Genomic DNA, 72,089 nt, shown 5'->3' on the forward strand with positions numbered 1-72,089 from the left:
ATCAGCGGAAATTTATCTTTTTCACCAGAGGTGGATCAAAACTTTTTAAACCCAACTATTTGATCAATTGTGCATTAAATATGGTCTAGTATTTTAGAAAATGATTTGGTCCAATTTTGCAAGAATTATTTGGTAGGTCCTTCACAAAAAAACCTCATTTGGGGCACTCGAAAAATAGAAAATGGTTTTTCGTCCAAAGAAAATGAAAACTTCCTTAGGCAACATAGTTTGCCATTCCAACATGCACCCTTGTGCACAATATGAGATCATTTGAACAAACTATGCCATGAATGTGGCCATAAGATTGATTATTTGGCTTGAAAGCCATTGATCTCCACACGTGATAGCTGGTTTGTGAGAACACTTTTTTAAAATAATTGCCATATTACAAGTTTGTTATTTTTCCTGGGAACTTGGCCACATATAATGACACAATGCAAAGGTTTCCCAATTTTTTGATTTTTTTTAATTTTTTATGCCCGTTTTAAAATGCGGTCAAAACGGCGGGAATAATCGTTCCTAACTAGTGGTTGAATCTTGGAAAACTTTTGGTGTTTCTTTGATTAAATAGATACTTTTGTACCTAGAAATTATTTTTGGAAAAAATAAAGAGCAAACTATGAGGCATCTGCAGTTCAAATTTGACCCGTTTCCATCTGAACCGGCGAAAATTTGTTTTTTTCACAAGATGTGGATCAAAACTTTTTGACACCCAACCATTTGGTCAATTGTATATTAAATATGATGTAGTATTTTAGAAATTTGATGGAGTCCAATTTTGCAACAAATATTTGGTAGGTTCTTCACAAAAAACCCATTTTTGCCACTCGGAAAATGATTAAAAATAGTTAGAAAGATCAGAAATGCATACAAATTGGTCCTTATCCATAAAATGTGGTCTAACTCTAGTGAAAATTTGTGTGGTGCCCTTTTGAAAAATATTTTTGATAGCTACTTCACAAAATCCCTTTATTTTTAATACTTTAAAACTATTTTAAACCATTAATTTTCCAAACCAATCAGAACACTTCCCACGGATTGATGACATGGCGTCCATCCATCCATCCATCTCTGCATCCCACATCCATCCATCCATCTTTCTACAGAAAAAAGAAAAAAAGAAAACAAAAAGAGATTCCCCACCCGCAGCCCAAACCCTAGCTCAGATCGATCCTCCCGTCGCACCCTTCCTCCCATCTCCGCGCCGCCGCCCCCCTCCCGATCAGTCCTCTCCCGCGCGGAAACCCTTCCTCCTCACCCACCGCCCCGACCTCACCGCCCCCACATCGCCGGATCCGCACCTCCTCACCCACCCCGCCGCCGCCTCTCTCTCCCTCTCTGCCCGATCCAGATCGATGATGACGCCCCCCCCGTCGCCGCCCCCTCCTTCCCCACAACCACCACCACCCCAACCCAAACCATCTCCCTCCCACCTCAATCCGCTGTCATACGACCGTCGACGACCCAAGGGAATGGAAGGGTGAGATTGCCGGCGACGCGGTGCCGGGTCGCCGCAGCCCCCACCTTCTCCTTCATCTCCCAAGGGAAGGGAAGTGAGTGAACAAAACGAAGGGAGGGAAGGCCGACAAGGAGTTCGGTAGAGCCCCAGATCCACACCACCGCCGTCGACCTGATCCGCGTCCCCGACCTCGATTGGCCGTAGTGCTCCGGGGCTGCTCCTCTCAACCTCGACTGGCCGCAGTGCTCCGGGGAAGCTCCCATCACGTTCTCGCCTACCCTGCCCTCCGTGCCGCCGTGATCTACTGCACCACTGCGCTCCCCGACGTGCCCCTAGCCGTCACCGCCGTCCGCGGGCCTCCGGGCGAGGTCCATGGCCACCTTCATCCGCACGTGAGTGCCCCCTTCCCTACCCTTTCTGCCCAGATCCACTACAGGGATTGGTAGTTTGGTAGTATTATTTATGCACTTACATGGATTGGTAGTTTGGTACTGGCTACTGAATGATATGTGTGTTTTCTTCAGTTTGAAAAATGTCCCTAAGTCTGTGCATACGTCTGCCCACTAAGCCACTAAAATGTTTTTGGCCTTAATATTGCCAATAATGTATATTTATTTACTGCTATAACATGGATATATATTCAGCTTTAATGTTAGTTGTAGCGCTAACACATCCATATGTGAAAAAAAGGTTCAGACAAAACTATGCTTGCTAGTACTATCTCTCTAAAACATGTGCAATTTGAATCCCAACAATCCAACCTGGTAGTGGCAGATTTTGCCTTCTTAGAGTTGTATTGCGATTTAATTTAGTGCTACATGGTTTTAGATTTCTTTGTTAACTTGAGCAAGAAAACTAAGTAAGATGTGTATTTGACACATGGTATCGGCAAGGACAGGATGGCTTCTGATGTGTTGTGTTTATGTATTATGATTGTAGCTGCCGACCTCTTCCTGGGCTTCGCAACCAGCTTCCAGCAGGTCGACGCGCTGGTGCAGTGCGACGTTTACTACAGCAACTGCGTCACCCAGGCCGTGCAGCGCGCCGCGGTCGAGTGCGGTGGCGCCCCCTCCGGCCGGGTCTACCTCGACAAGTGCTACATTACCTACAGCTACTACCCCCACTATTTCATGAATGGTTCATTACAATAGTTCTTTCTGCAGTAATTTCAGTGTTTCATAGATTAAGATTACAGATGTATGTTCATGAATGATGAGTAGTTTCAGTTATTTCCCAACTTGAAAGAAACCGGAATAGGCAGTAGTAGGACAATGAGTCATCCTGCATATTTAGAGATCTTTAACCATAGCGGAGTTTCACATGTTCTTTCTGCAGTAATTAAAAAATAGGCAGTAGTTTTAGAGATCTCATGCATATTTAGATATCTCCATAAACGGAATAGGCAATATATTTTGTAATATAGGACAATGAGTCGATTCTCTGCGCTGCGCTGCTCCTCCGGTGCTGTTCGGGGGCCGCAACCCCGCGGTGCGTGGCGCCCAGGGGTTGCTGACGCTCGCATTTGGAGGGATTTGCGAGTCGGATGTAGAGGTTCCTCTGTGCCGTGTTGATTTTAATTTCATGGTAGGTTGAGGCTGAGTTGGTTGGGATTGTGCCTCCGTTTAAGTTGCTTCCTAGTTCGTGTTTAGATTAATTTGGTTGGTCTTCCTATGAGAGTAGAGGAGGTGTACTTTTGCCTGCTCGTTTGAATTGATCTGTATCGGGTGCCTCCATTCAATTTGTGCCCTCCAGTACTGTTGTTGTGAAACTGTTGCTGCTGCTGTGAAAGTATTTCTGCTGCTGCTACTGTCAAACTACTTTTGTTGTTGTTTTTGTTGTCATATGACTCTAATCTCTGCTGTTGTTGGTGTCAAACTGATGCTATGAACCCATCAGCTCATATGACTCTATTGTTGTTCTTGACCTGCTGTTGCTGCTGTTGTAGGAGGAGCACGCCTAGGAGAAGAAGGAGCACTCCCAGGAGAAGCTCTGCCTTTACAGCCTCTACAAGCAGGCCACCGTTGGCCCCGTCAACACCGGTATATATACACATCTGTCCATCTTCTTATTACTAGCATCAGTAACAGGTTTGATTTACTGTTGAAGTGCTTTCAAGTTTGGTTTGTGGTGCTGTATAAGCATAGGGCTGACTACATAATTGGTTTGGCATGCTGCTGCTTGCCCTGTCCTGCTTAACTCTGAGGAGTGACTCTGTTTAATTGATTGTGTGTACATATATCCTTGGAAAGGACAATCTGATGGGAAAGGAAAATACACAATCCCCATCCTATTGCTCTAACCTGATAGCAGTACAACCAACACCATGTGGTCACTCCTTGTTTCAAACAAAAAATTGCTCTGTATGAATCAACAAGAACTAGGTAGATTGATGATCGTACGTGCTTTGTTGAGTTGGCTGTGAAAATGTCCATCTTAATCCATTTGTAACTAGAAACAAATTACCTTGGTCTTACAATATGCTTGTGTGCATTGTCCTTGGTGCCTCTCATTTATTTAGAAGTCAACATGTGTATGTGCACCTTAATGATGGGAATGCAGTGGTAAGTCAATTCAGCTGTGAATCTGTGATAAGATTAGAATATGTTTGGATGGTAGATATTATATAAAGTGAATGTAGAATGATAGCAAATTACTAATATACCATGTTTGTGACTGATGAACCAGAAGGATTGTTTTCTGGTAAATGTGCACAGAACGATTCATTATTTTGATGTTGCTGCTAATAAGAATGGACTCAACCACTCAACCACAACTTTCTACTTATATTTCTTCTTTTGTTTTTTGAAACAATGGTAAGCCCTGTCTCATTATTTTGAAGGTCTACAAAAGTTCAGGCTGCATGCAGCTAATGCCAGCAGTTCCAGAATGGAAAATATTTGGCACTTGGCAGGCGAAAAGATAGTTTCTCCTGGAGCTAAGAGAGGGCTCATTCCACTTGTTTGGAAGAGAAGACAATGAAGCATGGTGGTTATCTATCAATCTGCCTTGTGTTTTGGTTGTACTTTGTACCTAGTTATATTGTATTCTGTAGTAGTCAGCACATTCTGGAGCAGAATCCAGTGAAGTTGTAAAACTGTAATAGTTCTGTTTCATTTGAAATATTTGTCATTTGTGTACTGTGAGAAATGTGAGAAATGGAAAGCTGATGAGTTGGACTAACTTATTGATAGAGGCCAAGGCCCAAAACGTAAATAGACTGCAAAAGGCCGAGGCCTAAAATGAAGTTGACTGTAAAAAGGCTGAGGCCCAAAAAAGAAACGAATTGTAAAAGTCTACGTCTCAAAAAATAAAAAAAGGTCTAATTGTTGGGCTTGACCCATGTAGCTAACAGAAATTAACAGAAATAAATATATTAAATGGGCTGAATTAATAGGCTCGGCCCATGTAAAACACCGAACTGGACCGGGCTGATTCTTGTGCCACATCAGATTGCCACGTCGGATGCCTACATGGCCTGGGGAGGCTGCTAGTGACCGAAGCAAACAGTAGGCATATTTTGGTCGTAAATGTCTATGACCTTCTCACAGAGAAGGTCGTTAATTTCAGTTTACGACCTTCAGCTTTTGACCATCTGTTTTTGGTCACAAAAATGTCACAAATGTAAATAATGGCCATTCAGTGACCAATAGTCAAGGTCGCAAGTTGACATATTTCTTGTAGTGACAAGGGAGGGCATCGCTCTCATTCGCATCGTGTCCGCGCCAATGCAAACCCAGCCCAAATTTGGGCTGAAGATGGGCCGCGGCAGACAAAACAACGGACACTCATCCATTTGTGTCAGCGTGGACCCAAATGGACGCGGCCGGACAAAATGGGTCGTCACGTTGGAGTTGGCCCAACCGTCAAAATACGTGCATGAAATCAACAAGAAATAATTCAACTTATACTGGATCGATGGCATATTTGATTCATCTTTAAAAAAAGTCCTTTTTGTTGGAAATATGCCCTAGAGGCAATAATAAAGTGATTATTATTATATTTCCTTAATCATGATAAAGGTTTATTATTCATGTTATAATTGTATTGATCAGAAACTTAAATACATGTGTAATATAAGCAAATACCAAGTCCCTAGTAAGCCTCTACTAGACTAGCTCGTTGATCAAAAGATGGTTAAGGTTTCCTGACCATAGACATGAGTTGTCGTTTGATAACAGGATCACGTCATTAGGAGAATGATGTGATGGACAAGACTCATTCGTTAGCATAGCATATGATCATTTAGTTTATTGCTACTGCTTTCTTAATGTCAAATACATGTTCCTTCGACCATGAGATCATGCAACTCCTGGACTCCGGAGGAATGCCTTTGTGTGTGTATCAAACATCACTTCGTAACTAGGTGATCATAGAGGTGCTCTACTGGTATCTCCGAAGGTGTGTGTTGAGTTGGCATGGATCGAGATTGGGATTTGTATTCTGTATGATGGAAAGGCATCTCTGGGCCCTCTCGGTATACAGCATCACAAAAAGCTTGCCAAAAAGTGATTAAGGAGTTAGTTACAAGATGATGTATTATGGAAGGAGTCAAGAGGCTTGCTGGTAACGAGATTGAACTAGGTGACTAAGGAGTTAGTTACAAGATGATGTATTACAGAATGAGTAAAGAAACTTGTCGGTAACGAGATTGAACTAGGTATGGAGATACAACGATCGAATCTCAGGCAAGTAACATACCAACAGACAAAAGGGAACTACGTATGTTGTCAGAAAGGTTCGACCGATAAAGATCTTTTGTAGAATATGTAGGAACCAATATAGGCATCCAGGTCCCGCTATTGGTTATTGACCGGGAAGCGTCTCCGTCATGTCTACATCATTCTCGAACCCGTAGGGTCCACACGCTTAACGTTCGTTGATGATATAATACTATATGAGTTATGTATGTTGGTGACCAAATGTTGTTCGGAGTCTCGGATGAGATCACGAACATTACGAGGAGCTCCAGAATGGTTCGAAGGTAAAGATTGATATATAGGAAGATAGTATTTGTTAAGGAAATATGCCCTAGAGGCAATAATAAAGTTATTATTTATTTCCTTATTTCATGCTAAATGTTTATTATTCATGCTAGAATTGTATTAACCGGAAACTTGATACATGTGTGAATACATAGACAAACATAGTGTCACTAGTATGCCTCTACTTGACTAGCTCGTTAATCAAAGATGGTTAAGTTTCCTAACCATAGACATGAGTTGTCATTTGATTAACAGGATCACATCATTAGGATAATGATGTGATTGAATTGACCCATCCGTTAGCTTAGCACGATGATCGTTTAGTTTGTTGCTATTGCTTTCTTCATGACTTATACATGTTCCTATGACTATGAGATTATGCAACTCCCGTTTACCGGAGGAACACTTTGTGTGCTACCAAACGTCACAACGTAACTGGGTGATTATAAAGGTGCTCTATAGGTGTCTCCGATGGTACTTGTTGATTTGGCATAGATCGAGATTAGGATTTGTCACTCCGATCATCGGAGAGGTATCTCTGGGCCCACTCGGTAATACACATCACTATAAGCCTTGCGAGCATTGTAACTAATGAGTTAGTTGCGGGATGATGTATTACGGAACGAGTAAAGAGACTTGCCGGTAACGAGATTGAACTAGGTATTGAGATACCGAGGATCGAATCTCGGGCAAGTAACATACCGATGACAAAGGGAGCAACGTATATTGTTATGCGGTTCGACCGATAAAGATCTTCGTAGAATATGTAGGAGCCAATATGGGCATCCAAGTTCCGCTATTGGTTATTGACCAGAGAAGTGTCTCAGTCATGTCTACATAGTTCTCGAACCCGTAGGGTCCTCACGCTTAACGTTTGTTGACGATATAGTATTTATGAGTTATGTATGTTGGTAACCGAATGTTGTTCGGAGTTCCGGATAAGATCATGGACATGACGAGGAACTCTGGAATGGTCCGGAGATAAAGTTTGATATATGGGATAATAGTGTTTGGTCTCTGGAAGGGTTCCAGAATTCACCGAAAGGGTTTCCGGATGTTTCCCGAAATGTTTGGGTACGAGAACACTTTATTTGGGCCAAAGGGGAAAGCCCACAAGGTTTTTGGAAAGCGTAAAAGCAAGTTTTGCAGAGTCCAGGGGCCAGACGTCAGGGTCCCTGGCGTCTGGGTCCAGACGCCGGGAACCCTGGCGTCTGGCCCTGGAGTCCGAGAGGGACTCTTGCCTTTCGGGTGAAACCGACTTTATGGAGGCTTTTACTCCAAGTTTCGATCCCAAGGCTCAACATATAAATAGAGGGGTAGGGCTAGCACCCGAGAGACATCAAGAAACACCAAGTCGTGTGCCGATAACCCTGTCCCCTCTAGTTTATCATCCGTTATAGTTTTTGTAGTGCTTAGGCGAAGCCCTGCGAAGATTGTTCTACACCAACACCGTCACCACGCCGTCGTGTTGCCGGTACTCATCTACTACTTCACCCCTCTTGCTGGATCAAGAAGGCGAGGACGTCATCGAGCTGAACGTGTGCTGAACGCGGAGGTGCCGTACGTTCGGTACTTGATCGGGACGGATCGTGAAGGTGTACGACTACATCAACTGCGTTGATAAAATGCTTTCGCTTTCGATCTACGAGGGTACGTAGACATACTCTCCCCTCTCTTTGCTATGCATCACCATGATCTTGCGTGTGCGTAGGAAATTTTGAAATTACTATGTTCCCCAACAATTTGGTCTCCGGAAAGGTTTCATAACGCACCCGATATTTGTCGGATCATCGGAAGGGGTTCCGGAAGGCCACGGAAAGTTATTGGGACTAACGGGCCAAGAGGAGGGGAGCACACCAGCCCACAGGGGGCTGGCGCGCCCCATCCTGGCCGCCGGCGCTGTAAAGGAAAGAGGAGGGGCTGCCCCCTCCTTTCTTTCTACACGCAAGGGAGAAAGGGAAGGGGAGGTGCCCTAGGGCAGCCGCCCCCTTTCCTTCCCCTACATGGCTAAGAAGGAAGGAGGGGGCGCAGCTAGGGCGGGCGCCTAGGGCAGCCGCCGGCCCCCTTGGTGCGTGCCCTAGGAAGCCACCCCTCCCCCTCCACCTATATATATGAGAGGAAGGGAGGGGCCAACACACACTATGATTCCGAAACCGTGTGCGCCCCCCTCTCCTTCTAGTTCGACCTTCGCTCTAAACCGTTCTACTTGGCGAAGCCCTGTGGAATAGTTTCACCAGCACCGTCATCATGTCGTCTGCTACGTCTTGAGCTTGCGTTGGTTTTCCCCAAAGAGGAAGGGATGATGCAGCAGAGTAGCGTAAGTATTTCCCTCAGTTTTTGAGAACCAAGGTATCAATCCAGTAGGAGGCCACGCTCAAGTACCTCGTACCTGCACAAAATGATAGCTACTCGCAACCAACGCGATTAGGGGTTGTCAATCCCTTCACGCTCACTTACGAGAGTGAGATCTGATAGATATAATATTTTTGGTATTTTTGGTATAGAGATGCAAAGTAAAAAGTAAAAGGCAAAGTAAAAAAGCAAAGCAATAATAAAGTGATGGAGATTGATATGATGAGAAAGAGACCCGGGGGCCATAGGTTTCACTAGTGGCTTCTCTCAAGAGCATAAGTATTCTACGGTGGGTGAACAAATTACTGTTGAGCAATTGATAGAATTGAGCATAGTTATGAGAATATCTAGGCATGATCATGTATATAGGCATCACGTCGGTGACAAGTAGATCGAAACGATTCTGCATCTACTACTATTACTCCACTCATCGACCGCTATCCAGCATGCATCTAGAGTATTAAGTTAAAAACAGGGTAACGCCTTAAGCAAGATGACATGATGTAGAGAGATAAATTCATGCAATATGAAATAAACCCCATCTTGTTATCCTCGATGGCAACGATGCAATACGTGCCTTGCTGCCCCTTCTGTCACTGGGAAAGGACACTGCAAGATCGAACCCAAAGCTAAGCACTTCTCCCATGGCAAGAACTACCAATCTAGTTGGCCAAACCAAACGGATAATTCGAAGAGACTTGCAAAGATAACCAATCATACATAAAAGAATTCAGAGAAGATTCAAATATTATTCATAGATAGACTTGATCATAAACCCACAATTCATCGGTCTCAACAAACACACCGCAAAAAGAATATTACATCAAATAGATCTCCACAAGAGAGGGGGAGAACTTTGTATTGAGATTCAAAGAGAGAGAAGAAGCCATCTAGCTACTAACTATGGACCCGAAGGTCTGAGGTAAACTACTCACACTTCATCGGAGAGGCTATGATGATGTAGAAGCCCTCCGTGATGATGGCCCTCTCCCGGCGGAGCTCCGGAACAGGCCCCAAGATGGGATCTCATGGATACAGAAAGTTGCGGCGGTGGAATTAGGTTTTTGGCTCCTCTTCTGATCCTTTGGGGGTACGTGTGTATATATAGGAGGAAGGAGTACGCCGGAGGAGCACTGAGGGGCCACGAGGCAGGGGGGCGCGCCCTAGGGGGGGGCGCCCCCCACCCTCGTGACCACCTCTTTTGTTCCTTGGAGCAGGGTCCAAGTCTCCTGGATCACGTTCGGTGAGAAAATCACGTTCCCGAAGGTTTTATTCCGTTTGGACTCCGTTTGATATTCCGTTTCTTCGAAACACTGAAATAGGCAAAAAATAGCAATTCTAGGCTGGGCCTCCGGTTAATAGGTTAGTCCCAAAAATAATATAAAAGTGGAAAATAAAGCCCAATATAGTCCAAAACAGTAGATAATATAGCATGGAGCAATCAAAAATTATAGATACGTTGGAGACGTATCAGGCATCCCCAAGCTAAATTCCTGCTCGTCCTCGAGTAGGTAAATGATAAAAGGAGAATTTTTGATTCAGAGTGCTTCTTGGCATAATTTCAATGCAAATCTTCTAAATTGTGGTATGAATATTCAGATTCGAAAGATTCAAGACAAAAGTTTATATTGACATAAAAATAATAATACTTCAAGCATACTAACAAAGCAATTATGTCTTCTCAAAATAACATGGCCAAAGAAAGTTATCCCTACAAAATCATATAGTCTGGCTATGCTCTATCTTCACCACACAAAATATTTAAATCATGCACAACCCCGATGACAAGTCAAGCAATTGTGTCATACTCTAACTTTTTCAAAACTTTTTCAATCTTCACGCAATACATGAGCGTGAGCCATGGATATAGCACTATAGGTGGAATAGAATGGTGGTTGTGGAGAAGACAAAAAGGAGAAGATAGTCTCACATCAACTAGGTGTATCAACGGGCTATGGAGATGCCCATCAATAGATATCAATGTGAGTGAGTAGGGATTTCCATGCAACGGATGCACTAGAGCTATAAGTATATGAAAGCTCAAAAAGAAACTAAGTGGGTGTGCATCCAACTTGCTTGCTCATGAAGACCTAGGGCAATTTGAGGAAGCCCATCATTGGAATATACAAGCCAAGTTCTATAATGAAAAATTCTCACTAGTATATGAAAGTGATAACATGAGAGACTCTCTACTATGAAGATCGTGGTGCTACTTTGAAGCACAAGTGTGGTAAAAGGATAGTAACATTGTCCCTTCTCTTTTTTTCTCTCATTTTTTTTATTTGGGCCTTTTCACTTTTTTATGGCCTCTTTTTATTTGGGCTTCTTTGGCCTCTTTTTTTCGTCCGGAGTCTCATCCCGACTTACGGGGGAATCATAGTCTCCATCATTCTTTCCTCACTGGGACAATGCTCTAATAATGATGATCATCACACTTTTATTTTTCTTACAACTCAATACTTAGAACAAAATATGACTCTATGTGAATGCATCCGACGGTGTACCGGGATATGCAATATGACAATGATGAATGTGTCATGATGAACTAGATGGTGGAAAGTTGCATGGCAATATATCTCGGAATGGCTATGGAAATGCCATAATAGGTAGGTATGGTGGCTGTTTTGAGGAAGGTATATGGTAGGTATATGATACCGGCGAAAGGTGCGCGGTATTAGAGAGGCTAGCAAAGGTGGAAGGGTGAGAGTGCGTATAATCCATGGACTCAACATTAGTCATAAATAACTCATATACTTATTGCAAAAATCTAGAAGTTATCAAAGCAAAGTACTACGCGCATGCTCCTAGGGGGATAGATTGGTAGGAAAAGACCATCGCTCGTCCCCGACCGCCACTCATAAGGAAGACAATTAATAAATAAATCATGCCCCGACTTCATCACATAACGGTTCACCATACATGCATGCTACGGGAATCACAAACTTTAACACAAGTATTCTTTAAATTCACAACTACTCAACTAGCATGACTTTTAATATTATCACCTCCATATCTCAAAACAATTATCATGCTTCAATCTTTTCTTAGTATTCAACACACTCAAAAGAAAGTTTCACAAATCTTGAATACCAAGCATATTATTATTAAGCAAATTACCATGCTATTAAGAGACTCTCAAAATAATTTAAGTGAAGCATGAGAGATCAATAGTTTCTTTAAAACAAATCCACCACCGTGCTCTAAAAGATCTAAGTGAAGCACATAGAGCAAAATTATAACGCTCAAAAGATATAAGTGAAGCACATAGAGCAAAACTACATAGCTGAAAAGATATAAGTGAAGCACATAGAGCAAAACTACTTAGCTCAAAAGATATAAGTGAAGCACATAGAGTATTCTATCAAATTTTAATTCATGTATGGATCTCTCAAAAGGTGTGTACAGAAAGGATGATTGGGGCATACTAAAACACAAAGACACAAATAATACAAGACGCTCCAAGCAAAACACATATCATGTTGGTGAATAAAAATATACCTCCAAGTAAATTACCGATGGAAGTGGACGAAAGAGGGGATGCCTTCCGGGGCATCCCCAAGCTTTGACTTTTTGGTGTCCTTGGATTATCTTGGGGGTGCCATGGGCATACCCAAGCTTAGGCTCTTGCCACTCCTTGTTCCATGATCCATCAAAAGAATTCACCCAAAACTTGAAAACTTCACAACACAAAACTCAAAATAGAAAACTCATGAGCTCCGTTAGCGAAAGAAAACAAAAGACCACTTCAAGGTACTGTAATGAACTCATTATTTATTTATATTGGTGTTAAACCTACTGTATTCCAACTTCTCTATGGATTATAAACTATTTTACTAACCATAGATTCATCAAAATAAGCAAACAACACACAAAAAACAGAATCTGTCAAAAACAGAACAGTCTGTAGTAATCTGTAGCTAGCGCAAGATCTGGAACCCCGAAAATTCTAAAATAAATTTCTGGACGTGAGGAATTTATCTATTAATCATCTGCAAAAAGAATTAACTAAATATCACTCTTCAAATAAAAATGACAGCAGTTCTCGTGAGCGCTAAAGTTTCTGTTTTTTACAGCAAGTTCAACAAGACTTTCCCCAAGTCTTCCCAACGGTTCTACTTGGCACAAACACTAATTAAACACAAAAAACACAACCAAAACAGAGGCCAGATAATTTATTTATTACTAAGCAGGAGCAAAAAGAAAGGAATAAAAATAAAATTGGGTTGCCTCCCAACAAGCGCTATCGTTTAACGCCCCTAGCTAGGCACAAAAGCGAGGATAGATCTAGGTATTGCCATCTTTGGTTTTAGAGAAAAAGAGAGCAAGCTTGTTATCTATGGAATTAATATTTCTATTTTGACAGAGTACATGTCCATTAATGGTAGAAGAAGGATTAAGAATGTTGCGGAAATTGGCATCTAGGCTAGCTTTTATCTCTTTAATAGATTCATTTTGGTAAGAAAGCAAGAGAGATGTGATTTCAGTTTTCTCATTAATGGGGTGCCCAAATATATTTTTCATCCTCTCATAGGTATTTATGGGGTCCCCTTCAAGAAAACCCCCCTCGAAAATAGAATCTAAGACTTGTTTGAATGAAGCGGGTAGCCCAACATAAAAGCTTTTTAAGTAAACCTCAATTTGATATTGGGGTACATAGCTAGCCCAGATCCTTAATAGACTATCCCAAGCATCTTTCAAAGATTCATCAAGTAAATAACGAAAAATTCCAGAAAGTTAAAATTACTAAGGTTCTCATTGAGAACTCCGGCAAGTTGTTCTATAGCATTCCGATTTATGAGTTTAGATAAGATAGCAGGATTGTCTAATGCACTAGAACTTGGGAGAGAACCCCCAACTCTTTTTGGTTCTGACATGGCGAGGGAAAAGAGGCAAATAGAGAGGGAGGATAGAGAGAGAGGGTGAATAAAACGGCAAGGGTGAATTGGGGGGAGAGGAAAACGAGAGGCAAATGGCAAATAATGTAATGCGAGAGATAGGGATTGTGATGGGTACTTGGTATGTTGACTTTTTGCGTAGACTCCCCGGCAACGGCGCCAGAAATGGCTCGTTATCAGGAGTCAAATCTTGACTTGCATGAACTTCCCCGGCAACGGCGCCAGAAATCCTTCTTGCTACGTCTTGAGCTTGCGTTGGTTTTCCCTGAAGAGGAAGGGATGATGTAGCAGAGTAGCGTAAGTATTTCCCTGAGTTTTTGGGAACCAAGGTATCAATCTAGTAGGAGGCCACGCTCAAGTCCCTCGTACCTGCACAAAACGATAGCTACTCGCAACCAACGCGATTAGGGTTTGTCAATCCCTTCACGGTCACTTACGAGAGTGAGATCTGATAGATATAATATTTTTGGTATTTTTGGTATAAAGATGCAAAGTAAAAAGTAAAGGCAAAGTAAAAAAGCAAAGAAAGATTAAAGTAATGGAGATTGATATGATGAGAATAGACCCGGGTGCCATAGGTTTCACTAGAGAGCATAAGTATTCTACGGTGGGTGAACAAATTACTGTTGAGCAATTGACAGAATTGAGCATAGTTATGAGAATATCTAGGCATGATCATGTATATAGGCATCACGTCCGTGACAAGTAGATCGAAACGATTCTGCATCTACTACTATTACTCCACTCATCGACCGCTATCCAGCATGCATCTAGAGTATTAAGTTAAAAACAGAGTAACGCCTTAAGCAAGATGACATGATGTAGAGAGATAAATTCATGCAATATGAAATAAACCCCATCTTGTTATCCTCGATGGCAACGATGCAATACGTGCCTTGCTGCCCCTTCTGTCACTAGGAAAGGACACTGCAAGATCGAACCCAAAGCTAAGCACTTCTCCCATGGCAAGAACTACCAATCTAGTTGGCCAAACCAAACGGATAATTCGAAGAGACTTGCAAAGATAACCAATCATACATAAAAGAATTCAGAGAAGATTCAAATATCATTCATAGATAGACTTGATAATAAACCCACAATTCATCGGTCTCAACAAACACACCGCAAAAAGAAGATTATATCAAATAGATCTCCACAAGAGAGGGGGAGAACTTTGTATTGAGATTCAAAGAGAGAGAAGAAGCCATCTAGCTACTAACTATGGACCCGAAGGTCTGAGGTAAACTCACACTTCATCGGAGAGGCTATGATGATGTAGAAGCCCTCCGTGATGATGGCCCTCTCCCGGCGGAGCTCCGGAACAGGCCCCAAGATGGGATCTCATGGATACAGAAAGTTGCGGCGGTGGAATTAGGTTTTTGGCTCCTCTTCTGATCCTTTGGGGGTACGTGTGTATATATAGGAGGAAGGAGTACGCCGGAGGAGCACTGAGGGGCCACGAGGCAGGGGGGCGCGCCCTAGGGGGGGGCGCCCCCCACCCTCGTGACCACCTCTTTTGTTCCTTGGAGCAGGGTCCAAGTCTCCTGGATCACGTTCGGTGAGAAAATCACGTTCCCGAAGGTTTTATTCCGTTTGGACTCCGTTTGATATTCCGTTTCTTTGAAAGACTGAAATAGGCAAAAAAAACAACAATTCTGGGCTGGGCCTCCGGTTAATAGGTTAGTCCCAAAAATAATATAAAAGTGGAAAATAAAGCCCAATATAGTCCAAAACAGTAGATGATATAGCATGGAGCAATCAAAAATTATAGATACGTTGGAGACGTATCATCGTCGTGCTACCGAAACTCATCTACTACTTCGCCTCTCTTGCTGGATCGAGAAGGCGAGGACGTCATCGGGCTGAACGTGTGCTGAACGCGGAGGTGCCGTACGTTCGGTACTTGATCGGGACGGATCGTGAAGGTGTACGACTACATCAACCACGTTGATAAATGCTTCCGCTTAGCGATCTACAAGGGTATGTAGATACTCTCTCCCTCTCATAGCTATGCATCTCCATTGATATATCTTGTGTGTGCGCATAATATTTTTTTGTTTTCCATGTAACGTTCCCCAACACTTTTGTGGTTCTAACTTTGTAACAAAATGTTATACGCGAATCATATGACACATTTCATTTCAAAATATGTAGACACACAGATCAATGCACACCCCCAAGCACATGCACCCACAAAAAGCTTTACTCAATTATACAAGAATGATGACCGGAGTCATGAAGCATCGGGATTGGCGATGTCACCTCCATTGGTGATTCACCGACAACAGGACGACTACTCAGGAGTGCACCACCTACCTCTCATGTTTGCGAGACCGATGGACACATCAGTACCTTGCGTTAGTCATGGACTTTGAAAACATCCACTATGTCTCGTTTTTTTAAGCATGGAGGAGAGAGTTGCATACGAAATTATTAAAAATGAAGATGATATACCGCCAAAAAAGGGGCATGATCAATATAAGTGACGTGACCCAACTAGAAAAAACTTAGATGGCCTAAGGATCACTAACTGAAGAGCTAGCATCTGCGGTTGGAGGCAACCAAACCCAACATAGACTAAAACAAAGTACCACACGAGGCATAAAAACAATGAACCATTTGTTGCAAGAGCCAGAACAAAGCCATCTACAACACGACCCAGAACTCAAGTACCATGATAATGTAAGCACAACACCACAAAGTCAAAACAACTAACATAATTGAGAAATCACCTGTTGCACTAGCCTAGAGGAAACCCAACCGACCAACGAGGACACTAACTTAGGGACAACCCATACATTTCGACCTACATTTTGAAACGAAGATGGCGAACTCAAATATTTGATGTACTCACATATTAACAACACATGTGTTCTTTAAGTTTCGTCAATTCTGCCTTCTCTTTCGAGCCTACATTGGTGAGCAAATAAGTTGGGAGGTGCAACTGTATCCAAATTCCCAAAACCATTGAAAAAAATTTAAAACCCAAACATTTCCAACTACATTTTGAAATGGAGATGGTCAAACTCAAACATTTTATGTAAACTCACATATTAACAACACTTTCGTACCTCAAGTTTTGTTAATTCTGCCTCCTCTTTCGAGCCAACATTGGTCAGATAATAAGTTGGGAGATGCAACCGTATCCAAATTTCTAAAATCATTCAAAACATTAAAACCCAAAGTTTTCCAACTGCATTTTGAAATGGAGATGGTCGAACTCAAACATTTAATGTGAATCACATATTAACAACACATTTGTTCCTCAAGTTTCGTTAATTCCGCCTCCTCTTTTGAGCCAATATTGGTTAGATAATACGTGGGCAGATGCAACCGTATCCAAATTCCCGAAACAATTGACAAAATTAATACCCAACATTCCACCATTTTAAACGAAGAGGTTCAAACTCAAACATTTGATGTGAACTTACATATTAACAACACATTCCTTCCTCAGATGTTGTTAATTTCCGCCTTCTCTTTCGAGCCTACATAGGTCAGATAATAAGTTGGGAGGTGCAATCGATATCGTAGCCAAATTCCCAAAACCATTGAAACAAAAATTAAAACCCAAACGTTTCTAACTACATTTTGAAACAGAGGTAGTCAATCTCAAACACCTGATGTGTACTCACATATTAACAACACATTCGTTCCTTAAGTTTTGTTAATTCCGCCTGTGCTTTTGAGCCTACACTAGTGAGACAATAAGTAGAAATGTGAACTGGCGGACTTCCCTGGGAGGGATTTCTCAGCGAACTACCTTTTGGCCATTGGATGGAAAACACGGATCTTAAAGCACTTGCAATAGTCATGTTACCTTTCTTTTTTGGTTTGTTGTGTGGCTTCATCGGCGCGAACATGTGTGACGCATCGAGATCACCTTATCCTCACACTCGCTTTCTCCCCACCACCACCTTTCTCCATTTCGCAATGACGATGGCGAGCTGAGAGAGAGAGAGAGTCCACACCCTGCTCCCATCACTTTTCCATATCCTTTTCAAAACAGAATGGAAAATTTGTAAGATCTTTTGTAACATTCACATGGAAAAAGGTTTAACACTCACATGGCATTTTCTACCGAGCATGGCACGTTTGTGAGAACAATTGGATTTTTATCATCACATGGCAGTTGGTAGAAGGAGGTTGTTCATTGAAAGTTTTTATTTCGACAATTGTACATGTTTCTATAACTTTGCCATGGCAATTCAAAAATATCATGTCATTTTTCATTGTATGTCACTTTTCTTTGTTGAGCTTATTATGGACATTTATATCCATGGCAAATTACTTGTATGAACAATAACATACCATGGCATTTTTAATATGTCTTTTGCCATGGCATTTTTTGTGTCAGTGGTTAAAAATGTTTGTGTACACGACATCTTTATTGTACAAACCATGACATTTTTATTTCAAATATCATGGCATTATTAATATGCATCACATGCATGGCAATTTGTAGAGGGGGTTTGTTCACTGAAACTTGTCAACTTTTTGACAATTATACCATTGTTTCTATAACTTTGTCATGCAATTAATGCATGTCATGGCAGTTAATACATATCATGGCACTTTTCATTGTATGACACTTTTATTTGTTGAGCTTACCACGACCTTTATTACATTCATTGCAAATTATTTGTATGAACCATGGTAGTTTTTTATAACATACCATGGCAGTTTTAATATATTTTTTGCCACGGTAATTTTGTGTTAGTGGTGGAAAAATGTTTGTGTACACGGCATTTTTTATTGTACATACCATGACATTTTTATTTCAAATATCATGGAGTTTTTAACATGCATCTGCCATGGCATTTTTAATATACATCACATGCATGGCAGTTTGTAGAGGGGGTTTGTTCATTGAAACTTGTCAATTTTTTGACAATTGTACCACTGTTCCTATAACTTTGTCATGGCAATTAATACATATCATGGCATTTTTCATTGTATGACACTCCTCTTTGTTGAGCTTACTATGACCTTTATTACATTCATGGCAAATTATTTGTATGAACCATGGTAGTTTTTTTATAACATACCATGGTAGTTTTTTTTATAACATACCATGGCAGTTTTAATATATATTTTGCCATGGTAATTTTGTGTTAGTGGTGAAAAAATGTTTGTGTACATGGCATTTTTTATTGTACAAACCATGCCATTTTTATTTCAAATATCATGGAGTTTTAAATATGCATCTGCCATGGCATTTTTTGTTCGGTTTTGTTTTTTATTATTCTTTTGACTTTGCCACGACAAGTTTAATATGCATTTGTCATGGCATTTTTTGTTTTTTCATTATTCGTTTGATTTTGCCACGATAAGTTTAATAGGCATCTGCCATGGCATTTTTTGTTTGGTTTTGTTTTTTATTATTCTTTTGGCTTTGCCACGACAAGTTTAATGATGCATTTATTTTATGTTTTTGCCATGACATGTTTATTATTGAGGGCATGTCATTTTTATCCTTAAGGCGTGTCCTTTTTATTGTTTGAGAGCATGGAAATTTTTAATCTATAGCATGGTATTTTTCTTATTGGCTTGACACCTTTTATTTTTGAAAATACAAAGCATGAAAGTTTTTAATATTTTTTGCATCATGGAATTTTTATTTTTAATGTCATGGCATTTTTATTATATCAATCATGCCAATTTTTAATTTTTTTTATTATAACATCACATTCTTTTCTTAAATTTTGTTAATTCCGCCAGAAACAGATTCCTCTTTCAAGCCCACAATCGTCAAATAATAAGCCGGGGGGTGCAAACGTACCCAAATTTCCAAAACCATTGAACACATTAAAACCTTCCGTTTCCACCAACCTTTTTGAAAGCCGAATTTGAACCTTTTTGCTGTGAACTCACATACTAGCAGCACATTCTTCCCTTAAATCTCGTTAATTCTGCCACTAAACCCAGCATCAAAATCCATTACCAAAACCATTGAACGAAACCCCATGTTTGCCGCGCTCGCCCCCTCTGGCCCGTAGCTGTACCGATCCGGCCGGTGCCGTTTTTTACAAACGAAAAACCCGCAACCCGACGCGCCTGTATATTGCCTCTGCGCGCACCCGTAAGGACCACCCCGCAATCTCCTCTGCTTTCCACGAACCGGACCCCGGCCAGCCAGCCCGCCCGGCTCGCCCGCCAGCGCACCCAAACGGCACATTTTCACCGTAGCCCCGCCCCGCTTATATATACGCGACGGGCCTTTACCAGAACCCTTTACCCCGGCTCGCTCCCACCCCCACCTCCGTCCACGAGATTCGCCGCAGTCTGTCGTCTGGCTAGTGTGAGAGTGCGATCTGCTCATTAGCGTGCGCGTGTGATCCCGCCCGTGGATGCGCCTGCCTTGCCGCCGGCAATGACCTCCGCCGTCGCGAGTAGCCTGGTCCCTGCCGCAGCAGCAGCCGCGCCCGCTGTGTCCACCTATGGGTGTCGCGCCTCGTTCGGCCGTGATGCGCCTGAGGAGACGCCGGCTGTAGTGTCTTCTGCTTCGCCCGTGCACCCCGCCGTGGCCGCGCCCGCGATCTCCAAGGACTTCATCGACTTCGAGTTCAGCCTCGGCGGCGGCGGCTGCACCACCAGCATGCTCCCCGCGGACGAGCTCTTCGCCGACGGGAAGCTGCTCCCGCTCCGCCGGGCCGATGCCGCTGCCGCTGCGGCGCCTGAGCCGGAGGCTGCCGCGGCGGCGGCACCACCGCCGCGGCTGGAGGCAATGCCGGCGTCTCCGGAGCCGATGAGGCCGATCCGCGGCGGCGCGGCGGCTGGCGCTGCGGACCAGTACGTGTTCTCCCCCAAGGCGCCCAGCTGCTCAAGCCGGTGGCGCGAGCTGCTCGGGCTCAAGAGGGCGGCCGCCGCGCAGAGCCCGAGGACGCCCTCCTCGCACTCGCAGCCTCAGTCGCCAGCGGCCGCATTGGCGAAGACTCCCGGGAGAACGACGACGACGACGGCGGGCTCGTCGGCGGCGAGGTCGCTCAAGTTCCTCCTCCAGCGGAGCAACGGCGGGCGGGCGTCCACGGGCACGGCGTCGGACCTCGCGTCGGCGCCGCTCCTCCGCGACAGCTCCGACTCGGAGGCCTCGCTCTCGCTCGCCTCCTCCCGCTTCTCGCACTCCTCCTCGTCCTCCTCCTCCGGCCACGATCACGACGACGTCAACCCGCGCTTCTCCCTCGACTCCGCCGCCGACCCCAACCCTCCGCGCCTCCGCCTCGTCCGCTCCTCGCACCGCCACTCCACCTCCAGCCGCGCGGCCCACAGCCCCGCGCGCCGCCGGCCGTCGCCGCCCAGGCAGGACGCGTCGAGGTGCCTCTCCGTGGACTCCCCGCGCATGAACTCCTCGGGCAAGATCGTGTTCCAGCAGGGGCTGGAGCGCAGCTGCAGCTCCCCGTGCAGCCTCCACGCCGCCGCCAGGTCCCGGTCCATGGCCCGCGCCGTGGACCGGTCCTACTCGTCCGGCGTCCGCGTGGCGCCCGTGGTGCTCAACGTGCCGGTCTGCTCGCGGCCGGTGTTCGGCTTCTTCAAGGACAAGAAGGAGTCGGCGGCCAGCAAGGACTCATCCTCAGCGAGGTCGTCGTCCCGGTCGTCGACCCTGGGCCGGAAGCAGACGCCGACGCCGACGCCGCAGCGGTGGAGCGGCGAGCTGCCGAGGCCCTGCGGGTGATCCGGCCGAGCCGAGAAGACGGCGGGCGATCGAGCGCGTGCGTCGTGCATGGAAAGCGACGGGCTAGGCTAGGGACGCAATGATGGATGCATAGCGCTTTGTTCGGTTCTTAACTGATTTGGTTTGTTCTTTGGGGTGCTGATGAGAAGGTCTAATCAATTGACTGTTTTCTTTTCTCTTGACTGTAAATTTGGAGTTTTGCTCTTCTTCTCAATCCTCAAGGCCGTTGTAGCTAGCGCATCTGATTCTGATTTGGTTGCTTGCAAGAAAAAAGATCACAAGATGTTTTTCCAAACGAATGCTGTTTTTGAAGAGATCCACACTCTTGTCAGCTGTCAACTTGATTCAAATGAGCAAATGACACACACTCTTGATTCAAATGCATTGCTCTGCCGATCGATCGAGCTGGCATGGCACAGTTACAAATGCAAGCAAGCAGTAGGAGTGGCATTTCTAGGGCAGAGCAACGGGAAGTGGCGAGCCCCTCATTTTCCGTGCTTATCTGCATCGAAGTCAGCAGCCGTGGCAGGAGGCCAGCCACTAGCACTAGCTAGCCAGTAGGCGCCCGGTTCAGCAAGAGCTGAACCGGCCGGTCCGGAGCACTCAACAAGAGCTGAACCGCTCCGGCTTGATCTGGATCCATGGGCATCCGGTAGGGCACTGTGCCGCATGTGCCCGCCCCGTGAATATTCGCGCAGAAGAGAAAGAAAATTACTCCGACGCCAGCGCCCCAGAACTAAAATAGACGCGCTGACACCAAAGCCTCCGCCCCCGCGCCCTGGCATGCCCGTTACGGCATCATGGCCTCGCCCCGCCGCTGACAGCCAACGTGGCCGCCCCGGCCGCGGCGGGTCCCGTGCACGCTCCAGCGCCCATGTGGGCTGACGCCGGGGAGGGGAGGAGGCCCGTTCCCTGCTCCCCCGAGCTTTTTAAATTCCGGCCGCCTGCATCTCTTTCCCCCGCCCGGCCGTGTCCTTTTCCGGGGCGCCTTTGGCGCTCTTCGCCCTGCGGCCACCCTTTGCCCCGCTCCAGGCTCCCGATCCGCTCTCGTGCAACCGCCTGCCTCTGCCTGCCACGAGGACGATGACACCACGCATGAGCCCCGCGGCACCGCTGGCCGCTTGCACTGCCCGGCCATGGAGCAGAGCTGCCTCGACGCATGCATGCACGGGCGCGGCCGTTCTCGTCTCTCCTGGCTGGCTGGCTGCCGCTGCGTCGGTGGGCGATGCAGTGCTGCGGCAGAGGCCGATTGCACGCGTAGGCCAGCGGAGGCACGGGGTAACGAGCGTGCGTGGCCATTGGTACAATGGTAGTACAATCGTACGCGCTCCGGCAGCCGGAGCGCCATTGGCGCGCAAGCAGCGGCCCGCCGACCCGTGCGTGTCGCCCGGCCGATGACCCGGGCCCGGACCAGATCGCGTCCGCAGGCTACTGATGCTCCTGCACCGCGCCCGCAGCTAGCCATGTGTGTAGCGTGGCCGCCATTACTGTATGGCTGTACGCTGCGTGTACCTTGCTATGGCGTAGGCGCTACGACTACGACGCTGGGCTAGTAGACTATAGTAGTACTAGTGAATGGAACAGTCGGTTGGAAGGAACATGCATCCCTAGCTATCCACCCTCTCGCGGTCGCAGTCAATGGCGTATCTCATCTCTCGCTCGCTCGAACAAACCGCATTGTTTGAGCGAGCAATGAGTAGGCCATGTGGCGCGCATTTGCGGCGAGCTAACTGACCAGCGGCAGAGATCGCCCCGAGCCGGCCCATGATGGCGAGCGAGAGCCCTGTCGACACGAGCCTGGCTGAAAAGGTGAGGAATGGATAAAGAAAAGGTAGGAGATGCAGGCAGGCGCACTCGATGGTGAGCGCCTGAGCCCTGAAATGCACATCTTGGCATCTAGCACCAGTGATGACCGAGCGGCGGCAACGACAACGGGAAATCATCATCATGGCCTGGGCTGGGGGGCAGTCTGGAGAAGGCTGGAACTCGGAGGGGGAGAGGGATCAGAGGGTGCAGAGCCCCGTGCCGCGCAGGCGCAGCGCTGCCGGGCGGGGTGCCCCATCATTTTTGGTGCGCGCCGGTCCGGCACTGTGCATCCGTGATGAGGCCGAGCCGAGCCCCCAGGGCTTGCACCTGCAGTACGTGGCCGGTGGCGCGTCGCGTCGTCGCCTCAGACGGCGTAGGCGATGAGGCGTCGACGCGACGCGGCCCGTCTGATCTGGGATCTGACGGCCGGCGAGGGGCGTGACTTCCTGCCCCGGCGCCGGGAGGCAGGGCCCTGCTGACCACGCGCCGGTCGACACACCCCCACAGGATTGCAACTAGTTTATTAATCTAGTTTTCTCCGTTCCGTTGGTCGCTGTGGGTTGGAGGGCGATTACGATTAGCCTTAGCCATGTGATGTCGCGGAGGGGGGCAGCGGGAGGGGGCTACTTGGGCTTTGTTTACGGAACCCTACCCTGGTTTCGGCTTGGACTCTAGCGCGTGCGTGGCGGGGCGGGGGGAGGACGACAGCCTGTACTTCCCGTACGAGCTGGCCCTGTTGACTAACGGACGGACCGAGCTAATCCATCCATCCATCCCATGTTGCTCCAGTCCAGTGTGTGTTAATTTTCGGCTTGTTCGTTTCGCGTGATGATGATTGACGAGAGATCCGTGGTTATTCGGGTGGGACTAGTTTAGTCCGTTGGCAGGAGCCGAGCCGAGCCGAATGGGACGGTGCGCTACCGTTGATGAAATTGGTATGCAGTGGAGTGATCGAGCAGGGGGAGGGAGTAGGCAAGCCGGATCCGTGATCAGGTGTCCATTGCGATGATCGTAAAAAAGGAAAGGAAAAAAAAGCGTCTGTTGTGATGTGTGTGGCGATGGATCGGTGCTGCGTGCGTCTGTCAGCACTCAGCAGGTCGGTCGGGTCGGCACCATGTGCACCAAGCAGGCACGAGTAACAGCTCTGCTCTGCTAACCCATCCCGCCAAAAAAAAAACAGCTCTGCTAACCCATCCCGCCAAAAAAAAAACAGCTCTGCTAACCCATCCCGCCAAAAAAAAAACAGCTCTGCTAACCCAGACAATAATACACTGCATATTCTCTGTGAAGAAAGCATGGCAGACAGCGTCCGTCCCTGTATCTATCTACAAAGCGCACGGCGACGTGCGTCCAGATTCACGTACTCAAGTCACCTCTGCCCGCCTCCGTGCTGCGAGTACCGGACGTACTCGGTCCGCAGCATGTTGAGCAGCTCGTCGTCGAGCTGCTCCAGCCGGCCCGAGTCCCGCAGCCGGGGGTACAGGTGCGCCACGCTCCGGACGCCGGCCTCGACCATCTCCCACTGGCCCAGGTTGGCCGCGAACGCGACGAACTCGACCGCGGCGGCGCTCCTGCTCGATTCCAGGAGGGACGAGACCGCCGCAAGGCTCTCCTCCTTCACCCCCTCCAGGAACCAGAACTCGGCCAGCGACGACAGCTCCGCGTAGGCGTTCAGGTGGGAGCGCTGCTCGTCGCTGCTCAGGTTGTTCCACCGGCAGTCGAGGGCGGCTTTGGGCAGCTCGCCTGAGTAGAACCAGTGGACTAGCTTGTCCAGCGCTTGCCACCCGAGCGGAACCCTGATGACGTCCGAGAAGCTGCACGCACAGTTCTCATCAATCGCATGAAGAACTCAACACACGGTCTTTGTGAAAATGTTGGCCTAAACTGTTTGTACTTTGTGGTAAGTATTATTAAGGACCAAAAGGCTCACCTCTCATGCATCCCGGATCGAAATAATGCCCGGAGGTAATCGCAGCTCATGGTCAGCACGATTTTATGGCTATGAACGTGCGGAGTTGGCAATTGGCATGACCCGTGGTCACACTTCATTTCCTCATTTGATTGAGCCTCTAAAATTATGTCCCTGGATCAATACACATAAGAAACAATTCATGGCAAGCTAATGAAAACTAGAAAGAGCAAAAGAATGGAAGGTAGCTATGATCTGCTTCAAGGCTATAATCTATAACGAAGAAAACTCTACAATGTAGCACAGATGTAAGGAATTTCAGCAAACAACAGCCACCAAACATTGTAAGTACAGATAATCTTAGGGACAATGAAAAAGAACATGGTGTTTTGCTCAAAGGTTGGAATCAAAGAACTAGGTAATTTAGGGCCGACTTACGAGAATGAATGCTCAACAGGTCCAAGTGCAACAGTAAGATCATATCTGGTATAATCGGAGTTCCATCTGGGTTGCTCTTTCTGAAGCATTTCTGCCAATGATTTCAGGTTACAATACTTCGCAAGTGTCCTTACTGGTTTAACAATGTCATCACCTACCATCACAAAACCAGTATATGTGTACTCCAAAATCTTCTTCAAGGCGTGGCTATCTACACGATCAGACATTTGAACTCGGTACACTGATTTTCCCCATTCATCTTTAAATTTTTCGTCACTGCCAAGTAGATATTTTACAGATGGCAACAGCTTAGGACACCTTGCTGATATGATGGCTGTGTGAGCATTTATAGATTCACCATCTGAAAGCAAAAGTTCCAGATCAGCTAGATCGTTATTATCTAATGCACTACTCATCTTCCCGCCCAACTTGCTTGGAGAACCGCAGAGGCCAAACAAACTCAGGATGTGTGCAATATAGAGCTTCGGTCCAGAACTCAAGCTTTGACTTAGAGCACGTTGAAGAACTATAAGAAAATCTTCGGTATACTGATCTCTGCAGTCATGGCACAGAATCCCAACATCCAACTTCCTCTTACACTGAACACAAACTAAAGTAGTGCTCCTCAGAAGATTAAACAGCCCAACAAGACCGTAGAATAAGACTATGTTTTCACCCTCCCACTCTTCACCGAGATAGCAACAGCATGAACTTCCTTCAAAACAAAAGTGCAGATGGGAAGTGACTTTTGACCTCGTAATATGTATATTATTGTGGAGACATTCCTTGATAATGATGGGCAACACATCAATAGGATTCCTCTTATTAAGGAGATTATGGTAAGGTCGTGACAGCACCAAACATGCGAGGTTCATGAGGTTGGTCATAATTTTGAAACTGTCAAAAGATGTGGCAACACTTCTCGTAGTATTTGATTCTAATGATGACAATAGAACGTTCAAATAGCCGTCACCCAAATATGGAAGACCTTCTGAAAGTTTAAAACTTGCCTCATACTGAATATATCCATTGGGAGAGAGAAGCATCATCAGAACTGCCCTCAAAGCCGGCTCCTGCACATCTTTGGATAATGTCATGGGGCTGCTTTTGTGCATAACATCTGTGGCCAGCAAGCTGCACACCAAGAGCAGGATGAAAACATGAATAGCTGCACATCATTCTCCTGCAAGCTCATTACGTACTGAAAGAAAACTATACAACAGCAAATTAACTCTCGAGTAGGATAGTACCTAGTACCTACCAAGCACAAGATATCAGTGCGTGCAAGCTATGACCTTTCCCTTTCCTTACAGGATGGTGATCCTCAGTGCAATGCACCACTAGATATCCAAGTATATCCCAGACGTATGGATGTATATCCATGAAGTTTTTGGAAACCATATCAAATAGCTCATCATCGCACAAAACTTTATCACTTTGATGTGAGGAGAGGGAGCGACCGGTAAGAATGCTATATAATACTTTATCAATGGCATTAGACCAAAAGCATTGATGATGATTCCCAGCATAACGGAGCACAAGCAGTGCAGTACGACACCCCTCTGTTACTAACAATTTATCATCCTTTGCACGCATTGCATCGATTATGCCTTCAACAATAGGCTGGCAACGTGAAGTCATTAACTGACTACAGCCCTTCGAAGATCTCTGCAGATGATAAATGCAATTTTGATATTAGTTAAACAGTAGACATTACAATTACAATTCATATGTTAGATTAGTTACCCAAACTGAAGTGATGTAACTCACCAAAAGAACATGGCAGAGTTTGAACGCTTCAATCCTAGTACTACTCGGATGGGACGTTCCCACGAGCTCACAAATCTTAGCCATTAAGACTTCATTCTTGAGAAGGATCATAGCTCCATGGCCACATAAAGCTGAGTTGCAGTTACAAATGTTTAGAAACACAAAAGGAAGTAAAGTGGAAAAAAATATTTCAAATATTAATACTGAAGTCAAAGAGGAGAATTACCAAACAGAAGTACCTAAAGCAGCATACAGCCTAAGAACTTTAGCAACAACCATTGTTTCAGTGGCAAGACAGTAATGCGCTAACTTCCCCATCAGGTTGCCATTACTCCATACATGGTATCTTGAGGAAGGCCAAATCCACAGTATGGTTCTTAGCAGTGATATCATCTCGGTCAGATAACTCAGTGGATGGATATCAGGAGTGTAACTCTGCAGAGCAGAAACAATACTTGCAACTGCATTGGTTCTCTCCAAGGTTTCCAAAATTTCTGCATGAGTTGAACCTCTCGCCGTCACTAGGCTATTCAATATGCAATTCATTGCCCTTGCACACGAGATAGCTGTAGGTAACTGGTGTGCCGACAACTGGCATGAGAGGGGCGAAACAATCTCCAAAATTGGGTATTGCCGAATCGAATTGCCTATGCTGGAAACTAACTTTGAGCTCACATCTGCTGCTTGGATTAGAACTGAAACGTTCTTTGTCTGAAGAACACCTTCCAGGAGTACGAGAATGTCCGAAATCGACTCCTGGTTAAGAAAATAAAATGGTCACAACAAAGAGTGCACAATTTTAAAAAAAATCATCTAGTAATATGCACAGTTTACTTCAGCAACTGACTCCAGTTTACCTTTATAGGAGGAAGCCGCAACATTTCAGTTGACAAACAACCGAGAAAAGCAGTCACTGCTTTGATCGCGTGAGACTGAATTCCAGCATCAGTAGACTGCCATTTTTTCGCACCGTGGCCATCAGACCTAACATGATGAATAATACAAGAAATCAGAAGACCCATATTTTTTTCCCCATTCAAGGCAAAGGCAACGGCGGGTGGCTGGTGCAGCGGCAATTCGATGGTTGCTGACATTCTGCTCCTAATTACTATGACAACCGGTGGCTGCTTCATCTCATTGTACTTTGTGCTGTGCCCCTTGGTGGATTTTGTAGGCTGTGGTGGCATTTCAGCAGCGAGATTGGGGTGCTACTGTTTCCTGTGGCTTCCGATATAAACCGGCCTATCGCCAATGCCTCTGCAACACACATATTTGTGAAATCGCAGCGATGCAGACTGTCTTTAGCCCTCGAATTTTGCTTCGGGCTACTACATAAAGCTATCACCAAGCTAAGATCATCTAGGTTGCATCTAGCCTTACGCCACCAAGCAGCAGCTAAGCTAAATCTTGCTTCTCAATCTACCCAAGGAGAATCTAATCTACCCCTGAATCGGGGAGAAGAAGGGAAATCTAGGCCGTGAAGACGAAGGGCGCGGAAGGGAGGTGAAATTACCTGGCGAGGCCGAGGGAGAGGGCGTCGTGCAGGCGGGCGCGGAGGGAGAGGACGCGGTCGGTGAGGAGATGCTCTCCGGCGCCGGCGCCGCCGCCCTTCCTCCTGCTCTTCTCCTTCCCGGCCGCCTTCGAGGCCGCGGGGCGCATCGCGTGAGGTCTCCGGAAGTCTGGAGGAGGAGGACTCCGGCCGAAGAGACGAAGCGGAAGAAGAGAAACGCAAGTGCTCGACTGTAACTCCAATGGGCTGGACCAAATAGGTAAGTGTTTCGTGGGCCAAATCGTAGTGGGCATGGATCCGTGATCCAATAGGTTGGCGATTTTTATCTAAAAAAAAACAATAGGTTGGCGATTCTTCCCCGCACGCACGCACACCCCTTCCTCCCCCGCGAGAGCTATTTACCCCCTTAAGCGAGCACAAGGGGTCAACTCAAAAAAAAAACAAGCACAAGGGGAACATCTCGCTGGCCAGTGTTTGTGATATGTAAGAGCATCTCCAGCCACACCCCCAACAGCCCCCCCCCTCCCCTCAAGACGCCATTATTTTCGCCGGTCACAAAAAAACCCCAGTCGCCCCCCAGAACGTCGAATTCCGCCGGTTCAGCCCATTTTTTGGCCCAGCAATCCCAGGGCGAACCCCAGCGCACTGGGGGGGGGCATTTGGGGGCTCCAGCGGAAGGAAAAATGGCGTGTGGGCCATCATTGTCAGGCGAGAAACGCCTTTCACCGCCCAGATTCGACCCGTGCGCCACATGACGCCACTTTCCCTTTCGCCGTCATGTCGATCCCGGCGTGGCCCCACCTGCCCACAGTCGCTGCTCCGCCGCTAGAAATGTCATTTCCCCGTCGGAAAGAGAGGGTTTCACCGTGACAGCCTCCATCTCGCTCCTGGGCGAGCTTTCCAGGGCTCCGACCACATAGGCGAGGATACCGGCGGCTGCCCACCCACCACGCCCGCAAGGTGTTCGGCGATTTGCCTGTTCGGCAATGGACTCCGATGACGAGGAGGCGTTCACGGCTCTGATGGAGGAGGAAGCCGAGGCGGACACCGATGACGAAGAGAACCTCATGATCCTCGCCGCTCCGGTCGGCCTGTTTGCCAACAATGCAAAGCCACAGCGAGGTGGCTCGGCGCTGGGCCGCCGCAAGAGCAAGCAGAGGCATCGAATGGAGGGCTACTGCTTGCTCTGCGCCGACTACTTCGCCGACGTTCCACTGCACAATGAGAAAGTGTTTCGTCACCGTTATCGGATGAGCCGGAAGCTCTTCCTCGCGATTGTGAATGCCATCCAGGAGTTTGGCAGCTATTTCATTTGCAAGAAGGATTGCACCGACATAGTTGGATTCTCCTCACCCCAGAAGTGCACGGCAGCTATGAGGATGCTTGCATACGGAGCTGCCAGTGATATACAGGAAGAATATGGACGCATGGCCGAGTCCACCACCATTGAGTGTTTGTACAAGTTCTGCAAAGCAGTGGTGGCAGTGTTTGGACAGCAATACTTGCGATCACCCAATGCTGAAGATACTGCTCGGATCCTAGCACATAATGCAACAAAAGGATTTCATGGGATGCTTGGAAGCATCGACTACATGCATTGGGCATGGAAAAACTGTCCATTTGCTCGGTAGAGGATGTACAAAGATGGAAAAGGAGATTGCAGTGTGGTACTTGAGGCAGTGGCCACATAGGACCTCTGGATTTGGCACTCCTTTGGTATGCCAGGACCATAGTGGCCACAATGTACTGCAGTGCTCGAATGTTTTTGCCAAGCTTGTTGAAGGTCATGCTCCTCCGGTGAACTTCGAGGTCAATGGGCGCCACTACAATAAGGGATACTACCTAGCAGATGGTATCTATCCAAGATGGTCCATATTTGTGAAGACTATCTCAAACCCTGTGCCAGAAGGCAAGATCAACTCCTACTTTGTCAGGTGTCAGGAGGCTTGCAGGAAGGATGTTGAGCGGGCATTTGGTGTGCTCAAATCTCAATTTGCTGTTGTCCGGTACCCCGCTCTGACCTGGTCAAAATCTCAAATGTGGGAGTTGATGAACTGCTATGTCATTTTGCACAACATGATCATTGAGAACGAGCAGGAAGAGCCAATGTTTGACACTGAACCATATTTCAAGCAGGGTCCTCTTACAACTGTTAATCATCAGGTACTAGCATCATGGGTTGCGTTCCTTAATATGCGTCAGGAGATCTGAGACCCACAGGTGCATCAAGAACTACAACACGATCTGGTGGAGCACCTATGAAGGCTCAAGGACAACACCTAGTTCGATGTGTTTTTAGTTTGTGTTTGAATTATGAGTTTGCTTGGTTGAACTATTTGATTTGTATCCATTTCTGTGATGAACTATGTGATAAAAATTACCTTTTGTTGAGTTTGTGCCGAACTATGCCGAATTTGGGCCGAAATCGGCGGCTGGGGGGGGGGGGGGGGCGAACTTGGGGGGTTGGCTGGGAACCCGAGCCCCCCCCTTCCCCCCCCGAATTTATCGCCGGTTAGCCCCCAAGCGACGCTATTTTAAGCCCTTGAGGGGCCGAACGGCTGGAGATGCCCTAAGTAGGGCGCCCGTTGTTAACGCGAAACAAGCCGCATTGTTCCTTGTTTATTCTCTGTTTTATTTCTTTTTTTCTTTTTTCTTCGTTTTCCTTAGTTTTTATTGGTTTTTTCTTTCCATCTTTGTTGTCTGTCTTTAGTTTTTTTTCTTTTTTCTCCTCCATTTTTTGCTTGGCTTTCTTTTTTCTTCTCAATTATTGGTTTTTCTTTTGTCTTTTTATGTTTGTTTTTGTTTTCACTCTACATTTTCATATATGTCAAAAACATTTTTTTAATAAATGATCAACATTTTTTGTATACACGTTCAACACTGTCCGGACGCTTATTGAACATTTTTTAGATACCTGCTCAACATTTTAATAATCATTCAACATTTTCTAAATACATGTTCAACATTTTTCTAATACTCGTTTAACATTATTTAATACTTATTCAACATTTTTTTAAATAGTTTTTCAACATTTTCAAATATTCGTTCAACATTTTCAAATACTTGTTCAACAATTCGTAATACTTATTCAACATTTTTCAAATACTTGTTCAACATTTTAAATACTTATTTAAAAAATTTAAATACTTGTTCAACATTTTTAAACATTTTTAAATACTTGTTTAACATTTTCTAAATTCTAGTTCAACATTTTTCGAATGTTTTTATAGAGTGTTTTTCTAATATATATATTTAGAATATTTTGAAGTATATAAAAAAAGTAAACATAAAAAAACAATGAAGGGAAACATAAAACAGAGAACAGAAAGAAAAAAACGAAAAAAAACGAGGCTGGAACTTCCCGCGCGGCTGGGGCGCGGCCCATGTATAGCTCGGCGACGCGAGAGGCTGCCCTCATCTCGCGTAACGCGAGACATACGGGCGTCCCTCCTCCCCATCTTCTCCGCCGCCGTCCTACCTCTGACTCGTCCCATTTCCCCCCGCCCCGTTCTCCGTCTAGTCCATCAGGGCGGCGACCAGGTAGGAATCCGTTCCCCTCCCCTCTCCTCTCCCCCCTCTCTATCAAATTTGTACATGGCAGTGGACAAACGCAATTGCTTCGGTTCCAGCCGAGTTGCTTCAGTTCTTCTCTGCTCTGGCCAGATTCGATGCTTTTCATGAATGTTGTGGATAAACTGGATGCTTGTGAATTTGTTTCGGAGATGTATTGCATATTTGCATTGCTTGCAATGGATAAATTGGATGTATGGCATATTTGCATTGCTTGCAATGGATAAATTTGCAAGCAATGCAAATATGCGATACATCTCCGAAATAAATTGGATGTATTGCATATTTCAGGAAGATAAGTGCACAATGGAAGTTAAGATTTGCATAGCATTTGTAATTTATTTCAGACATGCATTGCATTGTTTACCATTGATCATACGCTGTGTGGTTTTTTATTTGTTATAGTGCGTTGGCGAGCCTGCCATGTATTTTCTTCAAACATTTATTTCTGGAATGTTATAATCAAATGTTGAAATATGTTTTTTATTGCTGGAATGTTATATTTAAGTGCTCAAATGTGTTATTTATATGTTATATTGAAGTGAGCTGGTGGACTCATCCGACCCGACACAGCTCGGCCAATCTGAGTGCTCTCCGAACTCCCTCCTCATCGACTCACTGCCGCTGATGATGACGGGAACCACCGCCTCACCCGCCACCAAAGCCACTGCCATGCCCTTCCTTTCGTCGTCTTCCTTCTCTCTCAGGCACCCCCGGTACCGTACTGCGCGCTTCGGTAGTTCAATGAGTTATTCTGATGACTGGTGACATGCTTGCAGGGCATCGAAGTCGAGCAGCCTTTGGCCGAGGAGAAGGCTGCCCGTTAATGTACGCTGTGTCAGCAGCTCTCCGGCCGCCGGTACTTGTACTGTCCTCCCTCCAACGCCCTGCTTCTAATACTTTCAAATTTCAACCTACTAGTGGTTTAATAAAAGATGATGCTTTCTGATGAAGCTTACACAACGAAGGTTTCACGGAATGCGAACATAGCCAAGCTCCAAGCAGGCTATCTGTTTCCTGAGGTATAATCGTGCCATCGTTCTTTGATTTTTGTTCTTGTTGATGCTATCGTATTATAGATTTGGGTTTTGATAATGGTAATCTCCCAACTTCATTCAGGTTGCCAGAAGAAGAGCAGCTCATCTTCTGAAGTATCCCGACGCAAAAATTATAAGCCTGGGAGTAGGTGACACTAGCGAACCCATTCCGGAGGTCATAACAAATGCCATGGCAGAGGTATCTCATCGTTCTTAAAAACAAGAAATTGCTAGCTGTGTTACTTTAGACCTTGGCTAACCTCAGGAAGTAAGGAAAAAAAAAGCTCATTTATTTATTTGAAACATGTTTGTAGATGTAATGCATGGCACTCATGTTCATGGTTTTTTTTTTTTGGGGGGGGGGGGGGGGCAAAATGTTTACGCTCATGTTTATTTATTTCCTTGTAAAAGGCACTTAAATATTCAACACAGTACACATATTTGCAGGAGTGGACTAAGAAAGTCCATATGTTCATTCTGTTGCATAATTTATTTTTTGCGATTCATTATTGTTCTTTGACGGGTCTACATATAAAAACAGAGAGCACATGCTTTATCCACAATTGATGGCTACAGTGGTTATGGAGCTGAACAAGGTGAAAAGGTAATATTGCCTCTCACCGCTATCTTAAATGGATGACTTCGTAGGTAGCATGCAATCAAACTTATCTAACTTTGACTTGGAATATATGTTACTTAAATTATTTAGATTGTTTATGTAAACATAGTATCATTAGATTGGTCAGAAAAAATATTTTCATGACATCACAATTTAATAATATCTTGGTAACATATTCTTATGAAAGGTAGTCATGCTGGTAACATATTCAACTAGGACAGGCGCTATGCTAATCCATGTAGGTTTAGTAACATCTACTGGCATCTGAAGGTCTGGTCATTTAGTTCTGTTTCTTGATGCTTTAGGCTTTCCGTCCCGAGAGATCCACAATCTCATGATGGACTTAAACTTTTCTTTTACTGGACCATCCAAATACTTGTGTGACTTTTGATTTCTACAGCAAGTTTGAAGATATCTTTTCAATGATATGTTTGGTTCTTTCTTTTTTGACACACTCTATCCTAAAATATTATTTCCATTACTAAAAAATGGTGCATTAGTTGTTTTATACAGAAACTAAGGGCAGCAATTGCTGCAACCTACTATTCGGATCTTGGCATTGAAGAAACCGATATATTTGTCTCTGATGGTGCTAAATGTGACATTTCTCGTCTACAGGTTCAGAATGCCTCTTCCCCCCTTTTACTTTACGAGACAGGATTTTCAGCACCCGGGTGCCCCTAAACCCTCTATGAACAGTAAATTTAAAAAAAATCTGAAACTTTGGGAAATCAAACTTGATCAAAGTTTTGATGATCTTGCAAAGTTTTAGCTAAAAATAACATTCGAGGAGCCCTCACCTAAAATAACAAAACCACTGTTCAAAGTTTATGTACATTTTTTAGCAGTGATTTTGTTTTTTGGTGAGGGCTCGACGAAGGTTATTTCGTACTGAAACTTTGTAAGAACATAAATCTTTGATCCCTGAAAGTTTCAGATTTTTTTATTTTGTTTCAATTTTTTACGAATTTACTGTTCATGAGGGTGTAGGGGCACCCGGGAGCTGTTACACCTTTTTCTTCACTTTATTTATCACGTACATTGTCACTGATAATTTTTGTGCTCCAAAATTTCAGATTCTATTTGGATCTAATGTGAAGATTGCAGTTCAAGATCCTTCATATCCCGTAATAAATTCTGCAATTGATGTGCAACTTCAGTTGTTTTTCCCTTAAATATTTTTTATTCTCAAACACAAGTGATGTTTGTGGTGATTTACTTGGGGCGTGTTTGGTTACATTGCCGATTCAGCCTGGCCCGGCGAGCCTGGCTCTATTGAGCCGGTTTGAGGGGATGCAGGCCAAAAAACTCCAGTTGCACATAGTTTGGTTGCCTGCATGCCCCTAGTTGCATGAGACAACCATTTCGACCTGGCGTTTGGTTGCCACATTGCATTAGGCGCACATATGACATGGTGTTTGGTTGCAACCTGCATAAGGTGTTGTCACCACTTCTAACTAGTGGTGAGCTTACCACACAGAATCTGAACATGTAGCGCCATCTACTTAAACAAATGAGAGTTCATCCTAACTACTATCAAATGACAGTTCAAATTATTAAGAGCCACTGGCTAAATAGGGGCTAGTTCATCGGTGCTACCAGATCTTTCTCTTCCTCTCCTCTTCTTCTACTTTTGCTTCTGCTTCAACTACTGCTTCTGCTGCTTCTTGTTCTTCTTTTATCTTCTTCAAATCCTGCACTGACCTCTGTTAAGCCACATCGCCTCTGCCCACTCCAACCTTTTGTTCTTCCAAGCGCCATTGTCAAATGCCTCCACACCATGGCCGGAGCTAACAACATCGTCAGGCTCGACATCTTCCTCCTCAGGCACGTGTTCATCAAAGCCCCACTGGAGGATCCAGTTATGCAGAATGCAACAAGTAAGAACTAGCTTAACCTGAGTGGAGTATGGGTGGAATGGCTTCTGATCCAGGATCTTAAACCTATTCTTCAGAGCTCCAAATGCCCTCTCAACAATTACTCTAAAGCTGGAGTGTCTGAGATTAAATAGCTCCTGTGCAGTCCTAGGATAGTTCCTACCAGAGAACTCGTTGAGATGGTACCTTGTTTTCCTAAAGGGTGGAAGAATACCCGACCGACATGCATAGCCAGCATCTCCAAGGTAGAACTTGCCGTCGGGGATGTTGATCCCATCAGGTCGATTCATGCTGTCAGTGAGAATGTTAGCATCATGCACTGACCCCTCCCAGCCAGCCAGCACATATGTGAACTTCAGATCAAAGTCAACAACAGCAAGCACATTCTGGCTTGTGTAGTGCTTCCTCCCCCAGTATGCTGCTGACTGTGACCTAGGAACTCTGGCAGTGACATGAGTACCATCTATTGCCCCAATGCAATCCTGAAAATGGCATCACAAGCCTGTGTTAGTGCTCAACTTGAACAATACAAGCATATCAGGCCATGAAAAAGTGTATATTGTCAATGCTCACCTTAAGTATGGATACCATCTTGGGCTTTCGCGAATCTTGGGTGGAGTCTGGCCAGATGGTCTCCTGATCATCTCTCCTCTAAGCTCCCTAACAACATAAAGCACCTGCTTGAAGTACCTAGAGATGGCCTCCATTGATCTCCTGAACGTGTTGTGAATGACCCGGAACCTCTGATTATGGCCAACAATATGGAGGAACATGGCCACTTGCTCTTCGACACTGGTGTTGATGCTATCTTGTAACAGCCCCCTGCTCCTGAAGGTCTCGACAAGCCTGGCAAATGGTGCTCTTTTCATTCTAAGCATCCACGGAGCCTCGACGTCATTGCAGTTGTAGATGTAGTTCAGATTTTGGATCCTCTCCTGTTCCCGGGGAAACAATGGACCATAGCGGATCAAAGGTCTCCCAGCACGACAAACAGCTCTCTGGTGCATGAACATGACCCATGCCTGAATCACACTAATTAGTGTTGCTGCCTGGATTATCAGACTCATCCGTGCGTCCATAACCTAGTCGACATCGACGGTTCGTTCAGTGGGAAATCGATCCTACACCTAGTTTAACGGCCTAACCACTGAGCTAACAAAGGGGGGAGGGCTGCTACTTATCGGCACCGGAGACGAGGACGGCGTAGGGGGATCCATGGCACGGAGTAGGTCGACCAGACGGTGGCCAACAGCAAGGGCAGCACCAGATCCGCCACAAACGCTGCCGCCTCTTCCGCCGCCGCGGCCTATAGCTCAGATCTGAAATCGCAGCCGCCGCCGGTGGTGAGGCAGTAGGGAAGGAAGGGGGGCAGTGGCTATGGGTGAGCGAGTGAAAGGGGGGTGAGGCTAATTTGGCATCGGGACGGCGCGACAGATTTCCATCTCCCGCCACCCCCCCTCGCCCTCGCCTCGCTCCCGCCCGTGCGACCTCGCGCCGCACTCAGCCTGGCTCGCAAGAAACTGTCGATCCGAGCGTTTCCGGTGAGCCAGGCTCTGGGCTGCTTTGAGGAGCATGCGATGCAGGCCCAACAGGAAAACCGGGCAACCAAACAGGCCTATCCTTTCCCGCGCGAGCCTGGTTGGGCTCGATGCGGGCAACCAAACACGCCCTTGATGTCTTTGTCATCATCTTGTTATTATGGTAAACTATTACTTTTTTCTACTGTTGTACCGAAATTAATACTATGATACTTCCATTTCAACAGGTATATGTTGATTCAAGTGTTATCATGGGTCAAACTGACTTATATCAGCAGGATGTTCAGAAGTATGGAAATATTGAATACATGACATGCAGTCCTGAAAATGGATTTTTCCCTGATCTTTCAAGTGTCCCACGGACGGACATCATATTCTTTTGTTCACCCAACAATCCTACTGGTACTGCTGCATCTAGGGACCAGCTAACACAATTAGTCAAATTTGCGAAGGACAACGGTTCCATAATATTCTATGATTGTGCTTATGCCATGTACATATCAGATGACAGCCCGAAATCCATCTTTGAAATTCCTGGAGCAAAAGAGGTGGGCCGTATTTTTCAAGATTTAACTTCTTCATGCCATCCTTTGAAATTTCTAAAGAGTTTCCACAAAACGTTTGGTGCCAGTGTTCTGAGCATTAACAAATTATTTTCATCCAATATGACAAACTAGACCTGCATAATTATGGTTTGGTAATGTGTAGGTTGCCATGGAGACAGCATCTTTCTCTAAATACGCTGGATTCACTGGCGTCCGGCTGGGTTGGACTGTGGTCCCTAAGGAGCTCCTTTTCTCTGATGGGCATTCAGTTGCTAAAGATTTCAACCGTATAGTCTGCACTTCCTTCAATGGTGCATCAACCATTTCTCAAGCTGGCGGTTTAGGCTGCCTCTCTCCAGAGGGTCTAGAGGTAGGGTTTCCGTGCTTTGAAATCTTTACATCGGTTCTTCCACACTGCTTCTTCTCATTCCAAATTCCATGCAGGCTATGCAAGACGTTGTCGGATTCTACAAAGAGAATACTAAAATCATTCTTGACACATTTACATCCCTCGGGTTCAACGTCTATGGTGCCAAGAATGCTCCCTATGTGTGGGTGCACTTTCCCGGCCGTAACTCTTGGGATGTCTTTGCCGAGATCCTTGAGAAGGCACATGTGGTTACTACTCCTGGCATTGGATTTGGGCCTAGCGGCGAGGGCTTTGTGAGGGTTAGCGCATTTGGCCACAGAGAGACCATCATTGAAGCTGCAAGAAGACTGAAGCAGCTATACAAATGAGCATTGATTCAACCCGTGTCATTCTCTCCTTGGGGAACCCAAGAGCCCAGCAGCATTTGGAACACAAGATTTGTTTCTCCGCTACCGGAAAGTGTCCGAACAGAAACAACGTGTTGTTTTTGCTCCTCTAGGTGTTGCCCCATCCGTAACCATTTAAATTTGTCTCACATCTACTCGGTTCCTGATGTGTCTGCGTTGTTGCCGTCACACTTGTATGTCTAAGGCCGTCTACAATGTAGCCAATCCAAACTGGGTAATAATCACTTCACTCCAAATTTTCTTTTGTGTGATGTGTTGACATTATCTGTAGCTAATCTACTCTGCTTCACCTGTTTCTCCCTTGGATGGTCTTATTTGTCACAGGAAGCACATGACATTTTGCATGGCATGTTCACATAGTCGAAATCGAGTTGTGAATTTCTTTATGTCTTTTTTTTTGGGGGGGGGGGGGGGGGGGCAGTTGGATACAGAAAGCCCAGCCAAATCTACCTCCGCCTTCAATGCAGTTTAAACTTTACACCTGTGGGCACCTCAAAATTAACTAGCAGAGAATTTTGACTGGCACGGGTTGGCACATTCTGCTGGGATGCAAGGTCCTGCTAGAGCTTCCATGGCTGCCAACTCAGTTGCGAATTTCTCCGAGGTGTGTGAAAAAGGAAGAGTTCCCTCCAAAGACATCCGGACTGGACAAGGTCAGGCCGAATCAGACAAGGGAGCGGCGACGGATGCATGGTTATAACTTGATGTTGAGACAATCTTCATTCCATGGTTATAGCTTAATGTTGATGAAACCATGGACGAAGATCACGTTGTAGTGCGACTGAGAGGATGACGGTTTATTCATCAATGCTAGCAACGACCAATTCAATCATGCCGTGGCATTCTTATTTTTTTTGCGAAAAAGGCATCCATAACTATTGAAAAAGTTCATTAGAAGTAAAAAGTATCACAATCACAATACAAATTACATCGAGGTCTCTGTACCACCGAACGACCACTACCGTCACCAGAACGAGCCACCAACATGTTGTTGTCGTCGCTCCCCTACTGGAGTCGGCCTGGCCTTATCGATGACAGTCGGGGAGTCTTCGTGCCCGTGCCCCTAAGGACCACCGCCCTGGAGTCGCAGTCGTTGTCGTTAAACACATGAATCAATCTGAAGCGCCTGATACCAGATCTCGCCCTCACACACGCATGGCGAGAAACTCTAACCTCACCGTCCCAAGGAGAAGATGGGAATCAACGCCGGAGCTCTGTCGGTTCCGTCCATACTGACGAACTCGAGGAGGATCGGAATCCAGAAGACAAACAAAGACGAAGCACCGCCATCCGCCTGAACGCCGCCCTCTGGGGACTAAAAACCCTAACGTAAATTACTATCTGGAGCCGAGTCACCGGAATTCTCCTCCCCGCCACCGGAGCGATTGACAGAGGGGAGACGAACCCACAAGCTCGCCGGTGCTTCTTGGAGGAAAGATGCAACCCTAACCGCCGTTAGGGAAAGAAATGCTTTGTGACCTTCATGCCGAGGCATTCGACATGCTCATTGGTTTGGATGCAGTAAATCGATAGCTAATTGTGATTTCATGGGATTATGGAGGATGAAGTATATTCTACAAGACCAGATGCAACAAAATTATGTCATTGCTGTTGAAAGAATATGATCGGGACAGCACCCCGGACTCGTCATCGAACTCCGGATCTAATACCCTGGCTTGACAAAAACGTTAGAGGAGGATCTGTATCTGCTATGTGCCAACCATGAATCCAACACATCCACGGTCTTTCATATGCCGCCGAGGTAGACCACGGTCTACATCTTCTTCTAGACTACTTTCCAAGCTCCGCACCGGTATTGAAAAAGCGTCGTCGCAACGACAGAGCCTAATGACACAAGTCCACCATGTGGATACCGCCGCCTCCTTGAACAGACTAGTTTTGAAATGCATCATCGACCATAGAACATGACGTCTCATCGGAGAAAGATCCGAAGCTTCTTTATTTTTATTCTATGTCATCGAAGCCAAGACATGGAACGACCTAAGACCTAAACTAGTAGGACCATAAACCTATAGCTATATACGTCTGCACAGGTGAGATACGATGACCGCCACCGACTGAGAGGTTGTCAATGGAGAGGAGCTGCCGGAAAGCTTCTCGACCTTGCGGCGGCTAGATCGACTTTCTTTCTTCCCCTCGGAAGAAACAAAATCCTGTCAACTTTGGAATCTTCGTGACAAACGCCTCTGCCCGTAAATCGTACAATACCACTCCCTACTGATCGACAGTACAGGATGAGGAATCAGGATCGGGTGGGTGCACTCGGTCCCTTTCAGAGCTTTTTGGCATGGAGTGTTGGATTACTCGAAGCTTGGCGGCACTAGCGAAAGCAGGAACACGTTTGAAACGCCGCAGCATGCAGTGTCGCACTTCACTCGCGCGAGGACAAACGAGACCCCGTTATTGTATGGGGGCAAAGCTTAATTATTAGTACTACTGTAGTTGGTGACGGTGCGTAGCTAGGCAACAAAATGGTAAATTTATGTATGCCTCCAAGGTGAGATTTTGGGTGCGCAGAGGGTTTGGAGCTTTACCGAGTGAGTGGCTGCAGGTTTTGTCGCCTCAATCAAGAAATAACATATCTTGGCATGTGCTGATGTGCAAACTCCAGAAGAGATCTCATAGCTTTCCTAATCGTGATGGAGTGCTGATTTTCTGTCTGGATCCATGACTGCCTTGTCACTGAGAATATGAGGTTAGCAGTTTAAGGTATCCTGGTCAGATTCTACGTAGTAGTCGGTACTCGGTAGTACTAGGTAATTAATCTTGGTCACATACCAGATCTCAGCATGTGTTCTGGTTGATCAACGGTGGCTCGTTGACAATTTCATTTGTTCTACTTGTACTACGTCCATATGAACGAGTACACGCCAGATTCCGTCTGAGGTGTCCTGGTCAGATTGTAGAGCACTAGGTAATTAGTAATACTAGGTCAACTACCTGACTGTTCAGCATGCATGTGTTCTTCCTGACCATGAACAGTGGCTTGTTGAAAACTTCATTTTTCTCTACTTATACGACCATGAATGAATGCACACCATATTGAGCTAGTCCGCAGATCCTACGTACTGCTGTGACGCTGCATTATGGCCCAGCCAGTACAAGGCGATACACATTCGTCTGATTATATTGGGAGCCCGGATGAAGCTGAACGTGGACGTGGGTCTCTCTTTGTTCACCGATTCTGTTTTGCTTCCCCGAAATTAGAATAACCTGGACACAAAACGGGGAAGTAGTCCTGGATGCCTGGCCGGTTCGGCGGCTCAGATATCAAATGCCGCAAAGCCAGCATCAACGCAGGACAGACATTGTTACTGTATAGTACCATGCTCCTTCCACGTTGGTTCCTCCGGGCTTGCCGTTGATGCACGGGACGGGAAGATTACCCGCTGTCTCCCCCCATATTCATGCCGGCGCGCGCGCTTCGCCGTATTGCCGAGCTGCGTACGTACGCTAACCAACCAATCGTAACGGCCGACCGGCCAGTCGTCCCGCTCCCAGAGGATAGGATAGCTTGCTTGCTCGATCTCCTCCGGCCGGTCACGCACTCATCGTGAGTGCCAATGTGCCATCCTGGAGCGCTCTCCTCTAGCTCCTACCCCCCACGTTGACCACGCCTCGCCCGATCGAGGCCGCCGTGCGCGCGCCCGACGCGTCACCTCGAGGAGCTTATTGCGCGCACATGCTCGGCCCGAGCCGGCGGGGCCGTGACTCCGCCACGCGCGCGCGTAAAGCCCGCACCCGTACGTACCCCGGGACCGAAATGAGGAAGGCTTTCCCGCCGCGCCGGAGAGTAAAGCTGGACGCCGGCCGGGGCCACGTTGATGAGGAGCGGCCAGGGCGGGACCGGCGCGGCAGCTCCAGTAGCGTTGCGGTCTGCGGCAGTCTCTCTCAGGCTGCAGCCTGCAGGTGGCGATGTGCATCCTCCCCTCCCGCATGCAGATGCAGATGCAGATGCAGGCGCCCCCATCCTTTGGTCGATCGATCGATCCTCCTGCGTCTGCAGTGCACTGTGCGGGATGGAGCTGGCGCGGGAGAGCGCTGCTCGCCCAATCATTCGAAACCGTTGCGTAGAAAGACCGTTCTGCCCCTGCTCCCTCGCCCTGTCGTTTTTTGGCGCTATTTTTGCTTCGACTTTTGCGCTTTTCAGCGCGGTGAAAAAGATGGGCGCGGCCGCGCGGGCGGGCAGCGGAAAATGGTACGGTGCTACGGTGTGGTTTAGGCAGCATCTAGTAGCTAGCACAGTTTCTTTGCTGCACAGTTTGATTAAAATCTTCTCTAAGATTCTCGCCCGCCGGCTAGCTCCTAAACTGGAAGAATTAGTGGATCAATGTCAAAGCGCCTTCATCAAAAAGCGTAGTATACAGGAAAACTTCCTATATGTCCAAAGCACCATTCGTTTCTTGCACAAGACCAAGAAGCCGTCAATCCTCCTAAAGCTCGACATTGCCAAGGCGTTCGACTCGTTATCCTGGGCGTCCCTGCTGGAGATGATGCAGGCCAGGGGATTTGGCTCTCGATGGTGTGAGTGGATCGCCATGATTCTGAGGACATCGACCTTTAGAGTGCTAATCAATGGACAACAGTTAGAGATTGTGACTCACCGAAATGGCTTGCGGCAAGGAGATCCGATATCCCCTTTCCTTTTCATCCTGGCAATGGACCCACTTCAAAGACTCATGTCCGTCGCAACGGAGCTCGGCATGCTATCCAAGCTGCCGGGGCGAAGGCGCTTGATGCGCTGCTCCTTCTATGCTGATGATGTAGCACTATTCATGAACCCGACGAAGAGTGAAGCGTCAATGATTAACCTGCTTCTACAATGCTTTGCGGCAGCCACCGGACTGCACACAAACAAGATCAAAAGTGCAGCCCTGCCTATTCGATGCGGAGGGATCAAGCTGGATCGAGTCTTGGCCCACCTTGGAATCCCGATCAAAAGTTTCCCTATCACATACCTCGGAATGCCCTTGTCACTGCGGAATCTAACCAAAGTCGATCTTGACCCTTGGCTCCTGAAATTCGGCAGTAAGACCGCGATGTGGAAGGGCAGACTAATGGCAAAGAGTGGCCGGTTGGTGCTTCTAAAATCGGGCTTGACTGCCCTGGCCATCTATATGATGACGGTCCATAAATTGCCGGCCTGGGTATGGAAACGTTTGCTGCAGATCTGCCGTGCATGGCTTTGGAGTGGCGAGGAAGAATGCTCCAGTGGCAAATGTAGGATGGCTTGGAGTCTCATCTGCCGCCCCAAAAAATTTGGGGGTTTAGGTGTGCTGGACCTGCCGCGCTTTGGGTTAGCGCTGAGACTGCGATGGTTATGGTCTGCATGGCGCTATCTGACACGTCCTTGGGTGAACTTTCAGCTGCCGTGCGACGACAAGGACCGCATGCTATTTGCAATGGCAACCAAGGTTATAGTGGGGGATGGTCGACGGGCCAAGTTTTGGCACGATCGATGGCTTCATGGACAATGCCCGAAAACCATTGCGCCTACCCTCTTCAAGATCGCGGCAAGGAAGAACAGAACAGTCCATGAGGCACTGCTCGAGGAAACTTGGTTAACAGACCTAGCTAAAGGGCTAAATGATCAGATGCTACCGGACCTGATGCGGCTAGCAACATTATTAGATGAGGTGCAACTTCACGAGGGCCAGGACGACGCTATCTACTGGCGTTTCACGGAATCTTTAGATTACACAGCGAGATCTGCCTACCTCCTGCAGTTCGGGGATCGATCCACACGGAGAACTACAATCTAATTTGGAGAGCGTGGGCGCCTGAGAAATGTCGTTTCTTCGCCTGGACTGCGGCATTTGGGAGGATCCTCACGGCGGATGTTCTGCTGCGGCGCGGGTGGGAGAACAACTATTTCTGTGCACTATGCGGAAGAAACCTGGAAACCACGACGCACTTGTTTTGGGAATGCCCATGGTCCAAGCAAGCTTGGGGAAGGATCGCCCACCTAACTAGCATGCCCGCGCTCCAGCCGCAGTCATGGAGCAACCAAACAAGCATCTTGGCATGAATGGCTGACTGTCATAGCCGAGCGGCAACGGAGAAGAAGAAAGGAACTTTGTCCTTGTTACACCTTGTTCCCTGGGAATTGTGGAAAGAAAGGAATAGAAGGACGTTCCAGCAGGAAGCTCTGAGCTTAGACGGTTTTGTCAGGCGATTAAGAGAGGAAATCACACTCTAGAACCTCGCGGGAGCTGGTATTCCTTTTGATCCAGGCTAGGTCGCTAGGCGGCGTGGAGTTGTTGTTCTTTCTTTTTTGATCTTCTGCTCTCCTCTCGCTTGTATTCTTTGCTTTCGTTTTGGCGCTACTCTCTGTAGCCCATCCTTTGTCCTTCCCTTCTGATCAATGAATTTGGTAGACCCTGCCAACATTCAAAAAAAAAAGTAGCTAGCACAGGGAATGGCCGTGCGCTCGCCGGTACGACGACGACGACGACCGTGAGCGGATGGCACGGAGGAGGAGCATGTGCAGTGCTACTTGCCGAGATGCCGATGCGATGAGACGATGAGACTGCCGTCCGTTCCGTCCTCCCTTCCATCGCTACGTCGGTAACTTGATACATGCGTGATGCGTCGGCACCTACTTGGGAAGTGCTGATGTGTTTTCATTCCATGTACAGGTCTTAGTTAGAATCCATGCAGTTAGTATAATAAGCATGCATGGATGCTATGCTAGCTACTTGCATGCAAATATGTCCGTTGTCCGCGTGGATGAACGGAACTGTAAAGAGGAAAAAGAGAGAGAGGAACGAATGGATTGAACAGTGATTGCATTGACTGAAGAATAGGGTATTTATACCCATATACAAAGGCGGTAATTACATAGTGGTAACTGGCGGTTGCTAAACTAAACAACCGACCTAAGCATTGATTATTAGGATTTAATTAATCCTTAACACTCCCCCTAATCTATGCTTCACTAGATGAATATGCATCATCTTGATAGACTCCTCCTAATATATGGCCGCCCTTGAGAATGCTCATCATCTTCATCTTCAGAAATGCTTGTATAATCTTTAAAGTCTCCTCCAAAAACCCTGTGGGAAAAATATGAGGAGAATAGTGTAGATATGTTGCCAAAACTCCTTTAAACCCGGTGGAAAAAATAATAAGAAGAAAATGATGCAACATATAATGATTATTGTCTCTTGATAACTCATATGAGAAAAACCTTTGAAGAAGGAGAGAAATCATTGGTGAGTTTAGAGAACAATAAATATGCTTTGTATACTTTCCTTTAAAACCCAATGGGAAAAACTTGAAAGTATAGCATATAATCTTAAAAATATATTGCCTCGTTAAAAACCGTTATGAGAAACTTTGAAAGAAAACTCATAAGGAAAAGAGTGCGATCTGATATGTAACTGAAAACTCCTTTAAAACCCAATGGGAAAATATACACTACTAGGGAAAACCCTATACACAGAATCTTAGCAGCAGCGCAGCTCAAAAAGAAGCGCTGCTGCTAATTAGCAGTAGCGCGGGTGTGGAAAACCCGCTACTGAAAAGTGCTTAGCAGTAGCGCGCTCGGCGTAACCCGCGCTGCTACAAATATCGACTAACAGTGCCCACCCAACTCCATTTAGCAGCAGCGCGGTGGCGTGGTGCCGCGAGCCGCGCTACTGCTATAGCTGTAGCAGTAGCGAGGTTTTTCTAAGGTCGCTGCTGCTAATTTTCAAATCGGGCACACTTTTGGTCCCGGTTAGCAGTAGCGCTTGTACCGAAAGCGCGCTGCTGCTACTTTCTTAGCAGCAACGCGTTTTACGTACCGCGCTACTGCTAATCCGCACCCACCACCCTTTCCCACCCGTCCTCCCCCTCCCCCAAATCCCTCCTCTCTTCCGCCACTCCCTCCTCTCTGTCTCCATACGTTCTCACATTGACCTCTTGCCCATGCGCCCCGCCTCCTCCATGGCACCGAAAGAGGGCGCCACCTCGCGCCACCGTCGTCTAGGAGCTCGCCGGTCTTCGACCGGCGTCTAGGAGGCCGCCGCCTCGCGCCACCACGCCGGAGACCTAACCACCGGTGACCAGCCCAGCTACTCCCTCCATCTCCTTCCTCTCTCCCTCGGTTTTCTTTCTCTCCCTCTGATTTGACTCACAATCCCATGTCCATGCCCGTGCAGGTAGTCGCCATGGACGACCATATCTGGCATGGTCGGGAAGAGGAGCCCCACACCGCTGCCTTGCTCTTCCATGGAAACAGGCCCTCCTCCAACAGCCACCGCTGGATCTGGTCTGCCGCTGCTTGTTCATGCCTCCGGCGACCCCAACCATCGCTGGATCAAACAACTGCTGCCATTGACAACACGCACGGGATCGAGATATTTTTTTTGCTTTTGAAAGTAATAGTAGTAGCGCGGGGTATAAGACCCGCTACAGATAATTAGCAGTAGCGTTGTACTGCAACGCACGCTACAGCTAACCATGTATAGCAGTAGCGCGTGTCAACACGCGCTACTGCTACAAGTTAGCTGTGGCGCCGTATCAGTAGCGCGGGCGCCCGCGCTACTGATACACCCAAAACCCACGCTACTGCTAGGCTTTTTCCTAGTAGTGATAAGGAGAAACTGACATGACATATGTGAACACTTGTATCAATATTATCTCATTCCATGAGGGAAAACTCATGAAGGGAAAAAGAGTACAATATATGTAATCTGATGATTGTTAATAGGTTATAGTTTGGGAGATTACTCCCCCGGAACTTTGCAAATCTCGAGGATGTCTCATAGCAATTTCATTGACATGATCATGACATTGTGAATAATCTGTTGGATTTTCACAGTATTTTCTTTGCAAATTGTTTCCTTACTTTTCTATAATTCATGAGGATAAGTGAACTTCGAGCAATGTGCTTTATGATATTGCTCTTCATATAACCTATAGGTATTGAGTAACACAAGTGGTAGCATCTTGATAAAATCAAGTTGATTGTTATGAATCTCAACCACATGATTTTGAGTGTGGTTTGTCATTCCGCTGAGCCGTGCATATTTTGCAATGCTTTTAGATAAAGCAATTATGTTAGAATGATAAGTGGAAGTAGCAGTTAAATTCTATTTAGATGACTTCCATAAGAAGGCTATTCCATCAAATTCAGTCATTGATATGGCTTTGTTGGGATCAAGTAAAGAGCCAATATCATATATCATATCATGGTCAAATCTTGATTTACCTGATGGAACTGTCCAAGATTTATTGTGAACTTGAGATATAATTTAATATTCCTCATATCGACCATATACGTTTTGTTGGTGTGATATATCCACATTGAACTTCTCATATATGTTTGGATATATGTAGACTGATATGTATTCTTGAGAGAATGCTCACATTATAAACTTAAGCTAAATTTGGTTTAATCCAAATTTTCCCTCTTGAGATGATTTTGTGTATGTTTAGGTCTTGTATATACATTGATGATGAAGTCATTGATATACACTAAGTGATATAAGGAAATGAAATTTGGGATTCCCTTATTAACATATAAGTAATCATCATTCTTTGAGTAATCCTTTTGAAGAAATAACTCATTTAGTCGGTAGTACCATATGATTTCTGACTATTTCAAGTCAAAGAGTGACTTATGAAGTTTTACACAAAACTTGTTGCGATTTGCTTTTGGATTCGGAAGTATAAGCCCTTCAGGGACTTCAATAGAGATTTCCGAAATGAGTGACTCATATGAGTATGTAGCCACATCATCCATCAACTGCATGGATAACATTTTTTTTCTTGCTAGTGATATTTAGTATCGAAACATAATTCCACTCATACCAAGAGGGTATGTTACATCATAATCGATGTCGGGTCTCTGCGTGAACCCTTTTGCTACAAGCCTCGCTTTCTCACCACCTTATTGACTTTGTCTATGAATGAGAAGTTTTTAGTATTCCATATGGAAGATACTTATGAGGAGTAGGTATTACTATGGTAAATACCACTCGTTTGCAGAGCGAGTGCTATTCTTCATTACTTGCTTCCTTTTATGTGAACCAATATGAGTGCAAGAGGCACTCTACCATGGATTTTGGTTCTGGGCCCAAAATGTTTTAGCAATTTGAGAAGAAATATATGTCGACAAATGTAGTCTTTAGTTTATATGATTCTGATGAAATCATGGAAGTTTGTGGATAAAATATTTATTCCTTTTTAACTCCTTGTGATTTCCTACAACAAATGGAGTTAAGGTGTTTCGATGTCCCGGCACCAAAACATTTGTGCACGTTTATGCCGGGATTTGGATGATGAGCATCTAGTGAGGTGTTTTTCAACTTGATGTTGAATTACATTTACTGGTTGAGGATTTGATTTCCTCTGTTTCCGCGGAAGCATATGAGAAGTTATATCTCATTTTTTTCAGACTTTCTCCCCCTCTTGCTCTCATTTGGGGAGAAGAGTGGTTTATCAGGTACCTCCACTCTTTCTAACACTTTACTGCAGGAATACAGAATTTAGTGACACCTTGTCATCAGTAAATGTATGTGGCAAATTTGCAATGTGTTGCAAATATATGATTCTCTAAACTTCTAGTTTAGATTCTTTGAGTACGTGGATATAAGGATTAAATGTCAATAACATTTCTAATTTATTTCTCGGCATTCTTTGTGGTACTTATATCCCCCTAATGCCGGAAAATATCCTTATTGCTGATGCAATCAACATACGGGCTATGAATAATTTCGATTGACGGATAAGTTGTTATTCCTCACATAGATCCCTAATTTTCTGTGAGTGCCCATTGATGTACGCTGGAGTGGTGATATCGGTATGTAACCGAATTATCGCAGATGGGAAATACTTTGTTGAGTTCCACGTAGTTACTACAAGGGGAAAGTAGTATGATATGCAGTTGGTATGATTTAGATCATACTTACGGTGTGTAAGGCCGTATGTGTCCAGCAAGAGGCTGGTAAATTTACAATTCTTTAAAAGTGGCCATGTAATTCATTTAACTCTCTTTGATAAGAAATTTAGCTAAACCATTCTGGGTATGTACATAAAGTACTTAATGCAAAAAATGTTCATTGAATGAGTTCAACAACATTGTTCATTTGAATGGGTTTATAGATCCTTTTTTCAGGAGAATTTGCTCTTACTTTGATAAGTTGAGCAAATTTTTTAGTAATATCATGCATGGTTGTGTGTGATAAGAGACACACTTAAAAACATTTTATGAGTGTGTATATGAGTACCATGAAGTGTCTAAATTACCCCAGATAATGGTTCAACATTCCACATATATCTTCTGAATGCATTCAAGAAAGAATAAGTGGCTCATTTAGAATTTTAAGGTGAGAGTTCCTTAAAACAGATTTCCCCTATGGCACATGTGGTGCACATATAATCTGATGATCTAGGGAATATTTTCGCAACTTGTTAAGTTGTGACCAACCGAATTGTCAACAATTTTCTAATCATCCCCAAACCAGGATGGCTAAGGCTATCAAGCCCAATATTTAATTTATTAATACTTAGAAAATCATTGTGTACGCAACAATATTGAGTATGAATTGAAACATACATTCAAATTTATCGAATATTGTATCCAATGGATATGATATTGGACATTTTACTACATATAGTAGTACTAGTATGGGCTAATAATATGTTGGGATAATTAGGAGATTACCTGAGGTCTTCGATATTATTGAGTGCAAATGAGTTCATCCTCCATTTACTGCACTAAATTTTGGTTCTCCTTCTGATGAAGATCCTGAGAACAATCATCTACCAAAATATTTTGGTTGTGATTTTTAAGTTATGAAATTTACCCCATTGAACTTATTGGTCCTTTTCAATAAATTTGTGGTATGGTTTGACCATATGTTTGAGGGTTTGGTAGTCATAGGTAGGACTTATGTAACCACACATTTGACAAACTTGAGAGTTGTCTTTGTGATCATTTGAAAACGACCAATTCCTATTAAGAGGTAATTATGTCTTTGGTTGTCTATTAGACTCTACTTTACTTCATATTTCTCATGGTTCTATTTTGTGACCACTAACTTGCATAGTATTCTTGGTACTAGCAAGAATTTTATATAATGGTATAGCACCCATTGGGTGAATCTGATGATTTATGTTTCTTTATCCAAAAAATGGTAGTACCATCGTAAGAGGACATAAAGTGTATTAAGGCATCTCAACTAGATCTGCATATGAAAATATTTGATCACAGGATTTCAACTTGAAGTTGATTAAGTGACATAATTGTGAGCAGTCGTAGACTTGAGGTCTTGAAAAACAAATAGGTGATCATTTGTTGTGTGCTCATAGTAGCATTTTTCTCTAAAAGGATATGTTTGAGATAAATGAATATTCATCCATTATGTACTTAGTTTGAGAACTAGGTGATTTTTGTGACATATAAAATGCATATGTACATATTTGGCTATTTAGAGAATAGCCATGTCATTTTTTCAACGTGGGGTTATGGTGGCAACAATGCCACATGTGGATACAATGACTGATGTCATGAATCATCTTAAAAAATAAATACTCCCGCCTAACATTAATTTAGAGCATTTGGAAATGCCAGTCATGTGTTACATGAAATGCTCGTGCATTTATTTAATTTACTTCTAGGATTAAACATGTCCAAGGTGATCCTTGGTGAACCTGGGTGTAGCCTTCAATACAACGCATGTGATAAAATCGTTGCTAATGTTTTAGACTTCATTCTTGACAAAATGTATGACTTTAAAGTCAATGTCAAAAACATATACTTTGCATGTTTAACATTGGTTAGTCACTATTAAAATATAACCACAATGTGATGTGGACCTTACAATAGCGTTTGAGAAACTCGAGAGTTGCTCTAAATTATGGTCTCCATCTTGATAGATGGACGACACTATAATTAGAAATAATGACATAGGCTTCACTGCCATGCATTTAACCAATGCAATTGAAGACCATCATCGGGGTATGCACATATCTGCATAATTTTCTATGACTTATTCAATCAAAATGAGGCTTAAATAATGATAGTAGTAGAAAAAAATCAGCATGTAATGATCATGCATTAATATTTGTTACTATGAGAGTAACCTATTTTAGTGAACAACAACAATTGCTTCAGAGGAGCAATTTTTAAGATAGCTGATGCTATATAGTCATATGTGTAGACCTCAATATATATAGGATAACACTTTGAAGATAATCACCGTATGCGGTGTAGATCTCGCAGTAATAGAAAACACAGTCTGACTTTTGTCAGTAGATGTTCATATCTCTATTACCTTATGTTATGCTATATTTAAGAAAATCACTTTGAAGGTAATCATCTATCAAAGTGACAAGATGTAGACCTTGCAGTAATAATGGATAGTCTGCAAAATTTTGCAGTAGATGCCAATATCACCTTATGATATCTTGAGGTAGTCACATATATTATTAATATTTGGAAGAGCAGTTTGAAGGTAATCATCTTGTTAAAATGACAAGATGTAGACCTCACAGTAGTGATGAATAATCTGCAAATGGTGCAGTAGATACCACCAATACCTTGTGATTCACAAATAAAATATGATGTAGTCATATTAAGTATGACACTTCAAAATCCTTATTTTGGATTTCGTCAAGATTTGCAAGAAAAATTAATTCCAATTGCAAAAGACAGAGAAATGTTGTTCTAAAACTAATATTTACAATGAATGCTGAGGCAAACATGTATAATATGGCACAATGTCGTCTCTAATATATAATGTTCCTCAATTTGATGAAATTCAAGGTATGAACACTTGAACAATACTACTATGCTCATAATACATGTAGAATTCATGTTTTAAAATATGATGCACAATATGACAAGACCAGAGGGTCTGAGTCATACGATTACAATTAGCCTGATGGCTTCTTTGCAAGTAGTACTAAAGCTGATGGCCTTATTTGGCAATAGAAGAAAATAGAAGTGCAAATTGTTAAATGGCGGAAGAGATAATGTTCTCCGGTGATTCTCGCTACGGCCAAGAATCCATCGATTGAGTTAGCTTTGGCTGTACAGAGTCATAGCACATCTCCTCGTGAGGAATTAGGAGGGAAGATGGCGTCGCCAATCGAAGGTCGTCTGCGCCTGGGCAGCATCTCCACGCCATGGGACGGATGTTGGCCGCCGCCAACGCCGGCCGCCGCGCCGTCGCGCTGCATCAGGAGAAGCGACGTCGGAGCCGCCGCCGTGCCAAGGTGTGGCGGAGAGAACTGCGCTCCTCATGCGCGTTGGCCGTCTCTGTTGCCGGGCTGCGTGGCGGGCCGTGGTGCTCCTCCGGAGGGAGGAGCGTTGCTGCCGGGATGTGGTCGTCGCCGCTGTAGACGGCCGTGCCGACGGAGGCCGCGGGTGCGGCCTCAACCATCCGCATCCAGGGGGAAAAGGGAGGAGGAGAGTGGACGAGCGGCCGCCGCTTAGACCTTCCTCCGTCCGGAATCGAGTCCGCTGATCCGCGGCCGAACTCATTTAAGAGGTAAGAACATCACAAATTGAAGAAATCACATAGATGCTTACAGTTATTGGTATGGATTTTCGATCGAGTGATCCTGGATGTCAACGCCCATATCCTTTTCCGTGCGTCTTTGTGTAATTGAAAATTGTGCCCAATTTCAAGTTCTGATGTTCCTGCTTGGAGTATGATCAATCCGCTCAATTGATTGATTTTCTGTCCTTTGGCAGAGTGTGTTCGAGGCTTCCAATTGTTGAATCGATGGATGCTGGCGCTGGGTTCTTCCATCGGTTCTTCTTTCCACATAGCCAAATCGCTCGTTTTGGAGAGCAGCAATTGCTGATAACGTGTAAAGAGGAAAAAGAGAAAGAGGGGAACGAATGGATTGAACAGTGATTGCATTGACTGAAGAATAGGGTATTTATACCCATGTACAAAGGCGGTAATTACATAGTGATAACTGGCGGTTGCTAAACTAAACAACCGACCTAAGCATTGATTATTAGGATTTAATTAATCCTTAACAGGAACGAAGCAAGCACGGCGAGCCCAAAAGGCAAACTGACGCGGCGCAAAGTGGCGAGTACGTTGCGACCTTGCGTCGCTCTTTTGCGGGATGAGCCGTTGGCGACCACGACGCCGGCGGGTGGGTCGATGCTGCTACTTGGGCTGGTACGTATCGCGAGCCTGAGCAGGCCGGGGCACGTACGGTCCCCGGCAAGGGCCGAAAAGGCGTGCGTTTTTCCGGCCGTCGCAGTGGATAGATAACTGCACCCATGCATGCATGCATGGCACACGGGCACGACTGCACGAGGATCCACGTTGACCACACGGACGTTGTAGCTGTAGCCTGTAGGAGTACGTGCGAGCCAGCTCCTGCATGCTGCACAAGTGCACATCGAGGCATGCATCGACCAACACCAAAGGTGGACAACGACACCGGCGCGTGCAGCAGGGAGCCAAGCGTCTGTCGCCGTGCCCGTGAGCACGTACGTGGGTGCATGCGCTAGAATCTGTGTTTTGAGGTTTGTGTACAATGTGCTTAGACTGTCTATATAATCTTTTACTCTCTCCTTCTCATAATATAACAACGTTTTTTACATTATTATGGGACAGAGGGAGTCGATAGTATACATGACAGAATTTGGTGTAGTGATTTTCTCTCCTTCTGAAACTGAAAACTTGTTTAAATAGACTCGTTAACATATTCTAGGAAGCTTTTCCTTCAACATATCCAATGATCAACAATGCTCAAATTTGCCAACTCTCTACACAGTGGCGGAGCTACATTCAAAAGCATGGGCGGGCCAGTCTGAAAGAAATCCAATATTTTTGATAATTATGAACCAAATTTACCGTTAGCCTAGGCTGTTGCAAAAAAAATTGGGAGGGCCATGGCCCTTTTTGCTACAACCGTAGGTCCGCCAGTGTAGAGTCTCTACAGTTGAATTGACTTCATCCAACAACCAACATTCCAACACTAGTAGAAAAGGGGGCAACGGTTCAGGCCGGGTCAGCCCATTAGTCCCGGTTCAGTCTAGAACCAGGACCGTCGGTTCGTGAGCCCAGTGGGCCGGCCGGGCCACGTGGGCCATTGGTCCCGGTTCGTCTGGACCTTTTGGTCCCGGTTGGTGGGACGAACCGGGACCAATGGCCTCGCTCCTGGCCCATCATCATTGGTCCCGGTTGGTGGCATGAACCAGGTCCAAAGGCTCCCCTTTAGTCCCGGTTCATGCCACCAACCGGAACCAATGAGGTGCCTATACCCCCTCGCGTAAGAGCAGAGCACACTGCTTTGTTTTTTTCTGGCCGAGGGGGAGAGGGCTTGGTGGTGCTCTAGCTCACCTCCTATGCACATAAGGTGTTCGATGGAATGCCCGAGCCACACTACTTAAGCTTTCTCCTCTCCAAGCTCGACCTTCAAGCTCCATTTTCCTCAATATTTGTCTAGATTTAGCGGTCCGTCACGCCCCGTACCCGTCTTCACCGTCGTCGATCACCCGCGCCGAGCTCATCGCCGCACCACCGTGGTGAGCCTCTTGTTCTTATCTTCTTTTTGAAAGGAAAAAATATTCTTACTTGTATGTTTACATAGATACTTGTATTATTTTCTTACTTTTATTATTGCATCTTATATAGTGCGATGGTTTTGGTATCCGCCCCCGTCGGCCCTCGTCCTGTCTATGATTCGGATGTGGTATATATATTATCTTTATAACTATTGGTTCATTTATTGTTTATGAAAATTATGCCGACCAACGTGACATAGATTTTATTTATGTAGGATGTATGTGAATCGGAAATTCCAACCGACCCTATTGTCGAGAGGTTAAATTTAGTTGAAGAAGAAAACAATTTGTTGAAGGAAAAAATAAAAAAATTGAGGAGGAGAAGATGATATTGGAGTTGCATGTTGCGGATGTCGTCGATGATCGTAAGATCAAGATGGATGCAATGCGCTTGAAGATTAGAAAGATTAGAAAATATGCCATTCATACCGAGGCTTGGTATCATTATGCCATTGGATCAATTGTTACCTTGGTTGCGATTATGATCGCATTTATTTTCGCATTGAAATGTTTTACATAGTTTCAATGTATGGTTTAATTAATTAGATGCTCTAGAGAACTATATGTTGTTAGATGAGAACTATGTATGTACTTTGGTTTTAATGTGATGATGAACTTCTATTAATTTGGACACTTAATTATATATAACGCACGCAGATGAACCGGCAATGGATGTACGGTGACAGACACACCTCCGAGTGCATTAAGGGCGTGCATGAGTTTCTCGATGCGGCTGAGGCAAACAAGCAGAATGGTTTTATGTGTTGTCCATGCACTGAATGTGGGAATACGAGGTCTTACTCTAACAGGAAAATCCTTCACTCCCACTTGCTTTACAAGGGTTTCATGCCACACTATAATGTTTGGACGAGGCACGGAGAAATAGGGGTTATGATGGAAGACGGCGAAGAAGAAAAGTACGATGACAACTATGTGCCCCCTGAATATGGTGATGCTGCAACGGGGGGAGCTGGTGAAGATCAAGAGGAACCAGACGATGTGACCAATGATGCTGCAACGGGTGAAGCTGCTGAAGATCAAGAGGAACCAGACGATGTGCCCGATGATGATAATCTCCGCCGGGTCATTGTCGATGCAAGGACGCAATGCGAAAGTCAAAAAGAGAAGCTGGAGTTCGATCGCATGTTAGAGGATCACAAAAAAGGGTTGTACCCCAATTGCGAAGATGGCAACACAAAGCTCGGTACCGTACTGAAATTGCTGCAGTGGAAGGCAGAGAATGTTGTGGCTGACAAAGGATTTGAGAAGATACTGAAAATATTGAAGAAGAAGCTTCCAAAGGATAACGAATTGCCTGACAGTACATACGCAGCAAAGAAGGTCGTATGCCCTCTAGGATTGGAGGTGGAGAAGATACATGCATGCCCTAATGACTGCATCCTCTACCGCGGTGCATACAAGGATCTGAACGCATGCCCGGTATGCGGTGCATTGCGGTATAAGATCAGACGAGATGACCCTGGTGATGTTGACGGCGAGCCCCCCAGGAAGAGGGTTCCTGCGAAGGTGATGTGGTATGCTCCTATAATACCATGGTTGAAACGTCTGTTCAGAAACGAAGAGCATGCCAAGTTGATGCGATGGCACAGTGAGGACCGGAAGAAAGACGGGAAGTTGAGAGCACCCGCTGACGGGTCGCAGTGGAGAAAAATCGAGAGAAAGTACTGGGATGAGTTTGCAAAGGACCCAAGGAATGTATGGTTTGCTTTAAGCGCGGATGGCATTAATCCTTTCGGGGAGCAGAGCAGCAATCACAGCACCTGGCCCGTGACTCTATGTATGTATAACCTTCCTCCTTGGATGTGCATGAAGCAGGAGTTCATTATGATGCCAGTTCTCATCCAAGGCCCTAAGCAACCCGGCAACGACATTGATGTGTACCTAAAGCCATTAGTTGAAGAACTTTTACAGCTGTGGAATGGAAACGGTGTACGTACGTGGGATGAGCACAGACAGGAGGAATTTAACCTAAAGGCGTTGCTGTTTGTGACCATCAACGATTGGCCCGCTCTCAGTAACCTTTCAGGACAGACAATAAAAGGATACCATGCATGCACACACTGTTTAGATGACACTGAAAGTATATACCTGGACAAATGCAGGAAGAATGTGTACCTGGGCCATCGTCGATTTCTTCCGACCAACCATCAATGTCGAAAGAAAGGCAAGCATTTCAAACGCGGGGCAGATCACCGGAAGAAGCCCGCCATGCGTACCGGTGATCACGTACTTGCTATGGTCAATGATTTATACGTAATCTTTGGAAAGGGTCCCGTCGGACTAGCTGTTCCGAATGACGCTGAGGGACACGCACCCATGTGGAAGAAGAAATCTATATTTTGGGACCTACCCTACTGGAAAGACCTAGAGGTCCGCTCTTCAATCGACGTGATGCACATGAAGAAGAACCTTTGTGTGAACCTGCTAGGCTTCTTGGGCGTGTATGGGAAGACAAAAGATACACTTGAGGCACGGGAGGACCTGCAACGTTTGCACGAAAAAGACGGCATGCCTCCAAAGCAGTATAAAGGTCCTGCCAGCTATGCTCTTACGAAAGAAGAAAAAGAAATCTTTTTTAAATGCCTGCTCAGTATGAAGGTCACGACTGGCTTCTCGTCGAATATAAAGGGAATAATAAATATGCCAGAGAAAAAGTTTCAAAACCTAAAGTCTCATGACTGCCACGTGATTATGACGCAACTGCTTCCGGTTGCATTGAGGGGGCTTCTACCGGAAAACGTCTGATTAGCCATTGTGAAGCTATGTGCATTCCTCAATGCAATCTCTCAGAAGGTGATCGATCCAGAAATCGTACCAAGGCTAAGGCATGATGTGGCGCAATGTCTTGTCAATTTCGAGCTGGCGTTCCCACCATCCTTCTTCAATATCACGACGCACGTCCTAGTTCATCTAGTCGACGAGATTGTCATCCTGGGGCCCGTATTTCGACACAATATGTTCCCCTTTGAGAGGTTCATGGGAGTCCTAAAGAAATATGTCCGTAACCGCGCTAGGCCAGAAGGAAGCATCTCCATGGGCCATCAAACAGAGGATGTTATCGGGTTTTGTGTTGACTTCATTCCTGGCCTTAAGAAGATAGGTCTTCCTAAATCGCGGTATGAGGGGAGACTGACTGGAAAAGGCACTCTTGGAAGTGACTCAATAATATGCAGGGACGGATATTCTTGGTCTCAAGCACACTACACAGTTCTACAGAACTCTACCTTGGTGACCCCATATGTCGATGAACACAAGAACAGTCTGCGCTCCAAACACCCAGAGTAGTGCGACGACTGGATTACATGTGAACACATCAGGACTTTCAGCAGTTAGTTGGAAACACGTCTCAGAGGTGACAACACTGGTTGTGATGAGCTGTACTTGTTGTCCAGGGGACCATCTTTGACTGTATTGACTTACAAAGGATACGAGGATAAATGGGAATACATTTTACACGATCGCCCAAGATCAAAAGAGCACCAACCAAAACAGCGGTGTCCGCTTTGATGCAGCAACCGAGAGCGGAAAGGACACATATTATGGTTACATAGTGGACATATGGGAACTTGACTACGGACCTGATTTTAAGGTCCCTTTGTTTAAGTGCAAATGGGTCAATCTGTCAGGCGGCGGGGTACAGGTAGACCCACAGTACGGAATAACAATAGTGGATCTGAAAAATCTTGGGTACACTGACAAACCGTTCGTCCTAGCCAATGATGTGGCACAGGTTATCTATGTGAAGGACATGTCTACCAAACCGAGAAAAAGAAAAGATAAGGAAGTGAATACATCATACGATGAGGCAAAGCGCCACATAGTTCTTTCAGGAAAAAGGGATATCTTGGGAGTGGAGGGCAAGACAGACATGTCTGAAGATTATGAAAAGTTTCATGAAATTCCTCCCTTCAATGTCAAGGCTGACCCAAGCATCCTGATAAACGATGAAGATTATCCATGGTTACGGCGCAATAAGCAAATGACACAGCGAAGAAAAAGTGAAGAATTTCTCCTGCAACTATTATGATGATCCCATGCCAACTTTGTAACACACGATCTTTCGTCCGAAACCCTGATAATTTGAAAGAGATTGTGTGTTTTATACACGAAGTGCATCCAATTTTTGCCGTAACCATCTCAACTTTGTTGCACATGCTATGTGGGTGAAATGATGATGCCATGCCAACTTTCAACCTTTTCGGAGTTCATTTGAAATGCTTTTCAATTTCAGGGTCTTATAGCTCAAAAAAATCAGTAAATGCATGAAAAATAACAGATGAAGTCAGAAAGGGTTGAAAATTGATGTTGTGGCTTTGAATGGTGGATTTTGAACACAGAAAAAATATGGAGTTCAAATAAGTTCAAGAAAATGAAATCCCTTTGTAACAGATGATCTTTCGTCCGAAACCCTGATACTTCGAAAGAGATTGTCCGTTTTGTACACGAAGTGCATCCAGTTTTTGCCGTAACCATCTCAACTTTGTTGCACATGCTATGTGGGTGAAATGATGATACCATGCCAACTTTCAACCTTTTCGGAGTTCATTTGAAATGCTTTTCAATTTCAGGGTCTTATAGCTCAAAAAATCAGTAAATGCATGACAAATAACAAATGAAGTCAGAAAGGGTTGAAAATTGATGATGTGGCTTTGAATGGTGAATTTTGAACACAGAAAAAATATGGAGTTCAAATAAGTTCAAGAAAATGAAATCCCTTTGTAACAGATGATCTTTCGTCCGAAACCCTGATACTTCGAAAGAGATTGTCCGTTTTGTACACGAAGTGCATCTAGTTTTTGCCATAACCATCTCAACTTTGTTGCACATGCTATGTGGGTGAAATGATGATACCATGCCAACTTTCAACCTTTTCGGAGTTCATTTGAAATGTTTTTCAATTTCAGGGTCTTATAGCTCAAAAAATCAGTAAATGCATGAAAAATAACAAATGAAGTCAGAAAGGGTTGAAAATTGATGATGTGGCTTTGAATGGTGCATTTTGAACACAGAAAAACTATGGAGTTCAAATAAGTTCAAGAAAATGAAATCCCTTTGTAACAGATGATCTTTCGTCCGAAACCCTGATACTTCGAAAGAGATTGTCCGTTTTGTACACGAAGTGCATCCAGTATTTGCCGTAACCATCTCAACTTTGTTGCACATGCTATGTGGGTGAAATAATGATACCATGCCAACTTTCAACCTTTTCGGAGTTCATTTGAAATGCTTTTCAATTTCAGGGTCTTATAGCTCAAAAAATCAGTAAATGCATGAAAAATAACAAATAAAGTCAGAAAGGGTTGAAAATTGATGATGTGTCTTTGAATGGTGCATTTTGAACACAGAAAAAATATGGAGTTCAAATAAGTTCAAGAAAATAAAATCCCTTTGTAATAGATGATCTTTCGTCCGAAACCCTGATACTTCGAAAGAGATTGTCCGTTTTGTACACGAAGTGCATCCAGTTTTTGCCATAACCATCTCAACTTTGTTGCACATGCTATGTGGGTGAAATGATGATACCATGCCAACTTTCAACCTTTTCGGAGTTCATTTGAAATGCTTTTCAATTTTAGGGTCTTATAGCTCAAAAAAGCAAAATGAATCAACTAAAAAGTTTTTATAAACCTCTAGTATTTTTGAAACTAAACTTATATAAAATTTATGCAACTTAAATTCAGAAAGTATTTTTTTTCAACACATTAATAGCAAAAAGAATTTAATAGCAAAAAAATAACAAAATTTGTTTTTGATTAGAACAGATATTAAAAATAACCTAAAATTACCAAATAGAGTATAATGATAAAACACTGTAATATTAAGTAGCAGGAAAAAGAATCACTCAAAAATCTAACTTCATAGTAAAGTTATTCATAAACTAGTGATTCACATACATTTTAAAACTATAAGTATTTAGTACAAATAAAAAAATAAAAAGCAAAAAATAAAACAAAAGAAGAAAACAAAAAAAATTCAAATTTTAAAACTAATGGCACTAACAGAAAGTTTATAATTTTTGTGACCTAAAAGCAAAAAAATCACTAAAAAACTATAAGTATTTAGTACAAATAAAAAAAGCAAAAAAGAAAACAAAAGAAGAAAACAAAAAAAAAATCAAATTTTAAAACTAATGGCACTAACAGAAAGTTTATAATTTTTATGACCTAAAAACAAAAAGAAATCACTAAAAAAACTATAAGTATTTAGTACAAATAAAAAAATAAAAAGCAAAAAAGAAAACAAAAGAAGAAAACAAAAAAAATGCCACCTACTAGGCCTCCACGGCCTGAATACGACTAGAAACCCTTACATGGGCTAGGATTCAGGCCCGCAGAAGGCCCAGCAGGCCCAACAGGCATAGCAATGCACAGATTAGGCCCGTAAGCCCGCAATAGAGAGGAGCTCGAGAGGGATGTGGCAGCAAGGCTTATAAACCACTCCAGGCCCCTCTCAACTAGTGAGGTGGGACTAAACTTACGACCGCACCGCGCCAGCACAGGGCGTTTGGTCCCGGTAGGTAGCACCAACCGGGACTAAAGGGGTGCATTGGTACCGGTTCGTAACACCAACCGGGACGAATGCCCCCCTTTAGTCCCGGTTGGTGCGACCAACCGGGACCAAACGCCTCTGCTTCCCGCCCTTTGGGCTGCCAAAAAGAGGCCTTTGGTCCCGGTTTGTAGCACCAACCGGGACCATAGGTGCGCATTCGTCCCGGTTCGTGCGACGAACCGGGACCATAGGTCCGCCTATATAAGCCCACACTTGCGAAAATTTCGCCAACTGCTCCATTCCCCATTGCCGATGCCGCCAGGCTGCTTGTCCTCCTCATCGCCGTCGCCGCGCCCTGCCCCCATCCCCGCGTGCTTGCCATCGCCACGCCCTGCCCCGTCGCCGTCGCCGCGCCCTGTCGCTGTCGCCGTCGCCGCGCCCTGCCCCGTCGCCGTCCCCCTGCCCCGTCGCCGTTGCCGGCCGCCCTGCCTCAAGCCCGCTGCCGTCCGCCCTGCCCCGAGCCCCGCCTCCTTATCCCCGTCGCCGTGTGCCGCCCCGAGCCCGCCGCCGTCCCCGTCGCCGTGTGCCACCCCGCGCCCGTCGTCCCCGTCACCGCGTGCCGCGCGCCCCGCGCACGCCGTCCCCGTCACCGGTATCCCCGAGCCCACCGTCCTCCTTCCCGTCGCTGGCCTCCTCTCCCCGTCGCCTCCCGCCCCAGTGAGCTCCCCCCTTTCCCATCCCCGTCGCCGACGACGCCACCCATTGCCGCCGCTGCTCTCTGTTTATATGCAAAAGTTACATTTTTAGAAAATCATCTATATATGTTCATATATGCAAAAGTTCTATATGAATGTGGCTATATGTATGTTCATGGAAAATAATTTTGCTCGATGATCTTTTTGTTCACGATGTTCATATAATTTTTTTCATGTATGTATGAATGTCGATATGAATTGTACCTATGATGTTTTTTATTCATAGATGAATATGTATGTGTATGTGGCTATGTGAATATGCAAAGAAGAGGAGATGAAGAAGATGATATATTTTCTTATTCGTGGGTGTGTCGAGAGGGCGGCCGAGGGGTCGAGGGTCATCGAACATGAGAGGGGAGATGATAGATGATGATGAGGGGGGGGGGGACGTCGGACATTCATGAGAGAGGCGGGGAAGTGTGGCCGTCGGTGTCGGACACTACATCCACGTCCCACAAGTGACGCGGGCTTCGACACCCACGTCACTTGTGGGACGTGGATGTAGTGTCCGACACCGACGGCCACATGTATCTCACACCAACGATACTTGCTATTTAGGGTTTCCTCTACCGCTCGGCGACCCTGACCCTCGACGACCCTCGTTCCCGATAAAAAAGAGGAAGAAGAAGAAAAAAAGAGGAGAAGAAAGAATAGAGGAGTTCTTACTCCTATTTCTTTCTTCTCCTCTTTTTTTCTTCCTCTTCTTTTTTTATCCTTGAAGCGTTGTCGAGGCCACCCCAAACCCTAGAGAAGCAGCGTCGAGACCCCAAACCCTAGAGAAGCAGCGTCGAGGCCACTAATTAATATTAGTTCTACGTTTGCCACTAATATATCCATCTGTCATGTTTGAATAATAATTGCCATGTTGTAAATATTTGTAGAAACTATGGACACCGCCCGAGACAGTACAAAAGAAGCGTTGTTGGGGACATAATCGCAAGGAAGTGATGCCGTCTCGTTGTTTCTCAACGACACCGATGGTCTGGAAGGAGAGCGGCTAATATTATATGGCTCCGGTGACCTAATGCCGGTGCAAGAAGGAGACATGAGGACGGCTCCGGTGACCCAATGCCGGTGCAAGAAGGAGACCGTGATGACGTCTCCGGTGACCGAACCGAGTCCGGCCAGTATATATATTAGTTAAGCTTCTGCTGACTAGCTAATTGATGCATTCATTGTTTTGGTATGTACACATATTAATTAAGTCTTTGTTCTTTTTTCTAGCCCTCCGGATCGAGCACAACTTCGGTAAAGAGACGAGGCCCGAAGAAAAAGTTGAGCTCGGATGAAAAGTTTGAGATCATAGCAATCGCGCCCGACGGCCAACCGATTGAACCCCTCCGGATAAAGAGCGCATTTGTTGCTCAGTGCGGGGTTTTGGTTAGGGACAAGATCCCGATCAGCATCCAGCAATGGTTAAAGCCGGCTACAGAAGACCCTGAGGTGTCTTATGTCAATGATATGCAGAAAAATGATCTTTGGACTGAGCTGAAGTCAAATTTCACCCTACCGCAGAGGATGATCCAGAGAAGCCAGTTAAAGAGCAATTAATCAAGTCTTTTGCTCTTAAGAGGATGGCAGAACTATTCAGGAGGTGGAAGAAAGAGCTGAATAAGTTTGTCGAAAATAAAGACACCAGAATTCAAGGGCAGATATGAGAAGATCAGAGATAACTGGCCCGCATTTGTGGCCCACAAGACATCGGAAAAGAGTAAGAAGATGTCGGCGACAAACAAGCAAAATGCTGCGAAGAAGAAGCATCACCATCGCACGGGGTCAGGTGGCTACCTCGTAGCCCGGCCTAAGTGGGCCAAGACTGAGAATGATCTGGTTGATAAAGGGATCGAACCAGAGACAATTAACTGGCCAGACCGTTGTCGGACTTGGTTCTTCGGGGCTGGCGGAACCTTGGACCCTGTAACAGGGAAGTGCATTTGGACGAACGATCAAATGGACATACCAGTCAGGAAGCTTCAGCAGTATATCGAAGCAGCGCAGCAAGGGACGTTCTTTCCAGACAGAGAGAACGACGAGCTCACAATGGCCCTCGGGAATCCTGAGCACCCTGGACGGACACGAGGCACGCCAGGCTCCATTCCGTGGAAGGTTGGGTTTCGGACGCAGGCGGTTACAAATCCCAGGAGAGGAGGAAAAAATTGCAGCAGACCCAAATGCAGGCGCTGCAAGCAAGGGTACAAGCGATAGAGGAACGAGAAGCAAATCGCAGCAAACGTACTGCCGAAGCTTCCCCCGAAGCTACCCCGCCATCTCAGCGGAGAAGCAGCGTGGCTTCCACCGAGCTGCTTCAGCCGGAGCATGCCTTGACGGCTCCTGCCAGCTATCCCGTGGATGCTATCACGGAGTCTCAAAATTGCCACCTTATGACGCAATGGATGAATTTGAAGGTCAAGGCGGCTGTTGGCTCTGTTTATCCTACTGAACCCGGCGCAACTTTTCACTGCCGGCCGATTCCAGAAGGATATGCTAGGGTGATGGTGGATGAAATAACAGAGGATTTGAGGACCTCCAGCTTGACCACCTACCGGTGAAGGGGAGACTAGGCTAGGGTCTGCTCTGAAGACTCCATGCCTATGGCGGAAGGAGCTCATCAACCTTCCGAACTGGACGCCTCCGCCTCCTCCTCCTCCTCCGGCAAGTCAGGGCACTCCGCCTCCTCCACCGCCTCCTCCTCCGGCAGTCAGGGCACTCCGCCTCCTCCACCCTCCTCCTCCGGCGAGTCAGGGCACTCCGCCTCCTCCACCGCCTCCTCCTCCGGCGAGTGACGATCAGGGCACTCGACCGGCTCCTTCTCCGGCGCGTGGCGGCACTCCGCCTCCTTCTCCGCCTGCGCCGACGCGCCCGAGCAGCCAGCCTCCTCCTTCTCCGCCTCGTCAGCAAGGGCGGAAGAGACCTCGCCGCCGCTGCTCCGGCGTCGTCATAGTCCTTCTCCTCCGCCTCGTAAGCAAGTAAAGAAGACAACCGCTCCGTCTGCTCTGCGGCGTCTAGCAGTACAGCCAGAGGCGGGAGGACATACAGATTCGGTCCTTCTCTGAAGACTCCAGAGAAGTTACCATACGAGAGGACCCCGGAGGAGAACGCCGAGATCGCGCGAGAAGAAGTGAGGAACTTCTTTGAAGGGGTGAAAGCAAAGAAACATCCACCTCCGGAGGAGAAGGTAGATCCGGTGAAAGCGAAGCGCACTCTGGCTGCCCTGACAAAACCACCCAAGTCTCCGCCGAAAGGAAACTATGAGCGCATTATTGGAAAGGAATTTGCCGAAGCAGAAGTACTGTCAGTGATCAAAGAGCTGGGAAACAAATTGCCAGCTCGGCGAACAAGCGAAGCAATCGTGCCCCCCGCTCAAGGTGCCTAGCACATCGTCGATCCGAGGATGGTGCCCGGTTATAGCAATCTTGACGATTACCTGCCCGACGATACATTATGATTCCCATGGAGGTGCAGATACAGATACGAGTACGGAGCCTCTCGTCAAAGATGAAAAATCTCTATCAACGATGATGCGAAGATTGCATGATTGGTACTTGAAAATCTGCAGAGAGTCTGGGGGGAGGAGTACTTTGTATGTGAGAGTTAAAAAGGAGCATGACCTCGTTGGAATTGAACTGTTGCCTGTTCCATTTGAGGAGTTCTTTCAGTTTTTCAATCAATTGGCCCTCGATAAAACAACGGTCACGCCTGCTACTGTCTGTAAGTAGTACTACTTCTGTCATTAAGTCTCTCTATATAGCTCAGCTCTTTCATTGCATGTATTTATAATCATCCTCAATATATTATGCAGATTGAAGATCGCCGAATTGAAGAAAAGACAAGTCGGTGATATTGGGTTCATTAACACATATCTCATAGATGCAACTCAGGTTAAATTTCATGCCACAGATACCGAGGCCAACTTGCTACGATCGTTGGTAATAAATGAAAACAAAGATATAATACTCTTTCCTTACAACTTCAAGTGAGTGTTACTGTCTTGTGCGTATTCGGTTTCCCTTATATATTAGTCAAGGTTATAGTAATGTAATTGATGAGTTATGCATGCGTGTGCAGTTTCCACTATATTCTCCTAGAGATTAAGCTTGAGCAGGGACTAGTAACCGTCTTAGACTCAAGACGAAAAGATCCCCAGGACTATGCAGACATGACTCAAATGCTCGAGAAGTAAGTTAAATCGATCATTATCCACCATATCAGCAACTTTGTTCATTTCCTGATATATCAAGTAATTGTTTTCTTTGTCTGGCAGGGTTTGGAAAAAATTCTCCAAAAAAGCTCCAGGACTCCCGAAGAAGCTGCAATTTAGACACCCGAAAGTAAGTACTATAGTAGCATGTTCCGCATGATTCAATGCTAGTTCATCAATACCATTGATTTGGCATTCTTGCTTATCAGTTTGATTGACCTCTATTTCTTGTAAAGTGGTTGTGGCAGGAACAAGGGAATGATTTCTGTGGATACTACGTTTGCGAGTCCATCCGCCACACGACCTGTGAGCGGGGCTACACTGAACGAACAATATGAAGTACGTAAATAACAACATTCACAATTTTATTTTATTACCATCATTTGTGTTGAGTTTCATTCATTCATATATATATATGTATTGACCCCCTTCTTCAAATTAGATGTTTCGGAAGCGGGATGAACTCCTAGCACCAGCTCGCATGCGAGCAATTCAAGAGGAATTGGCAGCATTCTTTCTTGACCACGTGATCCTGAAGACGGAGAATACTATGTGGACCATGAGTCCGTATGATTATATTTGTAAGAGATAATTATTGTATATATGTAGCCGGTAGTGTCGGATAGATATACGAGAACTTGTTGTTCGACCAATCTCTCGAGAAGGAGAGGTGGTCGATATCACTTCTCTCTGTATGCATATATGTTCATGACGATCTTCTGTTTCCTTCGTTTGCTTACTAGCTAGCTAGCGTGTCTAGTCCTCTCTATACGTATGTATAGTACGTAGCGTCGACCAAGCACGGACATAAGAGAGGACACTTCTCTCTATTAATTATAGCTAGCTAACACAATATATGAAACACCTAAATTAACCCCCCAAAACCCCCAAACCCCCCCTTCAAAAAAAACAAAAACCCCAGCCACAGAAATGCTGACGCGTGGATGCCTATTGGTCCCGGTTGGTGCCACCAACCGGGACCAAAGGGTCTCCTGCCTGGGCTCCGCGCACAGGCCACGTGGAGGCCCATCTGTCCCGTTCTGGATTGAACCGGGACTAAAGGGACAGGGCATTAGTACCGACCCTTTAGTCCCGGTTCAGAACCGGGACAAAAGGCCCTTACGAACCGGGACAACAGGCCCTCTCATTGTTGACGTGGATGTAATCCGACCACGGCCACATGTATCTCACACCGACGATACTTGCTATTTAGGGTTTCCTCTACCGCTCGGCGACCCTCGACGACCCTCGTTCCGATAAAAAAAAGAAGAAGAAGAAAAAAAAGAGGAGAAGAAAGAATAGAGAGTATCTCTCCTCTATTCTTTCTTCTCCTCTTTTTCTTCTTCCTCTTCTTTTTTATCCTCTTCTTCCTCTCATGTTCGACGACCCTCGACCCCTCGGCGACCCTAGACCCCCTCTCGACCCTCGACCCCTCGGCGACCGTCGACCCCCTCGACCCTCGACCCCTCGGCGACCCTCGACCGACCCTCGTTCCGATAAAAAAAAGAGGAAGAAGAAGAAAAAAAGAGGAGAAGAAAGAATAGAGGAGAAGAACTCCTCTATTCTTTCTTCTCCTCTTTTTTTCTTCTTCCTCTTCTTTTTTATCCTCTTCTTCCTCTCATGTTCGACGACCCTCGACCCCTCGGCCAGACCCCCTCGACCCCTCGTTCCCATAAAAAAAAGAAGAAGAAGAAGAAAAAAAGAGGAGAAGAAAGAATAGAGGAGAAGAACTCTCTATCCTCTTTTTTTCTTCTTCCTTCTTCTTTTTTATCCTCTTCTTCCTCTCATGTTCGACGACCCTCGACCCCTCGGCGACCCTAGACCCCCTCTCGACCCTCGACACCCGCGACCGTCGACCCCCTCTCGACCCTCGACCCCTCGGCGACCCTACCCCCTCTCGACCCTCGTTCCCGATAAAAAAAAGAGGAAGAAGAAGAAAAAAGAGGAGAAGAAAGAATAGAGGAGAAGAACTCCTCTATTCTTTCTTCTCCTCTTTTTTTCTTCTTCCTCTTCTTTTTTTATCCTCTTCTTCCTCTCATGTTCGACGACCCTCGACCCCTCGGCGACCCTAGACCCCCTCTCGACCCTCGTTCCCCATAAAAAAAGAGGAAGAAGAAGAACACGGGGGCAGGCGAGGGCGCCGGCGCGCGGGGGCAGGGCGGCGACGACGACGAGGAGCGGCGCTTAGGATGGCGACGCGACGATGCAAGGCTCGAGCAGCCGTGACACGGCGGCGCCTAGATTCGGACGAGCAGGAGTCTCGAGCCGGCGGCACACACGTGAGCAGGGGAGACTCAGGCGACGAATACCCGTCCGGCGCCGCCTTCATCCGGCGGGACAGCAGGCTGCCAGCTTCGGCAACACGATGCACGTGCTGCTGGCCTGCAGGGCCGACCGAGCCAGCTTGATGCGTATTCACGCTTCACACGTAAGTCCGACAGCGACGCGAGCAACGGCAGCGCCACGACGCTCTTTTCTGCGTCAGGGAGGTCGCTCTCGGGGCGGCAACTGCAGGAAATTCTGAAAATTCCCAAGTGTTGCTTAGTATAGCGAAGCGCTTTAGTCCGTCATGGCACCAACTAGGAGCCCAAATGCACCCCTGTAGTCCCGCCATCCGACCGGACAAGCTCCACTTTTATTTAGGCACCCAACCGGGACTAATGCGGACCACGGCCTTTGGTCCCGGTTGGTAACCAACCGGGACTAAAGGGGGGCATTGGTCCCGGTTGGTGCCACGAACCGTGACCAATGCACCCCTTTAGTCCCGGTTGGTGGCACCAACCGGGACCAAAGGTTGTGTCTAGAACTGGCGCAGTGCGGTGGGATGTTTAGTCCCACCTCGCTAGCCGAGAGGGGCTTGGAGTGGTTTATAAGCTCTGCCGAGCCGACCACTTCGAGCTCCTCTCTACTGCAGGCTTACGGGCCTAAATCCACTGTCTGTGCCTGTGGGCCTACTGGGTCTCCTGCGGGCCTGAATCCTGGCCCATGGTAGGGATTCTAGTCGTATTCAGACCGTGGGGGCTCAGTAGGAGGCATTTTTTTTTGTTTTCTTTACTTATTGTTGCTATTTTTAATTTTTTTCCAGTTTTTTTGTTTTGTTTTCTGCATTATTTATTTTCTTTTTTGCTTTATTTTTTAATTCTTTTTGCTTTTAGTATTAGAAAAATTATAAACTTTTTGTTAGTGCCATTAGTTTTCAAATTTGAAAACATTTTTTTGTTTTTTTTTTTTACTTATTATTGCTATTTTTTATTTTTCCTGTTTTTTTGTTTTTTTCTGCATTATTTATTTTCTTTTTTTTTTTTATTTTTTAATTCTTTTTGCTTTTAGTTTTAGAAAAATTATAAACTTTCTGTTAGTGCCATTAGTTTTCAAATTTGAAAACACTTTTTTAGTTTTTTTTGCTTTTAGTGCCTATTTTTCCAGTTTTTTTGTTTTGTTTTCTGCATTATTTATTTTCTTTTGTTTTTCTTTATTTTTTAATTCTTTTTGCTTTTAGTTTTAGAAAAATTATAAACTTTCTGTTAGTGCATGAAAGGTCTCTATCAACGATGATGCGAAGATTGCATGATTGGTACTTGAAAATCTGCAGAGAGTCTGGGGGGAGGAGTACTTTGTATGTGAGAGTTAAAACGGAGCATGACCTCGTTGGAATTGAACTGTTGCCTGTTCCATTTGAGGAGTTCTTTCAGTTTTTCAATCAATTGGCCCTCGAAAAAGCAACGGTCACCTGCTACTGTCTGTAAGTAGTACTACTTCTGTCATAAAGTCTCTCTATATAGCTCAGCTCTTTCATTGCATGTATTTATAATTATTCTCACTATATTATGCAGATTGAAGATCGCCGAATTGAAGAAAAGACAAATCAGTGATATTGGGTTCATTAACACAAATCTCATAGATGCAACTCAGGTTAAATTTCATGCCGCAGATACCGAGGCCAACTTGCTACGATCGTTGGTAATAAATGAAAACAAAAATATAATACTCTTTCCTTACAACTTCAAGTGAGTGTTACTGTCTTGTGCATATTCGGTTTTCCTTATATATTAGTCAATTATAGTAAGGTAATTGATGAGTTATGCATGCGTGTGCAATTTCCATTATATTTTCCTAGAGATTAAGCTTGAGCAGGGACTAGTAACCGTCTTAGACTCAAGACGAAAAGATCCCCAGGACTATGCGGACATGACTCAAATGCTCGAGAAGTAAGTTAAATCGATCATTATCCACCATATCAGCAATTTTGTTCATTTCCTGATATATCAAGTAATTGTTTTCTTTGTATGGCAGGGTTTGAAAAAAATTCACCAAAAAAGCTCTGGGACTCCCGAAGAAGCTGCAATTTAGACACCCGAAAGTAAGTATTATAGTAACATGTTCCGCGCATCTCCTATTGATTCAAGCGCTAGTTTCATCAATACCATTTGGCATTCTTGCTTATCAGTTTGATTGACCTCTATTTCTTGTAAGTGGTTGTGGCAGGAATAAGGGAATGATTTCTGTGGATAGTACGTTTGCGAGTCCATCCACCACACGACCTGTGAGCGGGGCTACTCTGACGAACAATATGAAGTGCGTAAATAACAACATTCACAATTTTATTTTATTACCATCATTTGTGATGAGTTTCATTCATTCATATATATATGTATTGACCCCCTTCTTCAAATTAGATGTTTCGGAAGCGGGATGAACTCCTAGCACCACTCGCATGCGAGCAATTCAAGAGGAATTGGCGGCATTCTTTCTTGACCACGTGATCGCTGAAGACGAAGAGTACTGTGTGGACCATGCGTCTGTATGATTATATTTGTAAGAGATAATTATTGTATATATGTAGCCGGTAGTGTCGGATAGATATACGAGAACTTGTTGTTCGACCAATCACTCGAAGAAGGAGAGGTGGTCGATATCACTTCTCTCTGTATGCATATATGTTCATGACGATTTTCTGTTTCCTTCGTTTGCTTACTAGCTAGCTAGCGTGTCTAGTCCTCTCTATACGTATGTATAGTACGTAGCGTCGACCAAGCACGGACATAAGAGAGGACACTTCTCTCTATTAATTATAGCTAGCTAACACAATATATGAAACACCTAAATTATCCCCCCAAAACCCCCAACCCTCCCCCCCCCCCCCCCCCCCCCATTTCAAAAAAAAAACAAAAACGCCAGCCACAGAAATGCTGACGCGTGGATGCCTATTGGTCCCGGTTGGTGCCACCAACCGAGACCAAAGGCCCTCCTGGCTGGGCTCCACGCACAGGCCACGTGGAGGCCCATCTGTCCCGGTTCTAGATTGAACCGGGACTAAAGGG

General features: G+C 45.5%; 3 protein-coding genes and 1 long non-coding RNA gene across 5 annotated transcripts; 3 read left to right on the plus strand and 1 right to left on the minus strand.

Annotated features, from left to right (window-relative positions):
* The first annotated feature begins 19,906 nt into the window (after positions 1-19,906).
* Positions 19,907-21,535, plus strand: LOC125520748 (mucin-1-like). Its single transcript, XM_048685750.1, has one exon. It carries the CDS (start codon positions 20,062-20,064, stop codon positions 21,358-21,360), a length of 1,299 nt encoding a protein of 432 aa, XP_048541707.1. The 5' UTR covers positions 19,907-20,061; the 3' UTR covers positions 21,361-21,535.
* Positions 21,536-24,418: 2,883 nt separating this feature from the next.
* Positions 24,419-29,016, minus strand: LOC125519820 (BTB/POZ domain-containing protein At1g04390). Its single transcript, XM_048684592.1, has 8 exons — positions 28,797-29,016; positions 28,141-28,267; positions 27,523-28,039; positions 27,284-27,414; positions 26,775-27,181; positions 25,514-26,647; positions 25,097-25,249; positions 24,419-24,980 (listed from the first exon to the last, which is right to left on the minus strand). Exons 1-8 carry the CDS (start codon positions 28,940-28,942, stop codon positions 24,536-24,538), a joined length of 3,060 nt encoding a protein of 1,019 aa, XP_048540549.1. The 5' UTR covers positions 28,943-29,016; the 3' UTR covers positions 24,419-24,535.
* A 763-nt stretch (positions 29,017-29,779) lies between these two features.
* Positions 29,780-38,975, plus strand: LOC125519275 (probable LL-diaminopimelate aminotransferase, chloroplastic). The gene is made up of 10 exons (XM_048684132.1): positions 29,780-30,420; positions 33,143-33,222; positions 33,318-33,385; positions 33,483-33,599; positions 33,942-34,004; positions 34,533-34,637; positions 35,096-35,146; positions 37,662-37,982; positions 38,143-38,349; positions 38,424-38,975. Exons 1-10 carry the CDS (start codon positions 29,780-29,782, stop codon positions 38,715-38,717), a joined length of 1,947 nt encoding a protein of 648 aa, XP_048540089.1. The 3' UTR covers positions 38,718-38,975.
* A 13,542-nt stretch (positions 38,976-52,517) lies between these two features.
* LOC125521019 lies at positions 52,518-54,336 on the plus strand. Of its 2 annotated transcripts, XR_007288958.1 has the most exons (3): positions 52,563-53,260; positions 53,467-53,678; positions 53,764-54,336. It is a non-coding gene; the product is annotated as an uncharacterized LOC125521019 (long non-coding RNA). The 2 variants fall into 2 exon arrangements; XR_007288957.1 differs by lacking the exon at positions 53,764-54,336 and having other exon boundaries at positions 52,518-53,260; positions 53,467-53,682.
* Positions 54,337-72,089: the final 17,753 nt, after the last annotated feature.

Source organism: Triticum urartu, chromosome 7, assembly GCF_003073215.2.
Source record: "Triticum urartu cultivar G1812 chromosome 7, Tu2.1, whole genome shotgun sequence".
NCBI lineage: Eukaryota > Viridiplantae > Streptophyta > Magnoliopsida > Poales > Poaceae > Triticum > Triticum urartu.

Bases quoted from the DNA above. Each gene is read 5' to 3' on its own strand.
- LOC125520748 (XM_048685750.1), top strand. From the start codon at position 20,062: ATGACCTCCGCCGTCGCGAGTAGCCTGGTCCCTGCCGCAGCAGCAGCC.
- LOC125519820 (XM_048684592.1), bottom strand. From the start codon at position 28,942: ATGCGCCCCGCGGCCTCGAAGGCGGCCGGGAAGGAGAAGAGCAGGAGG. The intron at 28,268-28,796 runs GTAATTTCACCT...TCATCATGTTAG, and splicing joins CTCTCCCTCGGCCTCGCCAG to GTCTGATGGCCACGGTGCGA. The intron at 28,040-28,140 runs GTAAACTGGAGT...TTTCTTAACCAG, and splicing joins TGCGGCTTCCTCCTATAAAG to GAGTCGATTTCGGACATTCT.
- LOC125519275 (XM_048684132.1), top strand. From the start codon at position 29,780: ATGGACTCCGATGACGAGGAGGCGTTCACGGCTCTGATGGAGGAGGAA. The intron at 33,600-33,941 runs GTATCTCATCGT...ATATAAAAACAG, and splicing joins TAACAAATGCCATGGCAGAG to AGAGCACATGCTTTATCCAC. The intron at 35,147-37,661 runs GTAATAAATTCT...CCATTTCAACAG, and splicing joins TTCAAGATCCTTCATATCCC to GTATATGTTGATTCAAGTGT.